The 60948-nt window shown below is 34.3% G+C and overlaps 3 protein-coding genes across 3 annotated transcripts; 2 read left to right on the top strand and 1 right to left on the bottom strand.

Moving 5' to 3' along the window:
- Positions 1 to 28122: 28122 nt before the first annotated feature.
- On the top strand, positions 28123 to 30574 carry LOC105774599 (probable glycerol-3-phosphate acyltransferase 3). Its single transcript, XM_012597144.2, has 2 exons — positions 28123 to 28977; positions 29453 to 30574. Exons 1-2 carry the CDS (start codon positions 28291 to 28293, stop codon positions 30314 to 30316), a joined length of 1551 nt encoding a protein of 516 aa, XP_012452598.1. The 5' UTR covers positions 28123 to 28290; the 3' UTR covers positions 30317 to 30574.
- Positions 30575 to 34430: 3856 nt separating this feature from the next.
- Positions 34431 to 35312, top strand: LOC105771685 (uncharacterized). The gene has a single exon (XM_012593094.1). The coding sequence runs from the start codon at positions 34431 to 34433 to the stop codon at positions 35310 to 35312; it is 882 nt and encodes a 293-aa protein (XP_012448548.1).
- An 8310-nt stretch (positions 35313 to 43622) lies between these two features.
- Positions 43623 to 46118, bottom strand: LOC105771530 (ABSCISIC ACID-INSENSITIVE 5-like protein 3). The gene is made up of 3 exons (XM_012592980.2): positions 44782 to 46118; positions 44597 to 44668; positions 43623 to 43953 (listed from the first exon to the last, which is right to left on the bottom strand). The coding sequence occupies exons 1-3, from the start codon at positions 45607 to 45609 to the stop codon at positions 43870 to 43872; spliced, it is 984 nt and encodes a 327-aa protein (XP_012448434.1). The 5' UTR covers positions 45610 to 46118; the 3' UTR covers positions 43623 to 43869.
- Positions 46119 to 60948: the final 14830 nt, after the last annotated feature.

Consider the following 60948-nt stretch of genomic DNA (forward strand, 5'->3'; position numbering starts at 1 on the left):
AAGCTCTTGGAAGCCTTTGATTATGTATTTCAAACACCAAAGGGGTTACCCCTTACCAGGCTACAAGAATACATAATTCTATTAATTGATGAGAGTAAGGTAATTAAAGTAAGACTTTACAGATATCTGGCAGTGCAAAAAGTAGAGATTGTAAAGCTCATTCATGAAATGTTACAAACTAGGGTAATTCATAATAGTAACAACCCCTTTGCTTCACCAGTTGCAATGGTAAAGAAGAAGGATGGTAGTTGGAGATTGTGTATAGACTACAAATAGCTCAACCAACTAACCATCAAGGACAAATTCCCTATTTCTCTAATTGAAGAGCTCCTAGATGAGTTAGGCTAAGCAATATACTTTTCTACGTTAGATTTAAGGTCTTGTTATCACCAGATTCGAATATGGGAGGAGAACATTCATAAAACAGCTTTTAGAACACATGAGAGGCAGTATGAATTTATGGTAATTACTTTTGGGTTGACCAATGCTCCTTTCAATTTCCAAGCTTTAACGAATGCCGTCTTCAAATAGTTGCTGAGGAGGTTAGTCTTGATGTTCTTTGATGACATCCTAATATATTCTAAAAACTGGTCAAATCACATAATGTACTTAGGGGAGGTTTTGAAAATTTTGAGAACCAATTAGTTGTTTGTAAAAAGGAGTAAGTGTAGTTTTGGCACTACTCAGATCGAACATTCAGGATATCTCTTTTCTGAGGGAACAACCAGCATGGATCAGTCTGAGGTTGAAGGTGTCTTCAACTGGCCTACTCTTAAATCTGTTGAGGACCTAAGAGGGTTTCTGAGCTTATCAAGCTACTACAAGAGGTTCACCAAAGGCTATGAATGATGCCAAACTTTAACACTAATTGAGGAGCTCCAAAACTTGAATGCCACTTTAAGTACTATTGGGATGGTATTATCTTGAGGAGAAAAAGAAAAATAGTAGTGGGCAATGATATTAACCTTAGAAGAACTATTTTTAAATTGTTCCATGGGGGATCAGTGGGAGGCCACTCTAGGCTACATGCCACAAGATATATGATTTCTAGTTTTGTAACAACCCAGAATTTTTATTTTTGTTCTTAAAAAGGTGTGAAACAGCTATGTATCTGCTTCAGTGGTTAAGTATTCTGGGTGTGTGTGAGGTCCCAAGTTCAAGCCAGGACTTGGGCAAATTTTGGTATTTTTATGAATAAGCGCTATCCTTGGTCAGTAGGCTTTTAAGTAGAAGATGACAAATAATTAATAGAATGGGCTTGCTATTCTGGTGGATAAGTGGAGTGTTGGTGTGAAGGAGGTCCTGTGTTCAATTCTCTGTGATGGCGTAGAGACAATATTTTTACTCGAAATTCGGCTAAGAGTTGTGTTAGGGCAAATTTTTGAGTAGTTGTGTTTTAGTGGGTTAATAGGGAGTGATTTTAAAAGATAATGGGGGAGAGGTTATCAGAAAATAATCTGATTATCTTTTTGTTGCAGAAAAAAATAGAGTTTCAGTTTTCTCTCCAATTACCCATACTTTTTCTGACATTTTCTTATTCTTTTTTCCCTCATCTATCAATTCTTTCCCCTAGTTGCTGTTGAAATTTCCATTATTTTTTCCCTTCCCTTTCGTTTCTTTTTTTATTTTCCAATTGATTTAGTTGTTCACCATTGGTTGCATGTGTTCAGAGTTAATCAAGGGGCTGGTTGTTTTGAATCGACGCTGTGATTGTGCGAAGTCGTGGTTACTCAAGCGAGGTTCTGGAGGCTTAGGAGTGCTTACGCATCAGAAACATTACCAAGTGTGTACTCGAAACGTAGAAAATGGGATTCAGCGAAAAGCCAAAATTGCTTGTTGTCGAGAAATAAGATAAATAAGAGAAAATGATACAGAAAATTGTAGAGAAAGGAAATAAGGGTGTTATAAACTTAGAAATCAACATTCTGCACTAAAATAGTTTTGGACAGCAGCAGTAGTCTAAATTTGAGAAATCATCAAAAATAGTGGAAATTGAGTTAGAGGTTGAATAAAATATGAAATTAAAGTTTATTGAGTCTAGTTTCTCATGGAAGAAACAGTGTAAGCAATGAAATTGTAAATAATGAGATAAGTTTGTGAGACAAGGTCAGAATGAATTCGGGTTCCCCTGTTCTGACTATGGAAAAATCATCAAAAAATTTTAAAAAATAATTAGGGCTTAAATTTATACGTTTAAATCCTTAACGATTCTATTTTCAAGAGAAACAAACGAAAACATCATCCAAATTCCAGACTAAGAGATAAATAATTTTTAGTAAGAAAATGTTGAAGCTATCAAAGAGCAGAATCGGGATAGATTTGAAGATTTTACTGTACTTATTTGATAAACTATAAAATGTAAAAATTTTATGGTAGAAAGGTATTTGAGTCTAGTTTCGAAAATAATAAGAGGATCTTAATTTGGAATTTTGTAGCTCAAGATATAAATAATTTAGTGACAATGACTCAAGTAGACAGCTTTGAATGAACATATAAATAAATAGTGAAAACATATATGAATATTTAGCTAGCATGGGTTGCATTAAAAATGGATCACACGGCCAAGGCCAATTTGGGCCGAGTGGGCCACAAGGGCACACACGGACGTGTGGGCCCATTTTTACCGGAATGTTTCTAAGGTTGCACAGGTCGCCCAAGTCGATTGTGAACCTACTGTAAAGTCGGTAAGCTCTACTTAGACCCCTAAATGTGTGTAATTGACTGAATGATATCTGTACTGAGCATGTTAATATCTGAACTGAATATATGTACTGAAATTGCATAATAGCATATCATCCATTGTATGTTGCATTACATTAGGGTGGGGGTTGTCATTCCGAGGAAGTGTACTGAAAGGCTTTAAGCCTCTAGCAGCTCAGCTGAAAGCTACTGTCTTGTGTCGCATTCGGTACTACTTAGAGTGTAGGGACGGGTGGGTTGGTTATATCCCAACATGGAGTAGGGTTGGTCGGGATGGTGTGTAGAGGCTGGATGGGTAGGATTTTACTACTGCATAACTATTACTGCTACTGGTACTGTGATGGGCTAAGGCCCTACTACATTTTTGACACTGTACTGAGATGGGCTAAGGCCCAAACTGTCATTGATACTGAAAAGGGCTTAGGCCCAAGACTGTTCAACTGTGCACTGTGAATACTGATTGTTTACTTGTTTCTGCGGGATTACATATTGAGTTTACGTAAACTCACCCTTTTTGTTTAATGTGCACAGGTAATCCCTAGACTTAGACGGATCGGTGCAACGGAGGACTCAGCGGTGACCACAATAATTTTTGGACTTCATGGTTTTCAATTTACGATTTATGATTTGATTATTATTGATTATTTGGGTTGTAATTTAAGGACTCACTGGGACTTTGGTTTTAAATTTTGGATTTTTATTTATTTATTTTACTTTATGGATTTATACCTACTGGTAGTAGGAAATTTGATTTTCAAAAAGTTAATGTATTCTCTAAATGCATGATCACTTAGACTGTTTTATCAAAGCTTCCACAATGAGTGATGTTTCAAAACAAATGTTTTAAATGAATAAGGACGACTTCTTATGTTCTAACAAAGGTTTACTAAAAATAATAATATGGAATGTTTTCAATGTAACATCGAGGTTTCAAAAACACTATTGTGTGACATTGCCAGATATGACCATAACGTTTAGGCTGGGTTTGGGGTGTTACAAGTTACTGTATTTGAAGGGTGTTTCTAAGGATGTGAGACAATAGGTTAGAGAATGTGTCATCTGCCAAAGATGCAAAAGCGACCAGTCAGCATCATTTGGGCTATTACAACCTCTTCCTATTCCAAACAAAGGTTGGGCAGCCATTAGTATGGATTTCGTGGAGGGTTTACCTACATCTAAGGGTAAAACCACTATTTTGGTTGTGGTCAATCAACTAACAAAGTATGGTCACTTCTTGGCTTTGACACACCTCATTACTGCCTTGACTATGGCACAAGAGTATTTTAATCAAATTTACAAGCTATGTGGCATGCCCGAATCAATTGTTTTAGATAGAGATAGAGTATTCCTAAGCCAGTTTTGGAAAGAGCTTTTCAAACACCTGAGAACTAAATTACACCTGTCCACATCTTACCACCCCAAATTGATGGCCAGACTAAAAAACGAAACAAATATTTGTAGGGTATTTAGGATTTATGACAGGAGAGAGACCCTCTAATTTGCTATCTTGGCTACCACTGGCAGAATGGTGGTATAACACCACCTACCATTCTGCTATCCAAGCTACCCTTTATGAATCACTCTATGAACAGGAGCCTCTAATTCATTTACCTTATCTAGCAGGAACATCTAATGTGGAGAAAGTTAACAGAAGCCTTCAACATAGGGAAACTATGAGGAAACTACTTAGGTTCCACTTGAAACGTGCTCAAGAAAGAATGAAGCAGATGGTTGATAGAAAAAGGTTTGATAGAGAATTTTAGGTTGGGGACTTAGTCTACCCGCGACTTCAACCTTACAGGAAACACTCGATGAGGAAGCTTAAGAACCAAAAGCTCCCACCTAAATATTTTAGACCTTATCTAGTGGAAGCTAAGGTAGAGAAGGTAGCTTACAGATTACAGTTGCCTCAGGGAGCTCGAATACACTTAACCTTCTATGTTTCACAACTGAAGGAGCACATAGGTTCAACTACCAATTCACCAATGTTACCCCTAACGGGATCTAATGGTGTCATATTGAAGGAACCAATTAAAATTCTGGAGAGGAGAATGTTAAGGAAAATGAATCAAGTTGTGACAGAGGTTCTAGTAGAATAGGCTAACACATTTCTAAAGGACTCTACTTAGGAGAATTGGAACAACTTCAAGTAGAAGTATCTATCTTTTGATCATTGAGGACAAGGATCTGTTTCGAGAGGAGGGTATTTGTCACGAAATGGAACTAAAGGCAACGATCAACACAACAGTCATGTTTAAATTTCTATTAATTTTTGTTTACTTCTATTTTAGTCTTAATTACTATAAAACGTAACGTTTAGTTTAATGTTTTAATGAAACAATGCATTTAAGGGGGAGGGTAAGATAGGATTCAAACGACATCATTCAGGGATGTTTGTCATTTACTTGAAATGATACGTTTTGTTAAAACTGTATAAACAGCTGTCAATTTTTTGAGAAGGCCGTTACCACCCTAAAAACACCAATCAAGGGTAGGGGAAGACAATTATGAAAATGAATACAATTATCTAATTTCTTCTATCTTTCTAATTTCTCTCTCAGCTTCTTCCTCTTACTACCCCATTTCTCTTCTGCCCTAAAGTTCTTCACATGACACAAGGAGAAAACTCACTTTGATTAAACCTACTCCATCCTATATTCTTCTTTACTCTTTTTTTTATCTTTAAAACTCCCTTTGCTATATGTGAAGATATTGACAAAAGAATTAGATCCTTCTGGTGGGGTCATGACGTGAAAACTAGAAAAATTCACACTTGTAATTGGGACTTAGCATTCGTAAAACTAGTCTTTTCAACAAAGCCCTCCTTTCAAAAGTTGCTTGATGTCTCTTCATTGACAAACATTACTTGCTTGCTAGAGTTCTCACTGTAAAATATTGTACCAATTCCTTCCTTTGAGTTGTCATACACAAGCATTCTACAACAAAGTTAAATATGTCCAACTCTGGAGCGGTCAAAATAGTTGAATTTCATCTCATCCTTTGTGGTCGCTTATTGACACAATATCATATCAAGAAACTGACCCTAAGCCAATTGCTTCATCCTACCCTACAGATTTATTGTAGAGCAATCAAAGGTCTTAGGCTTCATTAGCCTTAAAAAAGTGACTGATCTAAACAACAAAACGACCTCTATTCAAGGTGAACTCAATAAAATCATTTAGAAGAATGATTTCAATGGTCTCTTATCGGTTAAAAATGCTTACTCACAACTCTACCAAACATGTCTAAGAGTTTCTTCACATGCCCCCAAGCAAGTCACATGGAGAAATCTCAAGTGCTTAAAGATCCCTTTTAAGATCATCTTATTTTTTTGGAGAATTTTCAAAAATTACTTACCTACCGAAGATCTCCTCACCAGGAGACTGTCCAACAATGATTCTCTTTGTCCTCTATATGAAGCAGATAGAGAAACTACTGATAATCTCTTCTTCAACAATTCTTTTGCAAGAGCAGTTTGGTTTGGATCACTCCTAGTCCTTTGAACTGACTCCTTAACTGGTACCCTCATTTGAGTTGGATTCTCCAATAGCTTTAAGATAATGATATCTTCATGAACTATTTAAGAAGTATATACACGACAATGAGTTGTACCCTTTGGATATTTAGAAAATAAGAAACAATCTCAGTTTCAAAAGTTATAATCCATGCCTTCTGGCAACAATCAAGATAATCTTAGAGATGACTCAAGCAATCCTCAGCTCCTTCCCAAGCAACATTTCTCCCCCTCTTTATCAAAGATCTCATGCCCCTTCTCCGGTGATTATCTCCACTCCTTAATGGTCGCTCTCCCTCTTCATTGTTCATTATAGGCAAAATATCCTAATTGAAGGAGCTACTCTTACCCAAGACCCCAAAATTTTTTAGATTATAACTGTTTACAACTTCAGATCCACCAATAAGCTTTTAGTGCGTATCCTTATCCTCAAAGCTATTAATGCATTGCGAAACTAACTAAAAATTTGACTAAGGCAAGTGCATCTATCAATTAATAGTATAGCTACTGTGAGTAAAGATATCATTCCCACGAAGACTAAAAGTACTAGTAATTACCGTCTTTCTATTTTTAACAAAATAGTTTGAGTAATTGATTAAAAACTAAAATTAACTAATTTAATTAACTAAAAAACACAACAAAGAAAAAATTACAAAAATAATTGATTGACAACCAAGAAGAAAGGCAATACCTAGGAAAGAATTCATCTAGATTTCATTTGTAATTCCCCAAATATTTTAGAATTTAATTGTGATAATCTGCAGTAATTAAGTCTTTATATCTATGGTTGTGTGCTCTACTTTTGTAATTAGGGTATGGAGTTCGAGTCACGTCATTAAGAGTTTTATCATTTTAGAATAATCCCTATTTATGCATTACATAGTTAAGTGTAATTTCGTGTGAACCTATGTCAATAATGAGCTTGCTGGTTCACTGGTTAAGCATCTGTCTGTATTCTGTCTGGTCTTGAGTTTGAAGCCCATTGTATACGTTAGGAAAAAATTTTGCTAACTGTCAAATTCTTGGTTGGAAGTTAAATCAATTAAAGTTACGTTTCTTCTTCCTTTTCTCACTCTTTTTTCATTTTTTTCCCTTTCTATCTTTATTTTTCCTTTTATTCTTCTGCTTCTTTTTGTTCCTTGTATTATTGGTCATATGCCTTGTTACTTCGTAGCGTCTGCTTAGATTCATGTTTTGCCTGTTACTGTTGTCGGTAAGTTGTTTCAAAAAACTCTGTGAATTGGTTGTTGCACTTTTGCCATGGTATTGGTTTCGTGATTAGTGACGAGATTTTTTTATTTGCACGTTAATTGTTGGCCTTAGGAGGAAGCCTCAAGAACGACGGTCCCTCTAACGTTTGTAATTCATAAATTTTATTTGGACGCGAAGGTAATGATTAAATGGAATTAGGATTTTATTGAAGTGTGGCGATGTCGCATTAAAACTTAGAATCGATGATAATTTATCGTTATTCGACTGTTAACTATCCGTTTTAGGTGTTGGAGAATTCCTACGTTGTTGCTACATCAAAAATTACTTCAGGTGCATGTTGGAAACTCTAATTTTCGTGAAATTCAGTCACAAAAAACCATGGTTGTTGACGCCATACGGCCAAGCACACGGATGTGTGTCCGGGCTGTGTGAGCCACACGGCCGTGTGCCAGGCGGTGTGAGCAACTGTGTAACTCACTGTTCATTAACTTGGGGCCACACGGGCGTGTGTCCAGGCCATGTGTGGCCATATTAGTGCAAGGTTCACACGGGAAACAGACACGGGCATGTGTCTAGGCCGTATAACTCACTGTTTATTATTTTGGAACCACACGGGTAAGGACATGCGCGTGTGTCCAAGCCGTGTAACTCTCTATTTGTGATTTAGGACCACACAGTCAGGGACATGGGCATGTGCCCAGGTCGTGTGAGGCAAACGACTAGGGACATGGGCGTGTGTCCAGGCCGTGTAACTCACTATTTATGTTTTAGAACCACACGAGCATGTGTTCAGACCGTGTGAATCACACGGGCAGGGACACGGACGTGTGTCCAGGCCGTGTGGCATATAAATTAAGTTTACATCTCATTTTTTTGAGGCCGTGTGTGTGGCCGACGTTGATTCTGACCTCCTCAATGTATGAATAATCTGAATTCGATTGCATGAGAGCTCTCTGATGCTTTATGATTAACATATGTATAGCATAATTGTTTGTATACTGTGATCATTATTTCTGATATTGAACTACACTCTGTAAATGTGGGTATTGTACACTGCATATGTATGAGTTGGGATACTGTGAAGAAGGAAGTACTTTATTCTGAACTAGTGGCTAAGCCACAATGCGAGAAACTCTAAATCTTGCACTTTGATGTATTCTGATTTGGCAGCAGAGTTGCGACTCTGTAAACATGTCAGACAGACACTATATGGTGTGTAGGGTTAGACGGACATTGAACGCCCTATATGGTGCATTTAGATGGCCGAAGATGATGTGTAGAGGTTGTGGTAGGAAAACCTACATATGAAACTGATCTGTTCTGTAAATAAAACTAAAATTGCTTCTGCTTCTGTAGCTAAACTGTTCTGTATCTGAACTGGAATGACTTCTGTTGCTTAATTGAATCTCAAAATTCGAGAATGATCTTTCAATTGTATTTTATTCGAATGAACCTCTTTTATGCACTGAGTTCATACCTCACTCTATTATTGATTGGATTTCAGGTGGTTCTCAGACATGAATGGGTTAGTGCCGCGGAAGCTCGATCAAGTTTTATTTTGACTGTGTTATAAATATGGTGTTCTTAGTATCATTTATGTAACTTTCTAGACTTAGCCTGGATGTCTAGGCTAGGTTTAGGGTGTTACATCATTTGTCACTATCAATCTAAATTACACAATTTCTTTACTTAGTATCTGATCCGTAGAAATCCCTAAATTTTGCAAATATCTCTTTCGAGCGTAAGTGCAACTAACTCTAGGTTGATTAATTAAAAATTCTTTCTAATTAAAACCCTATTATCGCATTAACTCGTGCTATGAATTCCCCTATTAGATTTGACTCTAATCCTATAGATTTATGTTGTCCTATTTCTAGGATTGCATGCAACTCCATTCAATTAAACAAGATCTACTCTTAAACATGGTCTATTCAACCAACGATTTAAGCACATCAAACATGGATCAATAATATAGAAATATCAAATCAAGAATTAAGCACACATAATTGAGAACAAGAAACTAAATATTTATTGCGTAAAATAAAAATCAAATGACAAAATCTATCATAGAGTTCATCTCCCCTAGGTAATGAGAAAATTAGTTCATACTTGAAAATAAAAACATTCAAGATACAATATAACGGAAAGAAATAAAGAAATTCATGATAACTTTCTAAGAAATCAAATGAGAATTTTCAATCTTGACAGGAATCTGCTTCAGAATCGACTTCAATGGTGTTTTTCGAGTTATTTTCCTGAGTATTCTCTGACGACTCACTCCTATCTTCTTCTTTTTGTCATATATACGTCTTAGAATGCCCAAAAACTCTAAAAATCGTGATTTTTCGCTGTTCGGTGTGCAATTTTGCAAAATCGATACTATTTACCACACGACCGTGTAGTCTGGCCATGTGAAATGATCCAGCCTATATGGATCCTACAGCTTGCTTCGACGCTCCAGTTTTCGCTCATTTTTGCTCTTTTTGCTTCCAAGTGCTCTATTAAGCATTAAAATATAAATTTAAATGATTAAAAGTATAAAAGTCATAATTAACATCGAATAATCACCCAAAAACATATTAAGAATGAGGTTAAAACATGTTACTTTTAGCATTTATCAACTATCTTATTACTCTTCATATATTTTAATATTAATCACTACAAGTTACTCAATGCAAACAATAACTGAAAAAATATAATCATGGAACGCTCCAAAATAGGATGGAAATTGCAGCTAACTTTTTAAGACATTAAACTTCTCCTCCAGTACATCAACTAGCTCTGCAATCTTCAAGCAATTGCCACATGAAAGAAGAAACTTCCCAGTGGACTAAGATTGCTTCAAAAACATTTATTAGTTTACTTGGCCTAACTTTTTCTTCTCTTGCCTTGTACCAAAACAAAAAACAGTATCTAAGTAGTTAAGGCCAACTATAAGCAACAAATGTTTGAGTGACACGTTTGACCATGTTTGCCCTAATGGCTGCCGTCTTAGTTGGTACTTGATATTAAGATGTTGCATTAGTAGATGAATATAACGTATTAGTGTTTCCAGCTAGGAAGGGAAGAAGGTAAAGGATTTTATGAATTACTCAGATTTGTAAAAAAATTTTAAAATTTGATTTCATCTATTATCTTTAAATTATTCGAATATTATTATATAAATTTGAATCCGATTTAAATACAACTATCTGTTAACTTTCTGATTTCATAAAAATCAATTTAAAACTTCTAATCACTTTCAGATAATGAAATATGTAAAATTTAATTTTGAATACATTAAAATTCATTTTCTTTAATATATCCACTTACACATCTCTGTAAATTTTTGTACGATTAATATTTTAACGATCCGCCATAATATTTCATATTCCATTTACTTATATCATGCATGCCAAATTTGACATAAATTTAAAATTTCATACTATTTCAATGATTGTATCGTTAAAATAATAATTCTAAAAAAATATACGGAAGAGTGTAAACCCTCCCTATATATATAATGAAAATTATAAGGATTTTATAACTAGTGAATTTGGATACCCAAATCTGCATTTATTATCCAAATAAGCAATGTAAATTCGAATAATAATTATCTGAAATATCTTTTCACATCCACTTTAAATTCGTAATGAATAATAATTTTAAAATCCAAATTCACTCTATTCAAATCCGCAAAAAAACAAAATGAATATTTACATATATCTAAATCTTCCATTCGAATTACCATCCATAGTTCTAGCTTCCACTGAACTACTATCCCTCCATTATATGCTTCCATTTTCCTGGCAGTCTTCATATACACACCCATATGTTTCCAACTGCATAACACATTGTTTGTGTTCCTGCTCCTTATCTGATTGGCTTGTTTGGAAAAAAAAAATTGTTTGGGCTTATAATAGTTGATCTTTGAAGACATTTAATAGCTCATTAGTGTATACTTTATGTGCAAGAATCAAGTTAAGTAAGGACTGAATTAATAAGCATGCTTATATATTGAACGACTTGTTTTAGGTCAAGTTAAGTAAGGACTGAATTAATAAGCATTTTATGCTTATATATTGAATGACTTGTTTTAGGTTAAGAAAGTAGCGTGTAAGAGCACTTAATTGGTTCAATTAGTAATTGTTTTTATGAGTGCAAAACTGTAAGTAAATTGAATCGCATTAATCAAGGGGAAAAGTCTTAGAGGGAAAGTGATTTAGTTCGAAGTATAGGAGGGAGGTTGCAACTTGATGAGTGAGTTGAATCTAAATCATAACTTGCACTTGTTGTTTATAATGGATTACTCTCTAAGTGAGGCCCTACCGATAAAGGAAGTATCCAAATTGTGTGAACAATTTTTTGGTGTCCACCTCTATTTTTACAATTAATAGTTACTTCATTTAGTTGTAACTAAAGTAGGCAAAAATAAAAATAAAAAACCTTTCAAAATAATGCATACACTCGTAATATCGACATTGAGAAATTGTTTTCCTGTAACACCTCTTTTCTTGGATCCAATTTTCCTCCTAAAAACACCACTTATCAACATTGAGAAATTGTTTGTCCATAACACCGCTCTTCTTAGATTCGATTTTCATATATATATACTTTTGAAAATTCTCATTAGACCTATTTTTGAAAATTTTTATTAATATGTATAAAATTTAATTGGTATCCTCGAGATAAGTTTTATATATTTATATGACTCAAATATATAAATTATAATAAAAAGTAGAAAATACATTATTATTTATCTTTTCGACCATTTACTATTTTTTCAAGCTAATTGGTTTCTCATAAATGACAATTTATAATCATTTAAACTTTAGCGTAATAGCATTGCTTATTTTAGAGGTTTTTTTAATGTAACTAAAAGTTAAAATTCATAATTATATTGAATTGGAAATCCACATTGTAGCAAATATACTTCCTTACATTCTCAAAGCAATGTGGAAATGAATCAGAAGATATTATACATGCCTTACGTGAATGCCCTATTGCGAAAAGTGTGTTGGCTTTATGTGGATTTTCGAATCAGATTTGCGATGGAGACCTGAAATCACAGCTCGAGAACCCAAGGAAGATGATTTTGACAGGTTCCTTTTTTTTATTTGGACAATATGGAAATCGGGAAATGCTTCATTTTTTCGCAATTTCAATGATACCGATGTGAGAATTGTTGAAAGTACTACGAATTGCTACAAGGATTTCACTGAAGCAAAAGTAGTGCTGGTTATTCACATTGCCGCCCATGGAGAAGCCCAACCTCCAATTTTGTTTAGGTCAACTTTGATGCTAGTTTTAAGGCATCAAACAACGATGGAGGGGTGGGAGTTGTGTTAAGAGACTTTGAAGGATTTGTGGTTGGTGCAGCAGCTTTGAAATTGTCAATTGTAGCAAACGTTGCTATTGCGGAAGTTATTGCAGCTGTTAATGCTATTGAAACGATTAATGACACGAGATTTTCCTACGTTATTATTGAAGGTGATGCAAGAGTGATTATGAAAGGATTGAGTAGTAAAGAGGGAAAGTCCGAGATTGGGCCGATTCTTGACAAGGTCAAATCCTTGTTGCAACGATTTGCTGAGTTCCGTATCAACCTTACGCGACGAGAAGACAACAAAGCTGCCTATGAGCTTGCAATATTTAGCAGTACTCTTGATAATGATATGTATTGGATTCAGTACTCAGTTTTTTTTTGTCGGAGTTTAAAAGCTACAATTAGAATATAATTAAAAAAATATCAATAACTAACATTACAAATACAAACTCAAAATTACAAAAATTAACAAATAATCTTTTAGATTTTCACCCCTAATACATGAAAATTAAATATGGGGTGAATCCAAAAAATTTTTTGGTGATGAAATTAAATTATAATTTTATGATAGTAAAATATAATTTCATCATTGTAATAGATTATATCTTTATAATTTTAAAGAATTAAATCAAAATTTTATTATTTTTAGGGAGGGAAAGTGTAATTTTACCTTTATTAACTTAAAATTTTAAAAATTTTAGGCGGATTGAGACCCTACCAACACCTCTAGCTACACCCCTAACTATAATGTAAATTTTAAAAAATATGTCAATTTATATATGTTTAGATTTAATTAGATATATATAACGGGAGTAATATATATATATATATAATTACTAAATATTAAATTAAAAATAATTATATTTTGGAAACAAAAATAATAATATAGTCGAATCTAAACGAGCTTAGGTTAACCATTTACAAATATTAATTTCTAATATTACATGCGTTTAATTGTTAATTAGTTTTAAATAACATATTTTTAATTAGTGTTACCTATCCTTGACGATGGTAATTTCTCTTAATTTTAAATAATATATAAATTTGGAACTATATAAAAAATAAACTACAATTTTAATTTGAAAAAATAAAAAAGGTAAAACATCATGTAGCAATCATAATAATAATCCAAGATAAATAAATAAAATATAAATTAAATTAATAAACATATTTAATAATAGTAGTTAAAAATAACTGTTGAAATTTGATTTTCTTTTCAAAACAAACCCACGAACATTATACACCTACACCAAACGATTATAAAGCTCTACTATTAATTAAGTGATAATTAAGATGCTTATTCAAGTAATAATTCTATTTTGTATCAATAAACACGTCAAAATTTTTAACTAATAATTACAAATTAAATTATAATTATCATAATTTTTTATATCTTATGCTTAGAGTTCTATCCAAGTAATAACTCTATTTTAAAATTAACACAACTTTTTAATTAATAATTCTAAATCAAATTATAATTATTTTAAAATTAATTTAGTAATATGATGAAAAATAAAGGGTATTCTCGTTAGTTCAAAATTATAGATGAGCAGGATTGGGCAAAATTTGAGGCTCATCTTTCGAGCTGGGTCAAGCTTGGATAATTATACATGATATTAATACTAGTGGCGGAGCTAGAAATTTTTTTGGGGGACCAGAATTAAATTGTATATTTTTATGATTGTAAAAATGTAAATTTTAAAGGATTAAATCAAATTTTTATCATTTTTGGGAGGCCAAAGTGTAATTTTACCATTACTAATTTAAAATTTTATAAATTATAAATGGCTTAAATAGAAAATTTTCCATTTTAGGGGGGACCGAGACCCTTGCTAGCCCTCGTTGGCTCCGCCACTGATTAATACCATGCATAAACCTGATCGGAACTTGATCCCATAAATACATCTAATGACAACTTACTAACTCGAGCTTTTTAACTCTACTAAAATAGAGTTTGAATATTAGAGTAATTATTATTGGGAGGGCTTTATCTAAATACCACCTCAAATCGAACACTAAGACCTTAAAACCAATAAAAACGCCTGAAATTAAAAAAGAAAAAAACAATATAATTATTCAAACGATAATACATAGAATATATATTTATTAAACAAAACATAGATTTATTTCCAGGAAATCATTTCATTTCCTATATATACTACTTTACCTTATCGAAATTCAAAGGTATCAAAATTTAAGATTTAATCCGAATGTTTATAAAAGTTAAAATTATTATTATTATTTTTACTTATTGGCACTATTGGGATTTTCTTTAATTTTCTAATAATAATTTTTTTCTTTTAAAGTTTATAGGCAAAATACCATTAAAGGCCCTTTTTTTAATTTATCGAAATGGGCCCGGTATTTTATTATTCTTGGAATGGGCCTTTTCCCTAAAGCGCGTCCCGTCGGTAGCGATGTCGGGGGCGTGTTATAAAATCCATCCACGAGGCGCTTTGCTTACGTGGACACAAAGCGCTTACGAGGACGCTTTGTTGCCACGTAGGCAAAGCGCTACTGAGATGCGTTTTTTTCGCCACGTAGCATACAGGGACGCGTTTTTGCCATCTCTCCCACGTCAGTTTTTGGGTTTTTAGGGTTACGGTTTAAGGTTTTTAGGGTTTTGGAGAAAAAATTAAACAAATAAGGGATTAGGGTCTAGGGTTTCTTAATTGAATTAATTATAATTTTTTAAAAATTATATTAGGTTTCGTGTTTATGGGTTTTTAAGATAAAATCAAAGCAGGATGCTTTATCAGAAGAATTTCTGAAATCGCGCCCACGTGGACGCGCTTTTGCTACAGTAGGTCCTGAAAAAATAATTTCGAGTTGACATTTCTGAGCGAATAGTATAAAAAACACTTCAAGCAGGATGCTTTATCAGAAGAATTTCTGAAATTGCGCCCACGTGGATGCGCTTTTGCTATAGTAGGTCCTGAAAAAATAATTTCGAGTTGACGTTTCTGAGCAAATAGTATAAAAAACACTTAAAGCAGGATGCTTTATCATAAGAATTTCTGAAATCGCGCCCTCGTGGACGCGCTTTTGCTACTGTAGCATGTTTGGGGTGAGGCTATAAATGAGACAAAAAATGTTCTCAGATTGCATAAGTTACACAGCAAAAAAATTTAGAGAGGCTAAGAAGGTTAGAAATTAAATATGAGTGAACGTATTAGTGCTGTTATTTACTCTGATGGTGAGGTTTGCCACACTGAGGACGATGTTATTTTTTTTTCAGATAATACGGTGCGACTGGTTTTTAACCAGAACATAGATTTGACAGAACTTCGTAAAAGAATTAGGCGTAAAATTTTTGGAACGACGCCAATGAAAGTTTTGTCTATTACGTATCGATTTTTTCTTCTTTTGATCCGGTGACATATGACTCAGTCGACATAAAAGTTGCTCGTAGCTTGGAGGCAATGGTGCATACTCATCTTGCTAGTGGAACACCTTATATTGAGTTATATGTACAATTTACATCGCCAAATGATGTACTTGCGACCGGTGTTCGAGATGTATACACGACCCTTGGCCGACACTCGATTAGCGAGTTACAAAACACTAAACAGCCCATGTTTGGTAGCGGTGTGGAATGCACATCCCCTGCAATACACTCTGTCGGTGGATGAGACATGTACGTCAGTGGCTCGATGTTTGATGCTGGAAATACGTACTGGGGAACGACATTAAGTTCTAGTGGTTGGCAATCTAAATCGAATTGGAGACGTTATGAAATGCCCAAAAGAAGGGATGATGTACTCCCTATGAAGTCCACTGGTGAGGGGACCTCGTATGTTGCAGATGATGGCGGGTTAGAAGATGACTTCGATGTGGATCCACCTCGAGAGCCCAGGCCCGATAGTGTAGAAGTTGGCTTATTTTCTGAATAGGAGCCTATTCCAACAGAACCTGAAGATGCTGAAAGGAGTTCAGATAAAGAATAAAATCCACGATTCAGAGCATACTCACCTCCAGCCCACATGCATAATGTCGATCTGTCTGCAGATGATGCGTTGGAGTTTCCAGATCTACCACACTGGTTACGTGATCGTACAAGTTCGGGGATAGATTTGGGTGAATTTGAAGTTGGTAATCAGTTTTCCAGCAAGGATAGTTTTATTGGTGCTTTGAAACAACATAGCATCAAAAACGGCGTTAACTACCACGTCGTTAAATCCAAATCTAATAAATTTGAGGCGAAGTGTGCTGTGCAAGACGGCACATGTTCATGGAAAATATACGCCTCGTTGAGGAAAATGACAGGGTTGTGGGAGATAAAAAAGTACAAAGGTCCACATACATGTGCTGCAGGTACAGTATTAACGGTTTATGAATAATAATGTTATTATGTAATGTTGCATTATTTAATGTACTCCATTTATAGGTGTTTCACAAGATCATCCCAAGATGGATTCAGCTATGTTAGCTAGCTTGATACTGCCCACGGTGAAAGCAGATCCCAATACTTCAGTGCCGATGTTAATTACCAATATTCGTAGCCAAATGGGGTACACGCCCTCTTACCGCAAGGCTTGGATAGCTAAGTAGAAGGCGTTGGAAAAGATGCATAGTGGGTGGGACCCCTCATATAATGAAATATGGCAGTGGTGTCAAGTGCTAGAGAGATATGTCCTATGTGCCATCACAGACCTTGAAACAGAACATGCGTACTACAACGACCGATTGCTACGTGGATGCCAAGTGTTCAAATGCCTGTTTTGGACCTTTAAGCAATACCGAGACGCATTTCCATACTGCAAGCCATTGGTACAAATTGACGGTACCTTTATGTTTGGTAGGTATACTCATCAGCTATTGCTTGCAGTGGCACAGGATGGCAGTAGGAGAATTCTTCCAATTGCATTTGCAATAACACCGGGGGAGTCATCTGATGATTGAGATTTCTTTCTATCTAGGTTAAGGAGGCATGTGTGCCCCTAACCTGATATCTGTGTTATTTCAGATCGGGGTACAGGTATATTAGCTGCATTTGATCGACAGGGAAGCTTATGGCAGCGCATACACCATCGATATTGCCTAAGGCACGTTACTTCCAACTACTACAGGCAATATTCATCTAAGAGTGAACGTCGACAAATGACCAACATGGGTATTTAGTCTCTATCTGTGTTATTTTGTTTCTCAATTTGAATTAGTTGCAAATGAAGAAGTGGTATGTAATATTCGTTATGAACTTATATTGGCAGGGTATGAAATAAATAAAGACCGTTTTCACGAGATGTTGGCAATTTTACATTCAATTAACGGAGAAGGGGTGGACTACCTTTGTAACATACGTTTCGAACAGTGGGCACAAGCATACGACGGCGGCCTGCGATATAGTCATATGACCTCAAACCTGGCTGAATGCATAAATTTTGTTCTAAAAGGAACTCTCCATCTACCGATAACATCGGTTGTGCAAGAGAAATATTTTCGTTTGGCGGCGCTATTTCCAAAGCGAGCAGCGAGTTATGCAGGCCAGATGCAGGGAGGCCATGTATGGTGCAGTAAGGTAGTACAAGAAATTAACAAGGCCAATGCGCGAGAGAACACCATGCACACAATGTGTCACGATCGAGACAACTTATGGTTTCGCGTGACAGAGTTTGACAGATCGCACCAAGGTGTTGTTAGCGGGCAATATCGTGTACACTTACGAAACAGGACTTGTGACTGTGGGATGTTTGATGCACTTCGTTATCCATTCGCTCATGTTATTGCAGCTTGTCAGAATTTCCGTCTGGATCCGATGAGTTATGTGGACGAAGTGTACAAATTAGAGAACAAGTACAACGTCTGGAGACACGTTTTCCCACCAGTCCTAGATGAACGTAAGTGGCCGCCAGTATCTCTTGCTCCTTTTAAGCTGTTACTGGATAGAGAATTGCGTCGCAAACCAAAGGGTCGACCTTGCTCAACTAGAATACGTAACAATATGGATATCCGAGAAATAGCCAATCAACAGAAATTGTGCGAATTGTGTAAGAATCCAGGCCATACAAGTCGAGCATGCCCAAATCGCAATAGTTAAATATCATTCTAAACAAATTATATTTTTTGTACTAATCAAAACATTTTGTAAAATCTAAACATTTTGTTAGTAAAATTATTAATTATTAATTGAATTAATTGTTAGTAAAATTATTAATTGTTAATTGTATTAATTGTTAGTAAAATTTTAAATTATATCATATCGGGTTAAGTTTAAGGTTAGGATTTTTGTTAATGTTAGGGTTTTAGGGTTTTAAGTTAAGGACTTAGGGTATTTAAGTTAAGGGCTTAGGGTTTTTAAGTTAAAGGTTTAGGGTTTTTGTTAGGGTTTTTATTAGGGTTTGTCAATTAAATTATAAATTTAATTATAAATTATAAATTTATAAAATTTTAATAAATTAGGGTAGGGTTTTTAAGTTAAGGGTTAGGGTTTTTAAGTTAAGGGTTTAGGGTTTTAAGTTAAGGTTTGTCAATTAAATTATAAATTTAATTATAAATTATAAATTTATAAATTTTAATAAATTAGGTTAGGGTTTTTAAGTTAAGGGTTAGGATTTTTAAGGCTTAGGGTTTTTAAGTTAAGGGTCTAGGGTTTTAAGTTAAGTTTTGTCAATTAAATTAGAAATTTAATTATAATTTATAAATTTATAAATTTATAAATTTTAATAAATTAGGTTAGGGTTTTTAAGTTAAGGGTTTAGGGTTTAAGATTTTTAAGTTAAGGTTTGTCAATTAAATTATAAATTTAATTATAAATTATAAATTTATAAATTTTAATAAATTAGGTTAGAGTTTTTAAGTTAAGGGTTAGGGTTTTTAAGTTAAGGGCTTAGGGTTTTTAAGTTAAGGGTTTAGGGTTTAAGATTTTTAAGTTAAGGTTTGTCAATTAAATTATAAATTTAATTATAAATTATAAATTTATAAATTTTAATAAATTAGGTTAGAGTTTTTAAGTTAAGGGTTAGGGTTTTTAAGTTAAGGGCTTAGGGTTTTTAAGTTAAGGGTTTAGGGTTTAAGGTTTTTGTTAGGGTTTGTCAATTAAATTATAAATTTATTTATAAATTTTAAATTTATAAATTTTAATAAATTAGGTTAGAGTTTTTAAGTTAAGGATTAGGGTTTTTAAGTTAAGGGCTTAGGGTTTTTAAGTTAAGGGTTTAGGGTTTTTAAGTTAAGGTTTGTCAATTAAATTATAAATTTAATTATAAATTATAAATTTATAAATTTTAATAACTTAGGTTAGGGTTTTTAAGTTAAGGGTTAGGGTTTTTATGTTAAGGGTCTAGGGTTTAGAGTTTTTAAGTTAAGGTTTGTCAATTAAATTAGAAATTTAATTATAAATTATAAATTTATAAATTTTAATAAATTAGGTTAGGGTTTTTAAGTTAAAGGTTAGGGTTTTTAAGGCTTAGGGTTTTTAAGTTAAGGGTCTAGGGTTTAGAGTTTTTAAGTTAAGGTTTGTCAATTAAATTAGAAATTTAATTATAAATTAGAAATTTATAAATTTTAATAAATTAGGTTAGGGTTTTTAAGTTAAAGGTTTAGGGTTTAGGGTTTTAAGTTAATGTTTGTCAATTAAATTATAAATTTAATTATAAATTATAAATTTATAAATTTTTAATAAATTAGGTTAGAGTTTTTAAGTTAAGGGCTTAGGGTTTTTAAGTTAAGGGTTTAGGGTTTAAGGTTTTTGTTATGGTTTGTCAATTAAATTTATAAATTTTTAATAAATTAGGTTAGGGTTTTTATGTAACACCCCTTACCCGTATTCAACACCAAAATAGGGTACGAGGCATTACCGGAGTTTACTAATTAATTTTCAGACATTTCATTTTTATCTAGCATTCATATTTATAACCAATCAAAACCAAAATATTAATGAGTTAACGTTAACCAATTTAACTTATACCTGCCATTATAACCAGAATCAAATCATCCAAAATTACCGTTAGAACCAATGGATACTGTGATGTATCTCCAACATGCTTCCAACTCAATTGAGCTTCCGATAATCATCTAAATGCATCAAATAATTATACATATTACCAATAATAATTCAATTCCAATAATAATACACATATATATAATATTCATTACCAAATAGCATTTACTTCAATTAAAATTTTATAGAATACAACTCATTCGAGCTTACCAGACTAAATTGCAGAAATACCAAAATTCACGGATATTTTGGAAATTTTCTATTTTTCTTAAATTTTCACCCAATCTTGGTCTAAATTAATATTTCATTCAATTTACTAATTTAAATAATAAAACAATTCATTTCATGCAATTTGGTCACTTTTTGACATTTTTACAAATTTACCCTTAAAGTTTTACTTTTATTCAATTTAGTCCCGGCGCCTAAAACGTGCAAATTATCCATGCTAGCTGAATATTCATATATATACATTTTCCTCCTCCTCCTCTCCATTCCACATCCTTAATTTATATAATATGCTTATAAGTAACATTATCTATGATTTCACTATTTACTTGTAAATTTATTCAAAACTGTCCATTTGAGTCATGGCCACTAAATTATTTTTATCTTGAGCTACAGAACTCCAAATTATAATCCAATAATTTTACCTGAAACTAGACTCACATATCTTCTTACCATAAAATTTTCAGAATTTTTGGTTTAGCCAATAAGTACAGTTTATTCTTTAAAGCCACCTCTGTTCTGCTGTCTAACAGTTCCGACCCTTCTTCACTAAAACTTAATTATCTCATTGTACAGAATTTGGATGATATCCCCGTTTTCTTCTATTGAAAATATACTCTCTAAGGATTTTAAAAATATAAATTATAACCCATGGTTATTTTTTTACAATTTTTTATGATTTTCCAAACTCAGAACAGGGGAACCCGAAATCATTCTGACCTTGTCTCACAAAATATATTATATCTCATGATTTACATTTTCATTACTTACACTGTTTCTTCTATGAGAAACTAGACTCAGTAAGATTTAATTATATATTTTTTCATCCTCTAATTTCATTTCCACAATTTATGGTGATTTTTCAAAGTTAATCTACTGCTGCTGTCCAAAACTGTTTTAGTGCAAAATGTTAATTACTAAGTTTATAACTTCCTTATTCCCTTTCTCTATAATATTTCCCATCATTTTACTTATTTCTCTTCACTAATATATCAAGAACATAAGAATTTATATAAGAAAACTCTACTATAAAATCTTTTCCATGCTATTTCAATAATATCAAACTTAAAAATATATTGAAATCTCAATGTTCTTACCTTGTCCTATTGATTTCAACCTTTAACTTGATTTTCTCTCTCCTCCATCTCCAATTTCTTGAATCCAACTTGACATTCTAGCTCCTCATAGTCTCCTTATCAATTTTCTCTCTTGGTGGCTATGGAAATTTCTTTAAATTCTAAGTGAAAATGGTGAATTTTTGGTGAGAGGACCAAATTGTAAAGAAAGCAAAACTTTCTTTCTTTCCCTCTTCTTCTCACATTAATGCATGGAGAAATGGTGGGGATGGGTTGCTTTTCATCTTTCTTTCCACATATATATATATACTAAATAAATTAATAATAAAATAATAAAATATCATTTAAAAAAACAAGTTAAAATATTAATAAACTAATATTTATTTATTTATTTATTTATTTATTTATTAATCTAAAATATCTCCAACATCATCATTAGCTTCTAGATTTCTCTCTCTTCTAATTGACCATTTTGCCCTTCATAATCTTTTAAAATTCCATCTTGAGTCATTACTTAATTTGGTAAAATTAGGATTTAGTCCCTCAAACTTCTTCACCTTTTTCAATTTGGTCCTAATCCATCCATTTTTCTTAGTTTCTAGATCATTCCACCCTTAAAATATTTACACCATTGGTCCTTCAACTTTTTCTTATTTACACTTTAACCCCTCAAATTTCAAGTATTTACTCTTGGGCAACAAAACTTTTCTCACTTTTGCGATTTAATCATTTCTTGAACTAATATGTCATAATATACGTCCCAATGTTGACATAACTCCAAAATTTCCCCTTTTCGACACTTTATTTTCTTATTTTATTATATCAAATATAATATCTTACTGTAAAGATTTTCGTGGTATTACATTTTAAGTTAAGGATTAGGGTTTTTAAGTTAAGGGCTTAGGGTTTAAGGTTTTGTTAAGGTTTGTCAATTAAATTATAAATTTATTTATAAATTATAAATTTTCAAATTTTAATAAATTAGGTTAGGGTTTTTAAGTTAAGGTTTAGGGTTTTTAAGTTAAGGGCTTAGGGTTTAAGGTTTTGTTAGGGTTTGTCAATTAAATTATAAATTTATTTATAAATTATAAACTTATAAATTTTTAATAAATTAGATTAGGGTTTTTAAGTTAAGGGTTAGGGTTTTTAAGTTAATGGCTTAGGGTTTTAGGGTAATAACTCAAACAAATTTCTATTTTATTTCGTCAAATAATATCAAAATATTCATAATGTTTGTACAAATATATTAGAATACAAATCAATCTCCGGGCCCACCAGATTCAGTGCCACATGGCAGCCGTTGATGGTTACGCGCTGGATTCCTCCTTTGTCCAACTTCCGGCGGGGGTTGTGATTGCTCCGGCAGGGATTCTGGTTCCTCCGGTACTGCATCTAGTTGTTAGTGTTGGGACGATGAACCACCTGGATAGAATAGTGAATGTGGAGGTGTTTGCATCACCAACGGCGACGTTGTTTGAAACCCATACGGTGATGGAGATTGGTAAAAAGAAGAGCTCCCCGACGGCCCATCTTGCGATCCCTCGTGCGACGCTGGCCTATACATCGGCGGTCCACTCGGCATAACAGAAAATGGAGATGAACCGGGCTATTGGCTCCAACCTGCCATAGGACTCGAAAAAGGAAACATATAAGGGTTAGGATACATAAAAGGGATAGGATAAGCACCTGGCATTATCGGAAAAGGCTGTGTTGTGGGTATTGTTGGTTGAACTGCTGGGTCGGGTGACTGTATCGGTGCTCTCGATGGGCTAATTGAATGGCCGTTGATGATGGGCCGGGTGAATGTCTGGGCCTCATTGATGGGCCTGCGTCGTCCCTTCGTCTTGGATTTAAAGGCCCACGTCGTTCCCTTTGGACACATAATTTCCGCTGCCTCTCCTCTACCGACAGTAAATACGGCTTGCCATGGATCCTACACCATTGCATGTATTCCGGCACGCATGCTAACTCCGGAACGATGATCGGTTCCAGATTAGGTATATAATCATACCGATCTTCCCATGTTTGGATGTAGTAGGACCAGAATCTCGGCCAATCCGAATGTAATTGCTGTAGGTCGATTTTGTGTTGATCATCAAACACCTCAAGTGCCACGGGAATCGGTTGTCTACATCTAAATTGTCGTACGGTCGCATAGCTGATCAACGCGACTTTCGCCTGCCAAGCGTTTGGATTTTGGAGGAACTCATCCGGAATTACTGCACGAATTGTCGGATCCTTGTATGGTGTCCATTGAAACCATATGAACATATAGAAATATTAGTTATATACATAGTACTAAATACTAAATACTAAATACCAATCGACTAGCTCATGATGGAAATATAAATTTTATTTAATACTTACATGTGCTTCCGACTGTTGGTCTAATAGAAGTCTTATATCTTCAAGAGAGGTAGGTAATCGAGCATAACTTGCCGGATGGTTCCACCTAATTAAATTTTTTTAGCATACTATTATTTTTAAAAATATACATAACAATAGTAAAAAATCTAATATAAAATTTACCTCGTAATGAGTGGGAATGTATATGGGTGGTCTACTCGAGGATGTAGAAATGGAAAGTGAAATCGTGCCTATGACTGCAGTAGTGACAGGCAACCTCCGATTTTCGCTTTACTCGGTCGCGTCGCCCTGCACATCTCCCGATATAATGTTGCCAAGACGGCAGACCCCCAACTCAATTCACCAGCTGCTTTAAAATCAACGAGTTTCAACAGCCATCTTAGATGTACGAGGTTCCGTGACAAGTCCGGCATCAGATAACCTCCAATTATCTGATGAATGTATGCCCGAGCATATCGAATTCTTTCTACTTCGGTTGAATCATCATCCGGCTCCGGGAATGTATCTCGTAGCCAGCCCATCTCGATCCGACCTCTGTTAATTTTCTCCGAAATAACGCCTAATAGCTCGTAGCACACCGCTCCCCAATCGGCAGATTGAACTGACCCAGTGATTGGGTACCCGTCCATCGACAATCCCAATTGCAGATTGACATCTTCCAAAGTGATAGTGCACTTTCCACATGAAAGATGGAATGTGTGCGTCTCGGGTCTCCACCTCTCGATCAATGAACTGATAAGTTTCGGGTCCAACTTGCATCCCCAGCCTACTGTCGCCACGTGCCAAAAACCCGCTTCCCGCAGGTAATTCTCTACCAATGGTGATGGAGGACCATGCATATTCCGGATATAGCATTCTAATATTCGATCTACAGACTTTTATAACAAATAATAAATTAATAATTATCTAAAAATGCATAAATAAAAAAATCTTAAATAATATTTAAAAAATAAATTTAACACTTACCATTTTCATTTGTTTGACTGATATGTGCTGGTTATCAAGATGAATCAATTCTCCGTCCATTGCTAAATTCGTACAAATTTTTTCGATTTAAAAAATTAAAAAATTAAAATTTTTTTAAAAATAATTAAAAATAGGGATTTAAGAGAAAATTGAGAGCAAATTAAAATTAAATATGGATTTGAGAGAAATTTGGAAGGAAATTGAAAGCAAATTGAGAGCAAATTGAGAGGAAATTGAGAAAATAATTGAGAGAGGATTAGTTTGTGAAAAAAAATGAAAGGGTGGGGGGGTTTTATAGGTTTTTTTTTACCGTTGGGGGGGAAACGGTAAAAAAAATAACCGTTACACTGTTCACATGTGGGGAAAACGCGTCCCCAGGGGCGTGCTACGTGGCAACAAAACGGTCCTGAGGCGCGCTTTGCCTACGTGGCAACAAAGCACGTCCTCGTTAGCGCACTTTGTGTCCACGTAAGCAAAGCGCGCCCCCAGGGACACGTTTTGCTTACACGTCCCCTGACATCGCGTTGACGGGGACGCGTTTTCAGGAAAAAGGGCCTATTCCGGTAAATAATAAAATACCGAGCCCCTTTCAATAAATTTAAAAAAACAAGGGGCTTTTTTTGGTATTTTGCCCAAAGTTTATATAATTATAAGAGTGAATTAATAAAAAAAATTTATGAAAAATATTAACAAAGTCACGATCAGATTATAATTTTTAAATAAAAAATATAAGGGACTATATCTCAACCTCATTCAAATACAGAGATTAGCTGCGTATTTTGACCAATTTTAAATTTATTTTCCCCATCAAATTCATGAACTCAGCAATTAAATCACTAAAAAAATCTCATTTATAAACCGTTGTTGAAAATGAGATATTAACGATCTTATATAAATGTAGAACAAAGAATATTTCCTCTTTGATAATTGTCCCAAGTTATATATTGTTGGAATAAATTCAACTGTAACTTAAAAAGAAAGAAAGATAAAAGTTGTTGGTTGATTCACATTTTTATTGACTCAAACAATAAATACGATTAGCACGGTTCACACCCAAGCCACACCTGGGGTGATGAATACCATTGACCATCAAGTGACCATCAAACAACTTACCATATTTTATGATCAACAATCTTCTAAAATTAGCAATAATAACAACTTTAACATTCTATCACTGCTTTGGTTGCTTCAAACTCCAAGTTTCTCTCTAACAAACTCAAACTTGCTTCTTGGTAAGGGCTTTGTAAATATATTGGGTAATTGAAATTTAGATTTGCCCTACTTTAAACTAATTAAACCTTCTTTCTGCACTTTTCTAAGAGAAAACAGGATTGTTAGAGTTGGATATTGCAGCTTGATTACCAACAAACACTTTTGTGCATCCTTCTTGCTTTAAATTCAAATCCACTAAAACTTTTCTTAACCACAAATCTTGATTGACAGCAACACTAGCTATAATAAATTCAGCTGCTGCTGTAAATTGTGCCACCGTATTCTGCTTTTTGTAGCACCATGAGAAAGCACACGAACCAAACTTGAAACATTTGGTTCAGCCTGACATGAAATATGACTTTGGAATTTTACCTAAATTTTTTCATATTTGTAAAGGATTACTTCAAGTCCATTTAAGTCCTTTATATATATATATAATTTTTTTATTTAATATGTAACTATATATATCTTTTACTACCATTATATTTTTTATGAAATTTCTAAACATAAACAACTTTATATAATATTTTAATATTTAAATTATAGTAAATATATTTAATTTTGATATCATACAAATTACAAAAAAAAAATTATAAACTTGAAAGTGGACTAAATTGGATCAAAGTGACATGTCAGACTTCAATTTGGCAAGAAAGAAAATCTTTGTTATCTCGGGATCCCAAATCGCCACCATGGATATAAAAAAATATAAAAATACAAGTTACTAGGGAAGGGATTGTACGAAACTGTAAATAATTTAGGACCCGTGTTATTTTGGTAAATAATTATTGTTTTTATAATATTTTAGTGAGAAAACCATATTTGTTTTAATATTTTTATCTAGTGTAAACTATACCTGAGGCCACTAAACTATTAGTAAGTTTACATTTTGGTCACTTAACTTCAAAAAGTTACAAAATGGTTATTGAACTATTCGATAGTTTTTATTTAAGTTACTGGGTTATTAAGTTTCTTTTTCAACATTCGGCTAGCGTGCTTTAAGCGACTATTCAACAATCGGTACAATAGATTAGTACCCATCGACAAGTAGAAAAACATACCCTAGATCCAAGTCAATCTGACGGTCAGTGTCGAAGTTCAGAGAAAAAAATTATTTAGATTTAGGTGCACAGATTTGTAATATTTAAAGTTATTTCATAAAAAAAAGTTGAACTATGGAAGAAAAGGGAAGGAGATCAGCTTTTGATTAGTGCAGATAGTGCCAACAAAAGGGTTATACAACAACAATTTTAACATTATGGTGACTTGAATAAAAACTTCCGAATAATTGAATAATATTTTTTAAAATTTTAAAATTGAGTGTGAAAATCATAAATTCAATATTGGTTTAATGATGTTAGGTGTATTCCACCTATCAACAAAACTCTTTTAATTTTTGAACAATATTTAAATTTGGACAGGTTGCTGGTGGTAGTAGACCAATTATCATTCCAAAATCAGCAACATGAAACATTTCAAACGAAAAAAAAAAATCTTTAATTTTTGTCAGTTTATGTGCTAGATGTCCTACAGGATCGGGACTACTGGCAGATTTACGTCCATTTTTAGCGGTCGCAATGGCTAGTCACTGTTGTGGGACAAGTTTGGGGCAAATGCAACCCATTATTATCTGATCCTTTGTCACTAAGCCATCAAAAAAATTATCCATTACCTCATAAAATAAACAGTAGCTAGTGAACGACGACCATACACATCTACTATAAATTTTCAGCCCTTCCTTACATTTCAAGCGACAAAGCAAAAAAGAAAAAACATGCCAAGGATTAAGAAGCTCTTTCAACTAAAATATTTTTCCTCACTGTTTGAAATCATGCGTAAAACATCAAGGAAGTTGCCTTATCTAAGGTTGAAGTTCAGCCATGGCATCCCTGCACCAACTCAATTCAAGTTTCTTAAGAATTCCTCGTTTACAGATGAGGTTTCAAACCAGACATTGGTTTTTCATTTAGAGGGTGCATTATTGAAGGCATATTCACTCTTTCCTTACTTCATGTTGGTAGCTTTTGAAGCTGGTGGACTCTTTAGAGCTCTCATCTTGCTTCTTTTGTACCCTCTTGTTTGGTTACTCGGCCATGAACTTGGACTCAAAGTTATGGTATTTGTCAGCTTTGTTGGTATTAAAAAGGAGAAGTTCAGAGCTGGGACTGCTATTTTGCCTAAATTTTTCCTTGAAGATGTTGGTGTTGTGGGGTTTGATATGGTGATGAAGTATAAAACAAAGGTGGCAGTCACTTCAATGCCTAGGATCATGGTTGAATGTTTCTTAGGTGACTATTTGGGAATCCATGTTGTTGTTGGTAAAGAGTTAAAGGAATTCCATGGTTACTTCTTAGGTTTAATGGAGGAAAACATGGATCCTGCAACAATGTGTATTAATAATATCGGTTTAGGTTGCTTCAGAAATTCTCATAATTACCATAAAATTTTCTCTCGTTGCAAGGTAAACCCCTTTTTTTTAAATGTTTTTTCATTGATTTTATTTCCCAAGATCAAACATTTCAAAATGATCATATAATGATGTAATCTTTATAAAAGTGTTCAAATGAAGGTTAAATCTTTCAAAATAATTAAATAATGGCTTAACTTTTTAAAAATGTTCAAATAAGGATTTTTCAAATGCTGTATATTAAGTTTTAAATTATGTTCTAATTGCTTTGTTTTCTTTTCAAGTAATATTTGATTCAGATCTTATATGTTTTATTCTAAACATGTCTAACATTTGTCTAACTTTTTTTATAAAATAAGCTGACCTGCATGAAAAAGCTTAATTTGGTATTTTTGTAAAAGATAAGCTCTTATTTAACTATTTTAAAATATTTGACCTTACACGAGCAACCTCTAAAAGGTTTGAGCTCTAATTTGAGCATTTACCCTTGTTTAGTACATAAATTTATTGATTGAAATGTTTGAAACAGGAGATATACTTGGTGACTGAGGCAGAAAAGAAGAAGTGGCCAGTCCTTCCAAGGAAGAAATCTTTAAAGCCATTGATCTTCCATGATGGAAGGTTGGCTTTTAGGCCAACCCCATTAAACACCTTATCTATGTTCATTTGGCTACCATTTGGTTTCCTCCTACACATAACTAGAATCATGGTTTTCATTTCATTGCCTTTCAAGGTCTCTGGACCTTTATTAGCTTTTTCAGGGATGATAAATACCGTATCGAATTCGAACGTTGAATCTTCCGGTGAAGGAAAAAAAAGAGGCATGCTGTATGTATGTAACCATAGAACATTACTAGACCCAGTTTATTTAACCTTTGCTATGATGAAGTCTGTCTCCGCTGTCACCTACAGCGTTAGTAGGTTCAGTGAGGTAATTTCACCTATCAAGACGGTCCGGTTAACACGAGACCGAAAAACAGACGAAGAAACAATGAAGAAGATGTTAAGCAAAGGGGACTTAGTGGTTTGCCCTGAAGGAACCACTTGCAGAGAGCCTTATCTGCTAAGATTTAGTCCCTTGTTTGCGGAGATCACCGATGACATCGTCCCCGTAGCTATAAAATTGCAGGTCAGCTTGTTCTATGGATCAACAGCCAGTGGACAAAAATGCCTAGACTCAGCATTTCATCTCACGAATCCCAATCCTACATGCTTGATCATGATTCTAAACAAGTTACCGGGCTGGCAAACACATAATACCGGAGGGAAATCGAAATTCGAAGTTGCCAATTATGTGCAGGGTCAGATTGCAACTGCATTAGGATTCGAGTGTACCAATCTTACAAGGAAAGACAAATATGCGATCTTGGCTGGTAACGATGGGATCTTATAGGACGAAGCCTGCATCCGTTTTTCACTTCAACACACACACACGAAAGGTAGTAGTTATTAAAACAGAACAGGCTTGGTTGCTAATAATTTAATTGTATTAGGGTAATGAAAGTGCAGATTTTGTTCTTTGCACTTGTGCTTGTTTGTCTGATTGTTCGCTTTTAAACATGCTGTGTTGTAGTTTTGATGAAATTTGATGCAAAAGAATATCAATGTATAGCAATAATAAGCTGAAATTACAATGTTAGTCCTTGTGCTATACTCTGGATTGCATTGTAGTCCTTTTTGGAAAATGAGTAAACTGATCCTTGTACGTTAACAACGTGAGCAAAATGATCCTTTGGTTAGTTTTTTACCGTTGGATGCGTAGGTTAGCTTTTACATTGCTGATTTGGATTCAATGGCATGTAAAAAAAGCTTGATAGAAATTACACGTGTCATTTATTCATTGATAATGACAATCACAAATTTTGAACATAGATCGTAAAATAAATATGAAGAATACTAAATTTATCTACTCTAAACCAATCTTTTCAAGCATCACGAGTCTTATGATTCAATATGCACCTTTTACCAAGATTTTCAAAACTAGATTGGTGGTCGAACTAGTTAGATCACTTGTTCACAACTCCAATCAGTTTGACCGATCTGGTTAAACAAATCACTAAAAAATTGATAAAAAAATAAAAATTCAATTCAACTGGTCCATATCAATTCCTAAATCAACCGATTCAATGCCCTTCTTTAAACAAATACTCTGACTAGTTCCTGGTCCAACCAGCTAATTTGGTTCGAAGCAAATTCGACTTTCACTCTCCCTATTTATTATACAATATTTGCAATTTAGAAACATGCAATCATATAAAATTGAACACCGGCAACTCATGAATAATTCTTTCATTGTATCTGGTACTAAGGCCAATCTAAGAATGTAAGAGATAGTATACAAACCTCAAATGCAAACCAAACACGGCAAAATAAACAAGCAAAGAAGAATACTATAAATGAGGGAAACAAAACCCTAAAAAAATTATAGAAAAAGAAAACCTTCAAAAATAAATCAAGGTCTGAGGTAATTGGTACATCTATTCCTTGGGAGCAAAATACACAGCTAAGCTAGTCCATCTCTTGTTCTAGTAAAATTAAATGAGGGTAATAAAACACTAAGAAAAATAGGGGGAAAAACCATATCCACATAAATTAACAGTTCAATACTTTATGAATTAAGCTAATCCACAAAGAGAAGAAGAAAAAAAAAGTGTGGTAAATTGTCAGGGTCTTGGTTTTCAAGAAAAAGGCCCGATTAGAAAGGGATGGTTGAGATCGTACGTTCATGGGGACGTGATTAAGAATGAAAAGACTCCTTTTCTTTTAAGCTATATCACCCACATTGCTGCACTATTTACACAACTCTAATGGAGTAGAGTTGCTCCACATATTTGGTTTTGGTATGTTTTCTTTAAGGGTAAATTCTACTAAAAGTCACTAAATTATTAATTAGTTTATGCTTTGGTTACTTAACTTCAAAAAGTTACAAAATGATCACTGAACTATTCAAAAGTTTTTATTTAAGTTATTGGGTTGTTCATTCTTTTTTAAAGTCCAGGTAGTGAGCTCAAAGTGATGATTTAACGGTCAGTATGATGGATTAGTACCCATCAATGAGTAGAAGAATATATTTTAGATTCAAGTGACTTGACGGTCAATGTCATTAGATCGAAGAAGAAAACTGTTTGGATTTTGATTCGCAGATTTGTGAAGTTCAAAGTTGTTTCATGAAAAAAATTGAACTATATAGAAAAAGAAGAGAAGGAGATTTTTCAATTGGCGCAGGCGATACGAATAGAGACCCAATGAGAAGGTCATACAACAATGATATTAATAGTCCAATAGCTTAAATGAAAACTTTTGAATGGTTCAGTGGTCATTTTTACTATCTACATTCGAGTTGATAACTACTTCTCTTAACAACATCATTTCAGAGTTCAATTTTATATTTTATTTTTAAAAATACAATACATCTTATCAAATGATTATGGTAAACTTATGCTCTGTTTCGGTTTAGAATTATCATTTTACTGCTTTGTAATATTTTACGTATTATTTTCATATTTTTAAGTATATCGATTAACTATGTAAATTAAAATCATATCATAGATATTTGCACATGTTAAGTATACTTTATATAATACAAAAACTATATTTGTATAATATTTAAATAGAGAAATCATTAATGGAAGAAGTGCATGAACATGAAATGTAAAAGACGACATCCTTGCAAATGTATGGTAGAGGTAGATGCAGCAATCACTGCACTTACCCCATTGCATTGCTATTCTTAATTCGAACAATCTCAATCACATTTGTAGGATCTTTTGAGAATGAGAGGTTGGAATTGTAATTTATTACTAGGCCATAATGTACAAGTGGACGTACAAGATGTATCTTAATAAAGCCAGCAGTTAGCTTTTGGTGGTAATTATGAGAGCTTTTAAAGATTGATGACAGCAAGCCTTCCATCCATATCGACCTCTTTCAACAACCTAATGAATGACATAATTAACTTATGCCCTACAATGAAAAGGAATTATGAACAACATAAACTTACTATTTCATTTATTGATTGCTTCCCATCAATATGATAAAAATTATTCGGTTAGGGAGGTTTTTTTTATTTTTTATTAAAAAAGGATAAATTAATCTTTTTACATTAGATCAAAGAGCAAACTGGTCCTTTTTTTTTTGTTAAATTTTCCATCCATTTTTATTGTTAAAAACTGATATAGATGATAGAATAATCAGATAGTTACACAAGGTACAACCCCATTTTGATGTGCATGGACCAATTTTTAACAGTAGAAATGGATGAAATTTTTAACAGAATGATCAGTTTGCTCTTTGGTCTAATGTACCAGGGCTAATTTGTCCATTTTTTCGTAAAACGGGTAAAATACAATCCGACTTCTTATATAAAAGCCTATGTGATGCTTTTACCCTAGATAAATGATAAAAACTAATAACAAGAGACATTTCTCAACTTCGGGTAATTCTCTGGTACTCCTCTTCAAGTTAGAGCTTGAAGATTTAAAATGTCCAACAATTCACAAAATCATCATACTTAAGTGCTTTACTGAATATATGAGCCAGTTAATTATGAGAAGATATCAATCAAGAGACGATAATTTGTGATTGGATATGCTATAAAATAAAATGATAATCCATTTTTGTGTGTTTTGTGGGCTTTTGAAAAATGGGATTAGATGCAATGTTAATGGCAATATGATTGAGTAACCAGTTTAGTGTTTGTCACCCAATATCCTGCAAGTGTCACTGAATTAAATTCTTCGTTTCGCAATTCGTATAATTTTAAGCAATTTCTTTTTTTAAGTGTTTTGTATTTAAATTTTACGGAAACTCTTTTTATTAAGGGAGTATATTTGGAAAATGTCTAATGGTTTGGGGGAGTCTTTCAAAAATACAAAAATTTCACTTAAATTTTGTTTATATCAAAAGAGTGGGGAAATTGTTAGCTTTAATTTATCAAGTTTTTGATATAATAATTGTTAAGCATGGACTGCAATGCAACAGTCGACCATGGTCTTTATCCAAAGATAGCGCATCAAACATTCGAAAGGGACCGAAGCATTCATTTTGTTTAGTTTATTTTGTAATCTTTTGTAAATGGAACAAGTTGATATGCAACTTGATTTCATAGCTAGTAGGATATGGATTTGATAGATGTACAGCTGAATCAATCAGCTTCTGAATTTGTATTATTTTTGTATAGCAAGTTGCTAAAACTAATGGGAGCAGTTACATAAGTTAGGTAATTGTCATACTACTTTTGTAACAACATATATTTCAAAGTTTTAATAAAAAATTTGATTTGGCTTCACCGGTTACTTGCTGTTCTTTGTTTTCAATTTTGTTTTCTTTGCTTTTGCTTGTTGTTTTGAGAGCTTATGCTGAACAAAGTTTCATTTGTTGTGTTTTGTTGCTGCCATTTATCCAACAAATGGTAATCAGAGCCTCCTATCTTTGAGGACCTCTGTGTTTGTGTTTTAGCTTTCAAAAACAAAGTCAGTTTTGTTTCTGTAAAGTCAGTTTTCAGCAGCATGAGTTTTGCTCCTCCTCCACCACTAGTTTTTGCTGGAGACAACTACCACATTTGGGTTGTCAAGATGAAGACATATCTTCAAGCGCTTGACCTCTGGAGTGCAGTCGAGAGTGATGTCGAGCCAACACCATTGAGAGCAAATCCTACCATTCCTCAGATCAGGCAACATGGGGAGGAACGAGCCAAGAAACACAAAGCAATGGCCTGCTTGCAGAATGGAGTGTCAAATGTTATCTTCACTCGCATTATGGCCTGTGATTCTCCTAAGCAGGCATGGGACAGGCTTAAAGAGGAGTTTATGGGATCGGATAAGACTAGGAAGCAACAGGTTATTAACCTGAGAAGGGAGTTTGAAAACTTAAAAATGAAGGAGTCAGAAACTATTAAGCAATATTCTGATGGAATTATGGCAACAGTGAACAACATAAGACTCTTAGGAGAGGATTTCAGGGACAGCAGAGTGGTTGAGAAGGTGATTACAACTCTTCCAGAGAGGTTTGAATCAAAAATCTCCTCACTCGATGATTCAAGGGACCTTACAACCATTTTCTTGTCTGAATTGGTTAATTCCCTCTATGCACTTGAGCAAAGGAGAGCTAGCAGACAAGAGGAGAATCCTGAAGGAGCCTTCCAAGCAAGAACCAGGGAAGGATTTAGCTCAAATCAGAGAGCTAAGAAACCTTGGCTTGAAAGAAAGGATAAGGCAATGAGAGAAGCAAATAGAGATGCAGGCAGAAGGAGGTTTCCACCATGCATTCACTGTAAGAAAACCAATCACCTGGAGAAATTTTGTTGGACCAGACCAGACATACAGTGCAAAAGTTGTAAGTTTGGTCATCATGAGAAAATTTGTAGGAGTCATGACAAGGGACAAGCATAGCCACTTCAAGACAAAACTGCTGAGGATATGCAAGCTCAGGAGGAGCATGTATTCACAGCTTCATGTTTTGCAGCTAACAGCAAATGTAGCTGGCTAATGGATAGTGGCTGTTCACACCATATGGCTGCAGATGAGAGCCTATTCAAGAACCTTGACAGGAGCTGTGTCTTGAAGGTCAGGATAGGCAATGGTAACTTGATTGAGGCAAAGGGCAGAGGTGATGTGGTGATTCACACTGGTTCAGGTAACAAAGTCATTTCTGATGTGCTCTATGTGCCAGAAATAGATCAAAATTTATTGAGTGTGGGTCAGCTAGTCAAGAAAGGTTTTTCACTAGTTTTCAAGAATGATTCTTGTGTTATAAGTGATGCTCAAGGTAAAGAGATAGTCTCAGCACCTATGGCAGACAAATGTTTCATGCTGGATGTGAATCAACTTGAGAAAAGAGCTTACACAAGCTCAGTAGATGATACTGATCTTTGGCACAAGAGTTTTGGCCATGTTAACCTCAAATCACTTGATTTGCTGTACAAAATGAACTTGACAGAGGACATGGTGAAGGTTGGTGCAAGTGAAAGTGTTTGTGAGGTGTGCCAGCTTGGTAAACAAGCCAGATTACCCTTTTCAGCTAACCAAGCATGGAGAGCTCGAGACAGACTTGAGTTGGTGCACTCAGATGTCTATGGACCAATGAAAACACCTTCACTGAATGGCAGTAAGTACTTCGTTTTGTTTATTGATGATTTGACCAGACTTTGCTGGGTGTACTTCATGAAACAGAAGTCAGAAGTATTAGAGATGTTTGTGAAGTTCAAGGCTTGGGAAGAAAATCAAGCAGACTGTAAGATAAAGGCCCTAATGACAGACAATGGCACAGAATACTTGTCTGAGAAGTTTCAGAAGCTATGTGAGCAAGCTGGAATCCATCACCAACTGACCACAATGTATACTCCTCAACAAAATGGAGTGAGTGAGAGGAAGAACAGGACAATGATGAACATGACCAGATGTTTGTTGTTCTAAAGCAAGCTACCAAGCATCTTTTGGGCTGAAGGTGTCAACACTTCAGTATACTTGCTCAACAAGCTGCCAACACATGCTGTGAAGGACAAGACACCTGTTGAAGCATGGTATGGACTTAAACCTGTTGTATCACATTTAAAATTATTTGGCTGCATGTGTTATGTGCTTATTCCAGCAGAAAGAATGACCAAACTTGAGAAGAGGTCGACTGCTGGCATATTTATTGGCTACAGTGGCTGTAAGAAGGGCTACAGGATATTTGATCCCTCGACCAAGAAGATTTTGGTAAGTAGGGATGTTAAATTTGATGAAACAAGGTTTTGGAACTTTGATGGTTCAGATACAAGTCAGTTTGAAGAAGAGGAAGGTGATAACAACTTGGAATTAGCAGAAAGAGAGGCCAGCAATGCCAATGTTGATGATGCTCCTGTGAGAGGGACCAGGTCCATTGCTGACATCTACCAGAGATGCTAGGTGGTCATTATTGATCCCTCAAATTATGAAGAGGCTACTAGAAGTAAGAGCTGGAGGAAAGCCATGGAGGCAGAAATTGATATGATCCACAAGAATGATACTTGGGATCTAGTGGACAGGCCTGAACAGAGGAAGGTCATTGGTGTCAGGTGGGTTTACAAGGCAAAGTTCAATGCAAATGGCTCCCTGAACAAGCACAAGGCAAGGCTTGTAGTGAAAGGATATAGCCAACAGGCTAGCATTGATTTTGAGGAGACTTTTACTCCAGTAGCAAGGCTGGACACTATCAAATTGCTGTTTGCCTTGGCTGCACAGAAGCACTGGAAGGTCCACCAGCTTGATGTCAAGTCAGCCTTATTGAATGGCTTCCTTAAGGAGGAAATATATGTGGAGCAACCTGATGGATTCAAAGTCCAAGGAATGGAGAATAAGGTTTATAGGCTGAAGAAGGCACTTTATGGTTTGAAACAAGCTCCTCGAGCCTGGTATGACCGAATCGATGAGTATCTGTCCACACTCGGCTTTGAAAAAAGCCTGAGTGAACCAACCTTGTTTGTGAAGAAGTCCAATGATGAGACACTGCTGATTGTGTCAATCTATGTAGATGATTTACTGGTTACTGGAAGCAAAATTGAACTGATTCAAGAGTTCAAGCAGAAAATGCAAGTCATGTTTGAAATGACAGACTTGGGAATTATGAATTATTTCCTTGGTATGGAAGTGTGTCAGATTGACAAAGGAATTTTCATTGGCCAACAAGCCTTTGCATTGAAGTTACTCACTAGATTTCACATGGAAAATTGCAAACCAGTGAGTACTCCTCTGGTTACAAGCCAGAAGTTGAGCAGCTATGGAAATGAAGAAAAAGTGGATGAGAGGGAGTATAGGAGTTTAATTGGATGTTTGCTATACTTGACAGCAACTAGACTTGATCTTATGCATTCGGTCAATTTGCTATCTCGTTTCATGCATAGCTGCAACACATCACATTTAAAGGCAGCAAAGAGAATCCTTAGGTATGTGAAGGGAACACTGAAGTTTGGAGTGATGTTCAAGTCAGAAAGTAAGCTGAAGTTAACTGGCTACTCAGACAGTGACTGGGGAGGTTCGATTGATGATATGAGGAGTACCTCGAGTTATCTTTTTACTCTTGGTTCAGGTGCTTTCTGTTGGAGTTCTAAAAAGCAACAGACAATTGCTCAATCAACTGCTGAGGCAGAGTACATAGCAGCAGCTGGAGCTGTAAGCCAGGTTATTTGGCTTAGGAAGTTGTTGTGTGATTTGAACGAGGAACAATTTGGGCCTACTGAGATTATGGTTGATAATCAATCAGCAATTGCTATCTCAAAGAATGTTGTTTTTCATGGAAAAACAAAACATTTCAAACTTAAGTTTTATTTTGTTCGAGAGGCAGTGTAATCGAATGATGTGAGTCTTGCATATTGTAGCTCACAAGACCAATTGGCTGACATTTTGACAAAGCCTCTTGGTACTATGAGGTTTGAACTTCTGAGGGAGTTGATTGGTGTCTGTTGCCTACAGTCCAAGGAGGAGTGTTAAGCATGGACTGCAATGCAACAGTCAACCATGGCGCTGTCCAGTATAGCAGACCAGCATTCGAGCAGGACCAGAAGCATTCATTTTGTTTAGTTTATTTTGTAATCTTTTGTAAATGGAACAAGTTGATATGCAACTTGATTTCATAGCTAGTAGGATATGGATTTGATAGATGTATAGCTGAATCAATCAGCTTTTGAATTTGTATTATTTTTGTATAGCAAGTTGCTAAAATTGATGGGAGCAGTTACATAAGTTAGGTAACTGTCATACTACTTTTGTAACAACATATATTTCAAAGTTTTAATAAAAAATTTGATTTGGCTTCATCGGTTACTTGCTGTTCTTTGTTTTCAATTTTGTTTTCTTTGCTTTTGCTTGCTATTTTGAGAGTTTATGCTCAGCAAAGTTTCATTTGTTGTGTTTTGTTGCTGCCATTTATCCAACAATAATATTTAAGATAAATTTCACATATTTATTCTTAAGTCATTTTGTGAAATTTTATTAAATATCTAATTAAAAAATTTTAAGACTTTAAAATACTCAAAAACATATCTAAATGTGTTTTTTCTTATATCAGGAATAGAGAAAGCTCAAGCGGTATTGCTGGTTCAGGCTAGATATTCAATGTAGGAGTTGTAAACAATTTGGTCATATAGAGAAAGTGTGCAAGAATAAGGGGCAAGCACAATAACAAAATGCTCAAGCACAGACAACAGAAGTAAATCAAGAAGAATTGATGTTCGCTGCCTTCTACGGAATCAAGCTCGCAACCTCATACTAAGACCAGTTCACCACCCCATGCAAGCCCTCCAGCAAAGATAGAAAGAACTAGCTTGTTGACAGTAGCTGCACAAAACGCATAACTTCAGATGAAAGCATCTTCAAACAGATTGACAGAAGCTGCATTTCAAAAGTCAAAATTGGAAATGACCAGATTATTGAGGCTAAGGGAAAAGGTGGTGTGCTAGTCAGCACTCCAACAGGTACTAAAACAATTACAAATGTGTTTTTAGTTCATGAGTTAGATCATAATCACCTTAGCATTAATTGGACAGTTGGTTGAGAAAAAATATACTATTATTTTTAAATAAATATGTCTCCCTATATTTGATTCATTAGGACAAAAAGTTGTGATAGTCCCAATGAAAAATATAAGTTTTATGCTGGATTGGAACCTTATGGCCTCGAGAGCCTATATCAGTTCAGTGGATAAATCACATATTAGTTAGATAAATTTGGTTGAGGATATGACTAAAGTTGAAGATGAAGTTTTTGATGACCTCCCTGTTAAAGGCATTAGGCCTATTGTTGAAGCTTGTCATGGATGTGACTTAGTAGTGTTGGAGCCTCAAATTTTAAAGAAGGTGTACAAGAAACAAAATTGGAGTTCGCAGCATTATGGCCAAGGAGGAGTGTTGCGAAGTGACCATTCATGCAATGGCAAACACAAATCACAAAGATGCGAGTTCACCCAAAGATGAGAGCTCATCCAAAGCTACAAGCTCACCAAAGCTACGAAGTCACCTAAGGTTCGAGCTCTATTAGGCGAGCTTATACATGCAAACCATTTCTGTGCAAGTTGCCAACTTGCTCTGAAACAATAAAATTTTTTAGCAAGATATTTGGTTGCTGATTAGACTAAAATCAACTAATAGAGAAGCAAGTTGTACTGTATAAATTCCAAGACTTGCCAAGTTGTAATTATTTAATATTATTTTTAGCTTATTTAAACATTGTTGTACATGTAAACTATAAGCCATAATGAATCAAAGATCATAACTTGATTGCTACAATTTTTATTTGTTTTTCTTTTCGTCTCAATCCATTTTTAATCAAATATCCGACAAAATTTTATATTAAAATTATTGTTTTGTTGTTCAAACTTTGTTGATAATTCCTTCGTGATAGATGTTGTTTATTGTATCATCGAACTCTTTCCCTTAACTTTCTATGAAACTTATCTTGGTTTCTTTAAACCTAAGGAAATTTCTAAAAAAATGAACTTGAATATTAAGAATAAATAGGTGTAAGGATGAATTCTATTAAGAAACCTAACAATTCAAGAATTTAAACTAGGCCAATTTTTGTTGTATTCGAAACTTTGTAAATGAGTCAATGGAATATGTTAAATATGGATATGGGTGCGGTATAATTGAGGTAGAACAAAGGGTCGCCTTTGGGTTGGGTTGGGTCGGACGAATGTAAAATTATAGGTCCATTTTTTATGTTCAAGCTTGGTTCGGTTTAAAAATGAGTTTGAAATTTTGCTAAAGCTCGATCCAAATAAAAAAAATGCTAAACCCAAGTTCGACTTGATCCTTCTGTATTAATTTTTTTAGATTTTTTTTATATAAAAATTAATTTGAAAAATATAATACATCAAATACATAAAAAATGTTAAAATAAAATGTTAAAATAAATGTTTTCCAACAAATTGAAAATAACATTAAGATAGTTACAACTTAGCAAGCAAATGCCTTTAAAATAGAAGCAAAAGTAACAATAAAATAAGAGTTATACAATATCCAAATAATAACAACAAAATAGTAGCAATATAATAGCAAAATAGTAACAAAACAACAGCAAAACAACTTAATCAGGTCGGGCCAAGCCTGGACCAAAAATTTCTACCTAAGGCATGACCCATTAAGAAAGCGGATCTTATTTTTTTGTCCAAACCTATTTTTTAGACCTATATTTTTGTTTAAACCCTTTCACTTTTCGAATGGGTCTTCAAGTCTAGATAGATAATCTAACTTGTAATAAGCCCAATTGTCCAGGCCTGCATACGAGCCCAATACAACAAAAGTTTAAGCAATAGCAGGCCCAATAACGGGCCCAATAGCCAACTTCAACCTTAGCCCAGCAAAATCATTTGCTGAAACCCTAAGAGCCTCCATACGCCCTAGCCGCCGCAGCCTCCATGCCTCCAGCAAGATGCCAGGCGCAGCACGTTTCGGAGCCCACTCCCTCCCCCGCGCCGTTTGTTCCATGATTTCCTGCAAAAAACAGACTCAAAGAGTCCGATTGAGATAAAACAGCAAAATAATTAGTTGATATTTTATTTGTTTTTTTTTTCTTTTCGATTTTTCTGGCTATAAAAGCCTTTGGAAATCTGTAAAAAGGGAGGGGAGTAGAAGCAGAGAAATTCAAAGAAAATACAAAGATTAAACTTGTTTTCAAAGGTGATTTTGCTTTTTATTTTACAGCGTCTGTTTTTTACGAAAATTTTCTTGTTTTCTTCTCTTATTTTCATCATTATTTTGTATAAAATAACAAAGAAAATATTAAAAAACTTACCTGAGAACGTCGGCCATTGCCATCTCCGTCGCGATCGGAGCTTTGGCGAGGAGGCCGACGAACGGCGGCGCAATGACGCTAGGGACGGAACCCTAGCAGAGCGAAAGAGGGTTTTTTATTTTCTTTTCTTTTTTTTTTCTTTTTCCCCCCTTCATTCAGTCAAATGGTTCTTAGAGGAAAGATCTGTTTTAAATAATAGATCAAAACGGCGCCGTTTTAGCCAGGTACGACCCGCGCGGTGACCCAACCCAGAGGGGAGGATCCGCGCGTTCTGGCCAAATGGCGAATTTGTGCTATCAGTCCCCCAATTTGTGTCGCGTTTCGATTAAACCTATTTTTTTTTTTTTAAATTGGGCCGCATATTCGATTTTAGTTTCAATTTGGTCCCTCACTGCGCAGCTTTTTGGAAGGGCGAGAATAATTTCCCTTTTGGTCCTCCGCAGTTATGCGCGCATTCAATTTCGTCCTATCTTCAAATTATTTCAAATCCGCCCCATTTTTTCGATTTATTTCAATTTAGTCCATTCTTATTTTTTTTTTCTTTTCATTATCATTATATCATTATTATTATATTGTTCGCTATCATTATTATTACTGTATTTACTATACGTATGCATGCATATTTTTATATATAATATATGTACATATTTTTAATATATACTTTTAAGCTTTTATAAATTTACATATATTTTACGTATGCACACATTTTTTAAAAAGACTTTTCATACATACACATTTTAAAATCACACATGTTTCCCATATTTTACAATTCAAAATACATTTTTTTATATTATACATATATATACGTTTTTGAGTTATTATAAATATTTTCTATTTCTATATGTACACCGTTATTTGTACTCACATTATATATATAGGTGTTTTAATATATATATACGTATTTTCATGATTTACCAATACATATACATATACATATACATTTTTATTTTGTAAATATATACACATGTACATGCTTTTATGTTTATTTTATTTTCACGATTTTCAAATACATACATGCATTTTTATTATATTTTGATTGATATATTCCATTTAATCTTTTATGTGTATCTTTGTACATGTGCGTTAAATATATGTGTACACATGTTTGTAAATTTAATTGTATATTGTACTTGTATATATATTTGTAAATATTTATTCATATTTGTCTTAAATTAGAGTATGTGTTTCATGTTATACCTTAACCCTTTTTAGCATCCCTTTTAAAAATATATATTTTGATTTTCTCAAAGTATTTAAATCATCCTATTTTATAAATACCAAAATATTCGGCATTCATGATTCTCGTGGAAGATCGTGTCCTAACTTACTGGATCGCGATTATTTTTCGATGAATTTAGAAAGCCAAGTATTTGTTTTGCAATAAATTCATAAATTTCAAATGAAGCTTATTCTCGGGAATTCAAAAATGTTGGGTCCTAACTTACTAGTCATGACATTTTCTTCTCGAAGTAAGAATTTTCAAAAGCAAAAGGCAATATTCGGTATTTTGAAGATTTAAAAACATTGTGCCCTAACTCACTGGGTGTGGTGTTTTATTTTTTTGAAATAAGAATGTCTTATCATTTTAATTCATTCATGAAATAAAAAAGTTTCCTTTTAAAATCTTTTCAAATTTTCGACACCAAGGCATTAAAAAAATCAATTTGGTACCAATTTTGGGCGTTACGAGGGTGCTAATCCTTCCTCGTGCGTAACTGACTCCCGAACCTGTTTTCTCAAATTTCACAGACCAAAATTATTTTTTAAGGTGGGCCGATCACATCTTAATAAAAGATCGGTGGCGACTTCAGTTTTTGTTTTAAGTCAACAACTAAAATTTTTGTTTTCAAAAAGACGGTTTCGACATAACTCATAATCAAGTCTAAATTAAAAGTATATTCATTTTTAAAATATATATGATGGATAATCTGAATATCCAATCTGCATAAGCATGAAACACAAAAATCAAATAGGAATATTTTCAGAAAAATGAAAAAAGAATCGTTACAAACGTACCTTGAAAAATGTCCTACAAACATACCTTAAAATGTCAAAAGTAAAATATTTCAAGAAAGATCTCAGTGCAACAAAAAATAAATAAATTCAAAAAAAAGAATTTCTAAGTGAACCTAAACAAAGAATGAATAAATGGAATAGCTAATGATGATTAAAAACATGGCGTAGGCCCTGAACATATATGCTAAAATGAAGCAGAACTGGTACGCCGCAGCTGGTACTTTGGCACCGTATCATTTGTATTTGCCGACAACACCATCTCCACTTCCTGTTTAAACAACACTCGGAACTCAGTTTTGGATAGTGTTTCACATGTATATTCTTAATTTGTTTTGTATATTAAAAAGATCAATTTCCTATATTTATGTTCGAATATGACTCGTAGGTGTTTCAGAGAAAATGAAAAGTCTAGGCAACACAGTTGCAGGGTGGGGGTGATTAAATTTTCATACATGAAGTGCCTTCTTTATCCTAATCAAGTTAATATGAAATTTTACTGCTTGCTTTGAGAACCTATGATATTGATCATCAAAAGCTTCATAGCCATCCAATCAAAGGAAAAAAAAAACCTGTTATTACTTTATTTCTTTAAAACATTTCTGAAAACGAAACTGGACCTTCTTGTTTATCAATTATCAAACCAGTTTATGTTTTCTAAGGCCATAAAATTGGTCTGAGAACAAGGCATTTACCCTATAGATTCCCAGTTTTTTGTTAATTTCATCAATGGTTAACAAAAGATCAAAAGGATTTCATACCAGAAGTGAAGAAGAAAGATAATGCTAATAAAGTTAGAATTGTCTACTTCAAAGCCAGCAAAGTGGTTCATGATCCTATTAGACCAAGTATGCTCTGAATGCTGTTAATAAAGCATATACTTCACAAAAACAAAAAAAAAAGGTTCAAGGTACCTTTTGCCTTTTGAGCCAGCTATTCATTTTCTTTAATTGATCTACTTCAAGCTCCAATTGATTGGTATAAGCCTACCATTACCAAACAAATTCAGATACATATTATAAGACATATCCATATATATACTTCTTGAAGTTCATAAAAGATTTCACACACACATATATGTATATGTATGTATATCAACCTGCTTCCTTGCCCGGGACCGTGCTGCGGATTCTCGGTTCTTGATCATCCTCTTTTGCCTTCTCTCAATAGTCTTCTCCATCACATCTGAATATCTGTGTTTCCTGGCAGCAGTTGGTTGAGAATCGGATGATGTTGCTGACATTGCAGGCATTGGCATTGTAATAGCCAGTTGGTTCTCATGGTACCCAACATCTACAACTTGGTTCTCATAAACTGACTCCGGAACATTGAAATTCGAATCCATCATTGTCATTTGTTGCTGCTGATGGTGATGGTGTTGTTGCTGAACGGCAGCCATTTGGAACTGGAGCCAATCAGCCTGTTGAGAAACCACGGCCATCGGGTCGATTGCCATGAACTGTTGCGGATGAATGACACCATCCTGGATCCCACCATTGATCACACCGGCACGAACAAGGAAATCCTCGAGCGTCGTCTCGCCGAGCGTCAGTTGGTGTTGAACGAATCGGTTGTCCATCGCATTGACATTGCCACCGCCGTTATTAACTATTTCCTTCCAAACCTCATCAACGGTTTTCTTACTCAATGTGCCATTTAAATTGATGTTCCCAAGAAAGAAAGAAGCAGCAGATGATGAGGAAGAAGAAAATGAAGATGGGTTTTGAACCAATCCTCCTTCTTCAACAGCTATCAAACTCCTCAACAACTCATCCAAATTCATATCATTTAATGGCTTCCCTATCTTCCCCAGTTGGCTTTGAACCTCATCGAAAGTGAGGTTATATAAAGAACTAATTTGTGAAGCCAAAGGGGGAAAATGTTGCCCCTCAGATCTATTAGGAGACATCATGAATCTATCTCCCATTCAAAAATCAATCAATTTAAAAAAATCCCAAGGAAAATAACACTTGAAAAACATCAACTCTAATCTCAATGACCCAATATTCAGATCAGAGTTGAGTTGACTAATAAAGGACTAAATGGGGGATCTATAAACAGATTCAAGTAGAGAAAATTAACAAAGGGTTTGCATCAAATTGTGAAAAAATGGGAAAAAAAAAAAAAGTATTGGTGAAGTAGATGGGAAGTTGAGAAGTGAAAGGCATGTAAAGAGTGAAATCTGAACCGCCAGGAAGATCGAAGAAGGCGTTGGAAACGATCTGGGAGATGTGAATTTGTTGAGGAGAATCCTATTTTTAGAGTTTTTTTGTGTATGAGAAAGTACTGCCATGCCTGATTTCCTTGCTAATTTGTTGGGATAGCCATTAGAGATTGAGACTTCCCCCTCCCCAAAAAACAGAGTCAATTAATGACCCAAACAACAATTTAACTTCATTTCAATCCCTCTCCTTTCTGTGAAGGGGTTCTAAGGGAATTGTTCATCGACCGTTATAGTCGTTAAATCTGGATGTTCTTGACGGGGGCCCGGCGATGGAGCTTTGTCATTCCATTCGGCTTTGGGCCCTAAGCCCCGACTCTAACTTGAGAGCTCCTAGTTTTTAAGATTTAGACATCATTTTTGTTTGGATTTTTGGATTCAATAGAAAGTGCAAATAGCTTAAATTTAGGGCTTAATTGCACCATGCATTTTTAAATTATGAGTTAAATTTTAAATACATCCTAATTGAATCCTCAGACTAAATCAAAATCTTCTATTAATCTATCAGTCAATTTTAGCATTAAATGCTAGCTTGATTTAAGGTGATTCCTTTTTAGATGAAGCAAAATATTTTTAAACACTAAAGGTGATGATTAAAATAATGAAAAAGCCTTATTGAAACAATATTTTAATTGTCAACGAGGCCTTCGCTCAAAGGCAATAATAAGGTTGAGGCTCTGTTATCATCTCAAGTTCGAGTTTCAACATATGTAAAATGTATGGATTCTCTTAGTTGTTCAATTTATTGTTGAGTTAATTATTCAGTTAGTGCTTGTAATTACTAAATGTATTGGAACTATTATAACTTTTTTTTAAAATACTTTGATTTGAAAATTCAATTGAAATATTTTAAAGTTCAAAGATAAATTTGATCTTTAATTGGGGATAAATTAATTTTTTTTAAACACGTAACGTCATATGGCACATCCTCATTGATTGGGTGTGCCATCTTTTTTTAACAAGATTAACTTTTTGGACTAAATTTATAAGGTAGGGATAGTTTACATACCAAAATGGGACAAAAAAAAATTAAATACTAAAATGAGAAAATGAGTATAACTCGGGAGCCAAATCATGATATAAGTTGATTTTGGGTGGCAAATCTTATAACATTTATGCCTTGTTTGATTATCTAGTGTATTTACACACACAAAAATCTTAAATTATTATACAAGTATTTAATTAGTTTAATTGTCATAACATAAAAATAATTAGTATAAATTTAAACTTGAAATTAGAAGAATGAGTAAAGCTCTAGTAAAAATATGACCTTTCAAAAAAAGTAAAAAAAACTTCATTTTATTCAAAATAAATGAGTGGCTAAATATTATCAAGTAAAATCTAAGTACAAAGAGTATTGAAAACAATACTTTTACCAAATGTAACATTAAAAACTTTTATAACACTTAATTAATAGTGATTAATGCGATGATTAATTTTTGTTAATTAAAAATATAATGAAAAATAAATAATCACACTACTTAATTTAATCTAGAACTCTTATAGAATAAATCATAATATTAAGCAATAACTAATGAGTAGTCATAACTCCATACTTAAGCTTGTAAGTCTCGAGATTTTACAAGTTAGTAGTCACAACTCTATTTAGAAGAGCATAGCATGAAGATCTACCCTTGAAGTCTTGATACCCATGACTTTATAACAGATATTTTTTAGCCAAGTGTCGAGAACAGTTTTGTAGATATTAATACTTGAAGTAACAAAATACATTTAATATATGAAATTAATTCTCCCAACAACTAGAAACTCTATTCAACTGCTCCAAACAACTCCAAATCAATGACAAAGTATAAATATGGTCCAAGAACACTTAAATGAAGATGAGAAACATGGTTACCAAGATCAAAGGGCAAAAATTCAAATCTTTCATTTGTTATACTATTGTTTCATTCAATAACATTTGTTGGGTTTATTTGTATTTCTTAGCACAAGTGTTTTATTGTATTTGTGAGAGATAATTATTGTATATTCACCTTATTTCATTTCTCTTTTGAAAGATTACATTCGATATGTTTGGATTAGAAAGCTAAGAAAAGTGAGGAAAGGGATTCGGATGAGTTATTTTTATTAAGAGATGAAAAGTAAAAGGAATCGAAAATCTCACTTTTTCTAATTTTACTCTATTTTTAATACCCCAATTTGGGGAAATGAGAGGAAAGGATATTTAAAATATTTTTTTCCTTCAAGTATTTTTATAATTAACTCTTTAATTTTTAAATTTATTTTCAACAACAAAATATTTCCTCTTTATTACTTTAAGTTGTTAAATATTTAAACTTTAAAGTTAAAAAAATCATCAATCTTTTTTTTTACTGTATTATTAGATTTTGTATTCTAGATTATTATCTTTTTTTATTTTTAATTTGTAACAATATTATTTTTATTTTTTAGATTAGTAGGAGTATTTAATTTTAATTTGTTTGATATTTTTTTTTTGAATTATTAGATCTCAATATTTTATCTCTTTATTTTCTCAATTTTATAACAACCTTATTTTATTTTTTATTTTGTTAGATTACTAGGAGCACTTAATTTGTAATTTAGTTAAGATGAACATTTTTTCTAATTTATTGAAACAAGCTTGTTTTAAACAAGAATATGTCAATATATTATTGGTTAATATTTTAATGATTTTATGCAAAATATTAATATTTTTCTACAAGTTTTAATTTAATTTTTAATTGTATATTATTTATGTAAATGTTATAATTGGAAAATACTTGTAAAATAATTTTTCTTAATTTTTAAACACTAAACACCCCTCTTAGTGTAATTTGAGATCATTATGGTATAAGTTAAGCTCTAATAAAAACATACTTATTTTCTTTAAATAGACTAAACTATACAAGGGACCCCTTATACTATTAGTAATGTTGTAATTGGAAGCAACGCGTGATAATGTGATTTTTTGGCCTTTGCATGAACTGGCCAAGATGTTAAACAGCAAGTCTCCCAATTAGGCTTTGATAAACAGCAGTGTCTTCCAATAGCTCATCTTTATTCGTACGTAACTTGTATACATTCATCATACTCTGCCCTGCTCAGCTTCTGGTTTTGTTCTAGTGGAGTAGAGACTGGTTTGGCTCCCGCTAGCCCCATATCAGAGATAAGTTTGAGTGCATGATTCAGAACCATTCCTTTTTCTGACCTTGCCACTTCTATGCCAAGGAAAATTTTAATGAGATCTCTAACATACTTCATCTTAAAATTCTGATATCAAACTGCTATCATTTCCCTTGTTTAACAGATCATCAACATGAACCCTGATGTTTAGCCCACTCCCATACTCATGTCAGGAGTTCAAGTTCTAGGAATTGGGTAAAAATATCATGGAAGCTCTTGCACTAGGAATCGAATTGCATTTTGCCTCTTCTACTCAAAAAATGAGTTAACTAGTCCTTGTACGTTAAATCAAAAAGTAAACTGGTCATTCTATTAAGAATTCCATCCATTTCTACTGTAAAAAACTGGTCACTGTACATCAAAATGAGGTACATAAGGCATGTCACATGTAACTATCTGGTTATTTCGTCAACCACGCCAATTTTTAACAGTAAAAAAGAATAAAATTTTAACAGAAAGAACCAGTTTGATCTTTAATCCAACGCATAAGGACTAGTTTGCCTATTTTTTTGAGTAAATAGAGTAAAATGCAACTGACTCTAGTATAAGAACCTCCATGGTACTTTTTTACCCAAAAATTACTTGCTAATAATGTGTACAGAGAAATTATTTGCTCTTACCAATGGTGTGTGAGTTACACTACAAAACAATAAATTATTAACATAAATCATCACGATCATCAACTTCTCTCATAGCGATATTTTATTCTATAATAAAATTTGTTGTTTTAAATCTTTTGAACTTTTAATTTAATTTTTCAAACTAATATAAATTATTTTCAATGTTTTCTTCATTAAGCAAATTCAAACCAAAGATTTCAAAGAAATGTCAAACTCATTATCCCTTTCCTCAACATACTTTAATCCTTTTAAGTTCACTTGTAAAATTTAGTAAGTTTGAACAAAAAACAGACTCACCTTGTTGATGCCAATATGATCCCAAAAATTTGGAACAAAAGTCAAAAAGCACCAAGCGTTCAAACAAAGCATGGTCTCTTTATAATTATATTGGTTTTTGACGGAAAGGATCATTGCCATTTGACTCAAAAACAATTGGAACAGGTGTTGGTATTTTATAGCCCTTGTCCTGCACTGCTAGATGGCCAATCTCACCAAAGACCGACAGAAATGGAAGGTGACTTTTGAATCCAATGACACCCTTAAATGAATGACTGACAGACAATTCTTGTTCAGTCTGACGAATCCTTTATTATAAATTTGATACAAGGGCTGCCTTTTAACAAGGTGACACATCCACAAATTCATCATTCGATTATAATAGCCCTCTAAAACAGTAAAATTCAGTCCCAGCATTTAGCAACGTGCGAGAATATTCCCCCACTTTGAGTTATTTTCTTTTTTGGGTTAAATGGGTACATCATCAGACACCAAGAGTCACCCTTCCAATTATGAGATACCCCCACTTCGGGTTTTGCCACTTTTACACCTTTTTGGACTCTTAGAACACACCTATGAAGGGAGGAAAAGGAAAAAAGAAACTGACTGTAAAAGCAATTCCACTGGCTTCAAACCTTCCGTTGTTTCCGAGCCACCAAATTTAGCATAGAATAACATCCATGAAAGATATACAGGACTCAAAAACGAATATTTTAGGAAACAGTGAATCATAAATAATATATGTATGAATAATTATAACTAAAATAAAATCAATACAAAATATAAATAATTGAAAATAGAATATATATATATATATATATATATATATATGAACCTACACGAGAATAAATCTAGACAAAACTTGAGACATCATGGTTATCTCGAATTATTGAGACATCATTGAATAATTTTTACCCTTTCTCTCTTGTTGATTGTCTTGGTAACTTTGCTAGCGGGTTAAATCGAGGTCGCCGTGTTGTTCATTGTTTCGATTGAAGAGTTCTGCGTAAGTTTCTTTTGTTTTGGTTCCTGTTTTCGTTTGTTTTCATTATTGCATTGTGAGTTTGAATGTTACTGTAAAGGTTTCTCGAGTTCTCGTTAATTGCTTGTTTTGCTTCTATTAGGCGAAGATCCTAAGAGAAGTGTTCCTCCGACAATTTAATTTTTGTTAGGGGCCAAACGATCGTTGGTAAGTAACCGTTTTCTGTTTTGGGGTTTTTGCGTCGAAGTTTTCGACGTAATTTAATTCGACAGTGATTTAGCGTCTTATTTCAATTAAGTTGTTAATTGAGTTACTGAATGATCGTTTTAGGTTTCGGGAGTTTTCTACATTGTTCTGATTTCGAAACTACTTCAAGTGCGTACCGAAAACCCGACTCTCTGTGAAATTCAGATGCCGAAAACCTTGACTGTCGACGTCACACGACTATGTGTTAGGCCGTGCGGTAGGTCGTGTGCGTCATACGGCCGTGTGGTAGGCCATGTAACTCACTGTTTTCCATTAAGGACCACACAGGCCAGCAACATGGATGTATGTCCCAACCGTGTGACTCACTATTTGCCATTAAGGACCACACGAGCCAGCGACACGGGCGTGTGTCCAGGCCGTGTGTAACGACCCAAAAATCCCTTATATTTATTTTTGTATGTTTGTGTCATAAATATCTGTCAGCTTTAATGGTTATGTGTTTAGGGAGTGTTTGGGAGGTCCTAAGTTCAAGCATTAGCTTGGGCAAATTTTTTGGTTTTTAAATGAATAAACCTCTATCTCTAACCAATAGGCTTTTAAGTAAATGTTGGTAAAATATGATAGAATGGGCTTGTTGATCTGGTGGCTAAGTTGGAAGTCTGTTGGTAAATGTGGGTCAAGAGTTTGAGTCTTTGTGCAAGTGAAGGATTTATTTTTGCTAGATATCGTGGAGGTGTTAGTGGAGTTAGAATTCTGAAGAGAGTGGGGTGAGTGTGGACGGTTTGGAGTGTTTGAGGGGTGTAGGGAAGTGTGGGAGCGAATTTAGGGATAATGAGGAGAAAAATTGGGGATTTTGGGGGAAGAATATCCAAAATCTAATCATTCTTCTTTTCTTCTGAAAAAAAGAGTCAGTTTTCTCTCCACCTTCTTGATAAATTTTGGCTTTGGCATTGGTTTTCTCTCAATTTTTCCCGTCGACTGTTCTTCTTCCGTGGCGCCGAATATTGCTGTGATTTTCGGCTATTTTCTTTTCCCCTCTCATTTCTTCTTTTTATTTTTATCTTGGTTCTGTCGATTCCCTCATTTCCTTTTTGTTGTCGATTTCTCTTGTTTCCTAACCTTCTTTTTGTTGCCGCAACTTGTCATCTCCATTGTGCTTTCATGCGTTGGTGGTAAGTTCCGTAACTGTGGTGTATTTTGGTTAATGGATTCTTAGTAATCGGTCGACTGTTTCATTGATAAAGGTTAAGGGCTGGAGCGATTCAGTTAGCGTTGGAGCGGTGTGGTTTTGCTGTTACTCGCTTAATAGGTAAGGTAGTTGTGTTTGTGAATTAGGGGAAGCTTTTACTTTCTTTTGATTATGAAGATGTAATTTATTGTTAACATTGGGTCTTTCAGAATTGGTAGCGGCAAATTGTGGGAGTGGTGACCTGTCTTGTTCGGTTTCGTAGTGGGGAGTTGCTTGGTTTTGAAGGTAAGTAACGAATGGATTGAACGATGTCAATATTTTGGTTTCGAATTAACTACAAATTAGGATTGACTGTAGGGTTTGTTTGTCGACCATAGGTGCTGGTGATCTCAGAAGTGCATTTACGTCACGAACAAACCAGGTGTGTAAACACAACTCTGAAAAAGAAAATCGGCAAAAAGCCGAAAAATGTGATGGTCGACGCCACACAAGCGTGTGACCGCCCGTGTGGTAGGTCATGTGATCGAACATAAGCGTGTGATCAACGAGGCTAGCCATGTGCGATTCATGGGCCAAGCCAAATTAAGCCGTATGGGCCACACGGCCGTGTGGGCCCCACACAGATAAACCACACGGGCGTGTAAGAATATTGGGTCAGGCCGTGTGATCCACACGGCTAAGGCCATTTTGGGTCGTGTAGGCCACACGAGCGTGTAGGCTTACATGGGCTTGCAACATGGGCCTATGGGCCCATTTTCACTGATTGACTACTAAGGTTGCACTGGTCGCCCAAGTCGACTGTGAACCTACTGTTGGGTGGGTAAATTTACCTAGACCCCTAATTGACTAAAATGATTAAAAGTGATACGAGCCAAGGAGGTGACACTCAAAGGGTTGTTTTTCCTAGTGGTCCAATCACTCGAAGCAATGCACGACAATTAAAATCAAAGATGAATGTTTTTGTCCAAGACTTTGTTGCTACAAATTTAATTCATCATGTTCGTGACGTTGACAAATACGGAAATGCAATTCACTGGACCAATCTTGGAATAGTGAAAGCCCATAATTTGGTGGATTAATCTTTTATGTATCTTATTATTATTTACTTAATTCTCATTGGTTGGGACACATCACTTATGAGTTTTAAGTGATTTTATTGGTTAGGTTATTATTTATTTATTTTCTTAGATAATTTTAAAGAGTTTTATTAGGGTTCAATTACTCTTGTATTTTGCCTATAAATAGGTTTGCTTTCTACACATTGAGGGGGGTGGAATAAAAAGAGAGTATTTGTTTTCTTCCAAATTTGTGTGAGGCAAATTTTTGAGAGTAGAGTGATTCTTCTCTTGCTATTTTGTTTGGAGTTTGTGACTTTCGAGGGTATTTCGGAGTTACAAATATTCAAATTTCTTTCCCGTTCATCGGTGTTTCTAGAGGTTCTTCTTCTAGGGGTTTCGTAGGGAGCCGCTCAATCATTGGCCTTTTTGGTTACAAGTTAACCAAGGGTTCCATAGGGCAAATCTATCCTTTTATTATTATTATTATTATTATTATTATTATTATTATTATTATTATTATTATTATTATTATTATTATTATTTAACTAATTTTATTTATTCTCGTTTTATTTCTAATTTGTGTTTCTCTTGTGTCTAGATCCGGGTTTTCGCATCAGTTGGTATTAGTTTCAGGCCATTCGGTGTTATTTTTTAAGCTAAAATCATATCTGAAACGAGTCAAAATACCAAAAACACTTTTCATCGGTTTTGTTGATTCTTTTTTTTCTCCTCTTATTCTTTAAAAAATTAGCAAAAAAAAAAAGAAAAAGCAAAAAGCGCAAAAAAATCGCAAAAAAAAGTTGCCTACCTTTCATACGTAGGTTTCTTCTTTTCCTATTATTGTTATTATTTTTATTTTATTTTTCCCAAAGTTGAATTTCTTTTCCTTCTTCTTTTCTTGACTCAAGTATAATTAAAGCTTCAATTTTTGAAAATCTTAAGACACCAAACGTTTTCGATTTTTGTTTTTTTTTAAATTGGGTAGAGTTTTCTTAAGTGTTCTTCTTATTAAAGTTTTTCTTTGACTCTAGAGTTAGGGATCGTTGTAGGTCTTCATTTTTGTTTCGCTTACGCTTTCTAACACTTTGTTTCTTCTTGTGTTAGCAGATATTAAAGGCAGGCACAATTCCTTCATCCATGTAGCCTCCATTACAAATTGCCTCGTCAAGTTTATTGGCCTCTTAGAGCAATTAGGGTCTTCATTATTTCTTTGAAGTTTGCACATCCGTTATTTGATCTTGATTAGTAACCTTCTCTAAACATATTTACAAGTTTTGAATCATTCAGAGAGTTATTCTTTTGAGAGCTAACGAGTGAGGTTATTATTATTTTTCTTTCTTGTTCCTGTTTGTTTGATCTTTCACAGATACCATGCCGCTCACTAGATCCCAAACTAGTAAAAATGAAGAGGATGAGCAAAAAAGAGAGAACGATCCTTTGGTCGAGTTGTGACAAAAAGAGATGAAAAAGTTGCAAACTCAATTTGAACATCGCATGACCCAGATGTTACAAGAGCAAAGGGAGTATATTGATACAAAACTTACAACTCAAGATAGATACATTGCCGATAATTACAAGAAGTTGAACGAAACCTTTATAAGCCGATCAAATTCGCGAGATCGAACTTTTAAACAAAAGGAGGACCAAGTTTTTGATGATGACTTTGAGTTCGAGTATGTACCTAGAGAAAGGTTGGAACGAAATAATGACACCCCCAAACCAAAATTTCCTTCTTTCTCAGGGAAGAATGATCCTGATGCTTACCTTGATTGGGAGGAAAAGATGGAAGCAGTCTTTGCTTGTTACAATTACTCTGATGAGAAAAAGGTAACATACGATGTCGCTGAGTTCATTGATTATGCACTAACATGGTGGAATCAATTATGTAAAAGCAGGATTCTTTATAGAGAGCAATTTGTTACTACTTGGGTTGAAATGAAGCGCATCTTGCGAAAACGGTTTGTTCCACCATACTATTATCTAGAACTCCATCAAAGACTCCAACATCTTGTTCAAGGAGATAGATCTGTGGATGACTACTACAAAGAGATGGAGACTATTCAGATTAGAGCCAATCTTGTTGAAGAGACTGAGGTGACTATGGCTAGATTCATTGCCGGCCTAAAGCCTGAGATTGCAAATCGAGTTGAGTTACAACACTACATGGATGTTGAAGAGATGCTTCAAATGCACTCACCATTGAAAAGCAATTACGAAAGAAAGGGACACCGAGGGGTGCTAGTTCAGTTTCTAATCCTACTTGGAGAGGAAATTGGCAAAAACAAGATGATAGATTGTGGAATGGGAGAGATGCACGGTTCAAGCCAAATGAGCCTAGAACTTACTCCAAAGATAGAGGTATGCCTAATTCATTTAAAGGTTCTACTTCTACTAATCGAGCTCCATCTTCTTCTTCTACTTCTCCTAGTGCCATTAAGCAGCCAAAAGATATTACCTGCTTCAAATGCCAAGGCAGGGGTCACTATGCTCGAGAATGCCCTAATAAAAAGTCATTGGTGATTCGAGAAGATAGGGAGGTTGATTTTGAGTCTGATAACGAAGATGAGATGCCTCCTTTGGAAGATGATGATGATGTGCATACTCATGATGAGTATGAAGAATACTTGGAGTATGGTGAGAAAGCACTTGTTGCTCGAAGGGCTTTAAATGTCCAGTTTAAAGAGGATGGGCGCGAACAAAGAGAACATTTTCCACACGAGATGTTTGATTGGTGGACAACCTAGTTCATTGATCATTGATAGTGGAAGTTGCATCAATGTGGTGAGTTCTTCCCTTGTTAAGAAACTTGGCCTACCTTGTGTGAAGCATTCAATGCCATACCGCTTGCAATGGCTGAATGATAGTGGGGAGGTAAAATTATCTAAACAATGCTTAGTTTCATTTTCCATTGGTAGATACTCTGATAAAGTTTTGTGTGATGTTGTTCCAATGCAAGCTGGGCACATATTACTTGGACGGCCATGGCAGTTTGATCGACGAGTAAATCATGATGGTTTCCTTAACCAATATACCTTTGTGTTCCTTGGAACGAAGTTTACTTTGGCTCCACTTTCTCCTCAAGAAGTCTTCAATGATCAACTCAAACTTGCTAGTGAGATGGGTAAGGGAAGTGAGGTAAAATCATTGAAAAAGGCTGAGAGTAAAGAGGCCCTTAGTGTTAAAAGCCAACTTAAAAGTCCAACATTGGTGAGTGATTGCACACACAAGTCACGAGATGAGAGAGTGAGTTTATTCGCTAGGTTTTGAGATATCAAATTTGCTCTTTGTACAAAACAAACATTTGTAATTATTAGGTTTAGGGAAAACTTTGTTTTGACTAACCCTAATACACATTTTCCTAGTTGTTTTGTTGATCTTTTGCAGGATTTTGAGGATGTATTTCTTTCTGAAATGCCTAAGGGATTACCTCCTTTACGAGGGATTGAACATCAAATTGACTTTGTGCCTGGTTCGAGTATTCCGAATAGACCAGTCTATCGAAGCAATCCTGAAGAAACTAAGGAGTTACAAAGGCAAGTTGAAGATATCTTAGAGAAAGGGTTGATTCGTGAGAGTCTAAGCCCTTGTGCGGTCCCTGTACTTCTCATTCCAAAAAAAAGATAGTTCTTGGAGAATGAGTGTTGATTGTCGTGTTGTCAACAAGATTACGGTAAAGTATCGACATCTAATTCCTCGATTAGATGATATGTTGGATGAGCTTAATGGTGCATGCATTTTCTCTAAAATTGACTTAAAAAGTGGTTACCATCAAATAAGAATGAAACAATGTGATGAATGGAAAACTACTTTTAAGACTAAGTATGGCCTGTATGAGTGGTTAGTCATGCCATTTGGCTTAACTAATGCTCCTAGCACATTCATGAGATTAATGAACCACATACTTAGACCTTTTTTAGGAAAATTTGTCGTTGTGTATTTTGATGACATACTGATTTATAGCAAAACTTTGAATGATCATGTTGGGCATGTTAAATTAGTATTTGATGTGTTAAGGCATGAACGACTCTTTGCTAATCTTGAAAAATGCACATTTTGTATGGATAAGCTTGTTTTTTTGGGTTTTGTGATAAGTTCTACAGGAATCCATGTGGATGAGAAGAAGGTAAAGGCAAATAAAGAATGGTCTATCCCTAAAACTGTTTCTGAGGTAAGGTCTTTCCTTGGGTTAGTCGGTTTCTACCGCAGGTTTGTTCGTAACTTTTCCACAATTGCTTCACCTTTGACCGCACTTATTAAAAAGGATGTATTTTTTCATTGGACAGATAAGCAAGAATTAGCATTTAATGAACTTAAAGATAAATTGTGTAATGCTCCTATTCTTGTTTTACCTAATTTTGAAAAGACCTTTGAGATTGAATGTGATGCTTCTAGTGTAGGTATATGTGCCGTCCTCATGCAAGATAGTAAACCACTAGCCTACTTTAGTGAGAAACTTGGTGGAGCACATTTGAACTATTCGACCTATGATAAAGAGTTGTATGCCTTGGTAAGGGCATTAGAAGTTTGGCAACATTACCTTTTACCAAAGGAGTTTGTGATTCACACTGACCATGAATCACTTAAGCACTTAAAGGGACAAGGTAAGTTGAACAAGCAACATGCGAGGTAGGTTAAATTCATTGAATCTTTTCCTTATGTTACAAGGTATAAGAAAGGTAAAGATAATATTGTGGCTAATGCTCTATCAAGGAGGTACACTTTACTTAGTACTTTGCATACTAAGTTATTAGGTTTTGAGTATCTCAAAAATTTATATGCCACTAATTCTGATTTTGCAAGCATTTATGACGCATGTGAACATGGTGCATTTCAAAAATTTTATAAGCATGATGGCTATCCTTTTCGAAATGATAGACTCTGCTTACCAAAGTGTTCAATGAGAGAATTGTTGGTTCGAGAGGCTCATAATGGTGGTCTTATGGGTCATTTTGGAGTCACTAAGACTTATGATGTTTTACATGAGCATTTTTATTGGCCTAACATGCGAAAACTTATTGAGAAAATTTGCTCTACTTGCATTACTTATAAACAAGCTAAATCCACTGTGATGCCTCATGGTCTATATACTCCTCTTCCTGTTCCTAGTTCATCTTGGACTGACATTTCAATTGATTTTGTAATAGGTTTACCAAGGACAAAGCGTGGACGAGATAGCATCTTTGTGGTTGTGGATCGATTTTCTAAAATGGCTCATTTCATTCCATGCCATAAGACTGATGATGCAACTCATATTGCCGATCTATTTTTCCGTGAAGTTGTGAGATTACATGGAATCCCAAGGACTATCGTTTCCGATAGAGATGCAAAATTTCTTAGTCACTTTTGGAAGGTATTATGGGGTAAGTTAGGTACTAAACTACTTTACTCTACTACATGCCACCCTCAAACTGATGGTCAAACCGATGTGGTAAATCGAGTTTTGAGATCTTTGCTTAGAGCCATAATAGGTAAGAATGTTAAATCTTGGGAAGAATGGATACCCTATGTTGAGTTTGCTTATAATCGTTCTGTTCATTCTTTCATAGGTTTTACTCCTTTTGAGATTGTATATGGCTTTAATCCACTTACTGTTTTAGATTTGTTTCATTTACCTTTGAATGAGATTGCTAATTTAGATGGTGAAAGGAAAACTGATTTAGTGAAAGAGATCCATGAGAAGGCTCGTAAAGCCATTGAGAAAAAGAATGAGTTTAATGCACATCGAACTAGTAAATGGCGAAAGCAAGTCTTGTTTGAACTTGGAGATTGGGTATGGGTGCATATGAGGAAGGAACGATTTCCTTCTAAGAGAAAGAATAAACTTGATGCACGAGGAGATGGACCATTCCAAGTACTCGAGAAAATAAATGACAATGCTTATCACATTGATCTTCCTGGTGAATATGGTGTCAGTGCTACTTTCAATGTTTCTGATCTTTCTCCTTTTGAATTTGATGTAGATTCAGATTCGAGGACGAATCTTCTTGAAGAGGGGGAGAATGATACGAGCCAAGGAGGTGACACTCAAGGAGTTGTTTTTCCTAGTGGTCCAATCACTCGAAGTAAGGCATGACAATTAAAATCAAAGATGAATGCTTTTGTCCAAGACTTTGTTGCTACAAATCTAATTCATCATGTTCGTGACGTTGACAAATACGGGAATGCAATTCACTGAACCAATCTTGGAATAGTGAAAGCTCATAATTTGGTGGATTAATCTTTTATGTATCTTATTATTATTATTATTATTTACTTAATTCTCATTGGTTGGGACACATCACTTATGAGTGTTAAGTTATTTTATTGGTTAGATTATTATTTATTTATTTTCTTAGATAATTTAAAGAGTTTTATTAGGGTTCAATTACTTTTGTATTTTGCCTATAAATAGGCTTGCTTTCTACACATTGAGGGGGTGGAATAAAAAAAGAGTGTTTGTTTTCTTCCAAATTTGTGTGAGGCAAATTTTTGAGAGTAGAGTGATTCTTCTCTTGCTATTTTGTTTGGAGTTTGTGACTTTCGAGGGTATTTTGGAGTTACAAATATTCAAATTTCTTTCTCGTTCATCGGTGTTTCTAGAGGTTCTTCTTCTAGGGGTTTCGTAGGGAGCCGCTCAATCATTAGCGTTTTTGGTTACAAGTTAACCAAGGGTTCCATACGGCAAATCTATCATTTTTATTATTATTATTATTTAACTAATTTTATTTATTCTCATTTTATTTCTAATTTGTGTTTCTCTTGTGTCTAGATCCGGGTTTCCGCATCAAAAAGACTGTTATATGCCTATATAAGATAGATATGTATGTTTGTATGTTAAGCATGCTATATACACTATACTGATTATACATAATACCATGACATATCTGTATGATACATTGCATTGGGTCGGGAATTGATATTGATTGGAGGAAGTATACTGAAAGGCTTCAAGCCTAACTTACTAGCAGCTCAGCCGCAACTACTGTCTAGTGCTGCATTAGATACTATTTGAAGTGTAAGGATGGGTGGGTTGATTATATCCCCACATGGAGTGTAGGGTTGAAAGGAGATGGAGTGTAGAGGCTGGTTGAGTAGGATTTTATAACCGCATAACTGTCACTGTTACTGTACTGTGAAGGGCTAAGGCCCTAATGCTTACTAATACTGAAAAGGGCTTAGGCCCAAACTGAGATTATCTGTTATTGTCTGTTTGTTTGCATGGGGATTACACACTGAGTTTACGTAAACTTACCCATTCTGTTTAATCTGTACAGGTAATCCCCAGACATAGGCAGATCGATGCGGTGGAGGAATCAGTGGTGGCCACACGACTCCTTTTTGCTATTTGATACTTATTTACGATTTTAAGTTTTATTTTTGGGTTTTTTTTGTAATAATGGCCTCTATGGGTTTTTACCTAAAATTTGGGTTTTATACTGTTTTCTGGTTATATCTGCTAGAAGTAAGTAAAACTCGGGTTTTCAAAAGAGATGAATGTTTTATCAAAATATCACGCACACGCAAACTATTTTAAAAGATTCTGCAAAGTATAGCGTTTTGGAAATGAATCACGATTTGAGAATTTATGAA

This window comes from Gossypium raimondii, chromosome 6 (assembly GCF_025698545.1).
Source record: "Gossypium raimondii isolate GPD5lz chromosome 6, ASM2569854v1, whole genome shotgun sequence".
Lineage (NCBI taxonomy): Eukaryota > Viridiplantae > Streptophyta > Magnoliopsida > Malvales > Malvaceae > Gossypium > Gossypium raimondii.

Excerpts from the sequence above, each read along its gene's own strand:
- LOC105774599 (XM_012597144.2), top strand. The coding sequence starts at position 28,291 with ATGCCAAGGATTAAGAAGCTCTTTCAACTAAAATATTTTTCCTCACTG. Across the intron at positions 28,978-29,452 it reads AAATTTTCTCTCGTTGCAAG|GAGATATACTTGGTGACTGA; the intron begins GTAAACCCCTTT and ends TGTTTGAAACAG.
- LOC105771685 (XM_012593094.1), top strand. The coding sequence starts at position 34,431 with ATGAGTTTTGCTCCTCCTCCACCACTAGTTTTTGCTGGAGACAACTAC.
- LOC105771530 (XM_012592980.2), bottom strand. The coding sequence starts at position 45,609 with ATGGGAGATAGATTCATGATGTCTCCTAATAGATCTGAGGGGCAACAT. Across the intron at positions 44,669-44,781 it reads GGTCCCGGGCAAGGAAGCAG|GCTTATACCAATCAATTGGA; the intron begins GTTGATATACAT and ends TGGTAATGGTAG. Across the intron at positions 43,954-44,596 it reads GCTGGCTCAAAAGGCAAAAG|GAAGTGGAGATGGTGTTGTC; the intron begins GTACCTTGAACC and ends TTGTTTAAACAG.